At 41.2% G+C, this 72,089-nt stretch overlaps 1 long non-coding RNA gene across 1 annotated transcript; it reads left to right on the forward strand.

The window, feature by feature from the left end:
- The first annotated feature begins 29,598 nt into the window (after positions 1-29,598).
- On the forward strand, positions 29,599-30,653 carry LOC119771449. Its single transcript, XR_005279147.1, has 3 exons — positions 29,599-29,708; positions 29,876-29,984; positions 30,091-30,653. It is a non-coding gene; the product is annotated as an uncharacterized LOC119771449 (long non-coding RNA).
- Positions 30,654-72,089: the final 41,436 nt, after the last annotated feature.

Here is a 72,089-nt window from a genome sequence, read left to right on the forward strand (position 1 = left end):
TATTGGCAAATCATCTTATTTATCTGCTCAAATTAAGGGTAAATACACTTAATTTAAGACAGTTTTTACTTATTTCTAGATGTTTTTGCAGAGTTATATTAAATATAAATTGTCTCGTTCCATTGGCAAAGTTTCACACTTACCTCCTCAATTCAAGAAAAAATGCAATTATTTTAAGAATAAATTACTTGATGAGATTTCAATTTTTTCCAGTGTCTGAACCACATATGCTCTGCAAAAAAAGGCATTTTTTTCTTAAAATAAGTGCATTTTTCTTGAATTGAGGAGGTAAGTGGGAAACTTTGCCAATGGAACAAGGAAAGTTACATTTAAAATAAGAAAAAGTAATTGCATTGTCTTATTTCAAGTGAATAATATCTAATTTTCTTATTGAAAGAGTAAAAATACTGATTCCATTGGAAAATAATCTGATTTATCTACTAAAATGAGGCTTAATACACTTATTTTAAGGATTTCTCACTTCTTTCTAGATCGTTTTTTTCCAGTGTGGAGGATGAGAATAACATGTGAAAACATGCACTGCAAAAAATTTAACTCTCATTGAGTCATTTTTTTCTTAAAATAAGTGCATTTTTTCTTGAATTAATGACGTAAATGTAACACTTTGCCAATGGAACGGGACAATTTACATTAAAAAATAAGAAAAAACTATTATATTGTCTTATTTCAAGTGCCTATTATCTAATTATCTTCATTTAGGAGTAAAAATAGAAATTCCATTGGCAACTCATCTTATTTTCCTGCTCAAATTAAGGGTTAATGTACTTCATTTAAGACTATTTTACTCATTTTTAGATCGCTTTTGCAGTGTGTGTATCACATGTAATTCACTTTCTTGTAGAAGCTGGAAATCATACATAAACATGTGAGATTTAATGGTTTGTTTTTCTATTAACATTTTTTAGATGATCATAAATATTCTAAAAGGCCAAAAAATAAGAAGTATGTTGGGGTGTGAAAACTTTTCACCACTGGTTGAGACGCAATCATCGGTGGTCAGCTGGAAACCCTGTAGGTCTGGATCTGGTCAGTGGTCGGGGATTTCCTCTGCAGTCTGGGACGATGACTGGAGCAGCAGCTGATTGAACCAGAGGTCCAGTTCATTCCCAGTCTGGCTCTGCATGCCTGTTCTTCCCGCTCCATTGGAGTCCCACTCACATCCAGCTGTTAGTGGAAAAATCTAAATGAATCAGAGCACGAGGAGGCGGGTTGTGCTGCCGCCGTGCCTCTGAGCCAGGCGTCCTTCCCGCTGTCTTGTGGGGGGGAGGGGGTCAGCCTGTTGGAAACCAGCAGCCTGGTTCCAATTATCCAGCAGATAAAGTCAGTCTGTCATCAGAACGTAACGGCTTCAGGAGAAGATGTTGCGAGGGCGTGTGTGTCGGAGTGCGTCACAGCTTGCATGTTTACTACCGGTGCAGTTCCTGGCAGAGCAAACTGTGACTGAGCATTTTCCAGGGAAACAAACCTGTAGGTCCTCATTCTTCTGTAGATGTGAGGGAAGATGAGGAGCCTGGTCCACATCCACTCATAACGGTTGTGTGTGCGTTGGGGTGGGTGAAGATTGTTTAGGAATTGAGTCGTTATCTAAAATGAAAATTTGCATTTGGATTCATATCAACATCACATCCAGGAAGGATGTTTAAACCTTGGCTGACTCCTCTGGATGTACAGGAGGCTCTACTCCTGCCTCTCACCCTTTCTCTAAAGGCAGGTTTATGCTCAGAAACCAGGTCGTCTGCTATGTGTTGCAGTGAACGCAGATATGCCCCGCCCCCTTCCGCAGACACTCTGCTGCTCCTCTCAAAAATTGTAGGTGACTGCAGACAGGAGGCCTCTGATTGGTCAATCTACATCCGCTCTACTCTATGCATATTTCCTGTTTGTCACCTTAGCGGCTTGTTTTGTTTGTCTGACCACCATTGTGGAAAACAACAAGGAGCGAGGTGCGTGAGAACGCTTCGACTCTTTTTGGCCCTCATGTCCCTCCGTTGTCTCATAAACTTGCCCCCACTTCCTCGCCGCCTCGGCCGTATCTAGACCCACAGCTAGTTCCTGATTGGCCCTCTGGCGTTGTGGCGTGGAATAACATAGCACAGACCACGCTTCAATATTGGGTATAAATCAAAAATATCTGCTGGGGGAGGATAACCAAGCCTTAAGGGAGCGCCCAGTGGCCCTGCAGAGACTTTGACTTACTTTGACTTACCCATCCATTTTCTATCATGCTTATCCCAAGTGGGGTTGCGAGGGGTGGTGGTGTCTTTCTCCAGCTGTCTACAGTTGAAAGGCGGGGTCCACCCTGGACAGGTCTCCAGTCCATCACAGGGACAACACAGAGACAAACAGGACAAACAACCATTCACACACACACTAACAGTCATGTTTTTGGACTGCCGGAGTTCCCGGAGAGAACCCACGCATGCACAGGGAGAACATGCAAACTCCACACTTGAAAAAGTAAAAATGTTTTAAATTAAGTGTATCTAACCTTAATTTGAGGAAGTAAATGATATATATTGCCATTTGAATGAGTATTTTTACTTTTAAAATAAGATAATTAGATTATATGTCCTTGAAAGAAGACATTTCAATTGTCTTTTCCTATTTTAAGTGTAAATTGTCTTGTTCCATTGGCAAAATGGCTTCTTTGCCTCCTAAATCCAAGAGCAAATGCACTTATTTTAAGAAAAAAATACTTATCTAGATTTTTTCCTGGGCATGCAGAAAGACCCTAACCTGACAACAGCCAGATGCATGTCTCGCTCCGCCTAGCTCCACTCACATACATCTGGGAACCCGCCATAGGAATTGCCTTTACTGAAGGCTGGGCCTTATCAAAACTCCTTGCATATGATTGGATAAGCCAGTTGTCTGTCATCTTTATTGACGTGCTATTTCAGCCACTCACACCGAAGCTAACCCGTGACGCTGTGAGAGGAGGAGCCATTTGGTAGATCAAGCTCTTGCCAAATCCGGTCAGGAGAAGGGCGAAAACATCGTTTCCTCCAACAAAAGCCTTCAAAGCCGTTCTCTGATGTTCTTTTAATGAAACAATATCAGATAGATTGGACAACACAGAAGAAATAGCAGCATCAATGCTAACGCTTGCTTCCTCGATGCGAGCCGCCATTGTTGTTGGAATCTCACGGTCGCTTCTCCACTCCAGGACACACCCGCCCTGCGTTCTGATTGGACAGACCATAAATTCGGTTGGGGAAATCACTTTCAATGAGCGGGTTCCCAGATGTATGTGAGTGGAGCTGGGCGGAGAGAGACACGCATCTGGCTGTTGTCAGGTTAGGTCCACCATGGACAGGTCTCCAGTCCATCACAGGGACAACACAGAGACAAACAGGACAAACAACCATTCACGCGCACACCTAAGGAGAATTTAGAGAAGCCAATGAACCTAACAGTCATGTTTTTGGACTGTGGGAGGAAGCCGGAGTACCCGGAGAGAACCCATGCATGCTCAGGGAGAACATGCAAACTCCACACTTGAAAAATGATGTAGAAATAAGTAAAAATGTCTTAAATTAAGTGTATTTAACCTTAATTTGAGGAGGTAAATTATATATTTTGCCAATTGAATGAGTATTTTTACTTTTAAAATAAGATAATTAGATTATATGTCCTTGAAATAAGACATTTCAATTGTCTTTTCCTATTTTAAGTGTAAATTGTCTTGTTCCATTGGCAAAATGGCTTCTTTGCCTCCTAAATCCAAGAGCAAATGCACTTATTTTAAGAAAAAAATACTTATCTAGATTTTTTCCTGGGCATGCAGAAAGACCCCAGGCCGGGAATTGAACCCAGAACCTTCTTGCTGTAAATCAGCAGTGCTACCCACTGCTCCACTGAGCAGTTTGTCTACCTAGACTTAGACAAACTTTTTGTGGTTTTGTAAACACAGTGCATACATAACGACATTTCAATTTGCACAGCTCTAATGACATTTCCATTTCCAGCAGTGATCAAATGTAAACACAGAGATAGAAAAACAACAACAACACATGGACATGGTCAGTTTGACGCAGAGACTGCAACATTTTTTTTCTTCAGTTTTTCAATGTTTTTTAATATTCAGCAGTCTAATGGCGGTGGAGAAAAACCTGTTCTAGATTCTGCAGGACCGGCATCAAATGCCGTGAAGCCTCTTCCCAGAGGGCAGCAGGGAGAACAGTCCATGGTGGGGGGGGGGTGAGGGGTCATTGATGATGTCACAGGCTCGGGACACACGGCGGTGTGATGAAATGTCTTTTATGTATCCAGGGTGTCTTTCTTACGGTCATGATTCAGATTTCATAACTTTATTTGATGGCAGGAAGGTAAACCAGCTTCCACAGCATAGTGGTCCGTCTGTCGATCTCCTGCTCCATTCTCTGCTCACTTGTAAACAGTACTCCAAAGGGGGGGGGGGGGGGGGGGGGGGGGGGGGGGTTACCTTTTACCAAATGAGATCCATACTGTATATGGTCTGGAAAAAATTTGAAATGTAGAATAATAATTTTACAAGTGAGGTAAAATAAACAATTTGCCAATATAATAAGACAGTTTACACACTGGAAAAAATAGAAATCTAGATAAGTCATTTTTTTCTTTAAATAAGTGCATTTGTTCCTGAATTGAGGAGGTTAAAGAGACACTTTGCCAACGGAACAGGACGATTTACATTTAAAATAAGAAAACACAATTGCATTGTCTAATTTCAAGTGAATATTATCGAATTATTTTATTTCAAGAGTAAAAATACTTATTCCATTGGCAAACTGTCTCATTTACCTACTTAAAATAAGGATAAATACACTTAATTTAAGACATTTTTACTTATTTCAAGATCGTTTTTGCAGTGCATTTAAAATATTAAAATACAATTGTCTTATTTCAAGTGAATATTATCAATTTATCTTATTTTAAGAGTAAAAATACTCATTCCATTGGCAAACAATCTCATTTAGCTACTTAAATTAAGGGTAAATAAACTTAATTTAAGAAATGTTTTACTTATTTCTAGATCGTTTTTACAGTGTGCTGCTTTCCAAAGTGCCTGCTGCACTGCAAAAACGATTCAGAAATAAGTAATAATGTCTTAAATTTTGTCTATTTACCCTTAATTTGAGTAGGTTAATAAGATTATTTACCAATGGAATGAGTATTTTTACTCTATTACTATTACTATGTTTTTCTTATTTTAATTGTAAATTGTCTCGTTCCATTGGCAAAGTGTCTCAATTACCACCTCAGTTCAAGAAAAAATGCACTTATTTTAGGAAAAAATTACCTTTTTTAGATTTACCTTTTTTGCAGTGTGTAGGTTAGAATGGTCAAAGTCCAGAACTAAATTTAACTCAGAATTTGTTGCAAGGTTTAAACTGATTTCCTCAGATGTTGTCCGTCAGTCTGACTGATCTTTTTACAGAGAAGAAACCTTCAGAGTTTTAGACTTTCTAAGCTGGTGGAGACAAAGCAGAAGATCTGCAGCTGCAGGTGGTTCAACAGACTTCTGTCTATAAATGCATGCCACACTTTGCAGATTCATAGCTGTCCTCCTGCAGTGGACCCATTAACCAGAACTCTCCTACTGCTGTGGACCATGTTTTCTCCTACGTTTTCAGTGATGGAAGCTTCCAGGTGTTTCCAGAATGGATGAGCTGCTCAGAGGTCCTGTTCTGCTGGGACCTTCACCCATTCTTCCACACAAACTGTCTTTGAACCATGAAGGTTTTGATGGGATCCTAGTCTTAGGAGATCCAAGCTTGTATGTTCTGATCCAGAAGGTTCTGGTCCATTTCTCCTTTCACCTTTCCTTTGATTGTGTGAAGAACCACAACTGTTCTGTCAGAAAAACCAAGATGCTCCTACAGGTTGGCATCAAGTCATGGAGTTCTTAACATCAGAAGAGTTATTTCCCTTAAACATGTTCTAAGATCCAAGCAGCCCAGCTGTGACCTCATCTGACCCCATCAACGTTCTACCAGGATTTCACTCTTTTTCCCCCAAATCTTCTTCATCAATCTTTAAACAAACTTCCTTTCATCTATAAAGATGTTTTTGAACTTTTGAAGAGTGAAAACTGACAGATGGTTCCCTGTGGAGCTCTTTCTTATGAGTCAGAATGTTGAAGAACATCTTGTTGGACCTGCACTGGCTTCATCAGAACAGTGCAGCTGATGTTTTATGGAGCATCAATCCTGTCTAGGAAACGCAGAAATCTGACATTTTTTGGACTCAAGTTTGCAGTAAAACTTTCCACCATCACAACTTCTCTTTGAAAAGATCGAAACTGAGCTTCGGTGATGAGGGAGATTTTCTTCCACCCAGAGTTGTTCTGATCAACATCTGAGGTCTTCATCCTCTAATGTCGCTGGTGGCCCAAAGAGACCTTAGATACTTTTAATCAGCAGAGATCCTTTGAAATCATGAGATTCCTGCTGAGCAAAGCTCCAGTGTTGTGGTCAAGACCACCTAACCCGAGACCAAGACCACAGTGTATCGAGACCGGGACAAGACCAAGACTTTTAGGGTCCGAGACCAAGTCAAGACCAAGACCGAGGGAAGTCGAGACCGAGTCAAGACCAAGACTTTTAGGGTCCGAGACCAAGTCAAGATCAAGACCGAGGGAAGTCGAGACCGAGTCAAGACCAAGACTTTTAGGGTCCGAGACCAAGTCAAGATCAAGACCGAGGGAAGTCGAGATCGAGTCAAGACCAAGACTTTTAGGGTCCCAGACCAAGTCAAGATCAAGACCGAGGGAAGTCGAGACAGAGTCAAGACCAAGACTTTTAGGGTCCGAGACCAAGTCAAGATCAAGACTGAGGGAAGTCGAGACCGAGTCAAGACCAAGACTTTTAGGGTCCGAGACCAAGTCAAGACCAAGACCGAGGGAAGTCGAGACCGAGTCAAGACCAAGACCAGCGCCAGTATGTGACAATAAAATGGGAAACATGATCAAAATCACAAAAATTGATCTAAAAGACCCACATTCACATAAAAACACCTAGATATTTAACACACAGAACTGGAATAAACATTAACATCTTTATTTAGTACTTCTGTGTAGTAATCACAGAATTTCAAACAATTAATCAAAGTCGATCAAAATTGTATTTTCTCTGATTCTCGATGATTAGCGTTATTTGACCGGTCTTGAAATAAAATGCCGAATCCTCAGCGTCTGAGACCGAGACACAATGCGGTCAAGTCCGAGACGAGACCGAGACCATCAAAAAATGGTCTCGAGACCAAGACCGATCTCCAGTACTCCAACACTGCAAAGCCCCCCTTAACGGCAATCCCCCCCCTTTAACGACCGACCCCTAGAATCATACACAGGTTTCAGATATTACAGGCTAACGATGGAACCAAACGACCCATTCATCGGTTACCATTTGCATGTTTCCAAGCCTTGTCCATATAAGACTCAAACTCACTGCGGATCCAGACATTTGAATTGAGAAAGCTTCCTGGAGAGGTGGAGAAACGTCTTCAAATCTTGAAAACCAAGTCCAGTGGATATTTTTTGAATTTTTACGGAAAGTTAATTAAAGGTATTGTGGAGGATTTTCTGGATTTGCTTAAAATATCCTTTTTTCGCTCTGCTTTAAATTGCTGTTCTCATAGCTCATACAAGCTTACTGTGTTGGAAGATCCGTCCTAACCCCAAAACCCCTTAATCAATATATAGAGCAGGGACTATATAGTGGACTTGATTAAAAAAAACTCAGTTCGGACAGATGATATCCACTTATGGTCATGTAACTCGTCCTCCACTGCACGGTGCCTGCGCCATCTTTGTTATTAGTCGGCGCTGTCAGGTAGGGGCAAAGAATTTATTCAATTTTGAAAGAAATCAGTGGTGTTAAAAGGAATATTACAGGCTAACAATGGAACCAAACGACCCACTCATCCGTTTCTATTTGCATGTTTCCAAGCGATACAAGGCCTTGTCTATATAAAGACTCAAACTCACTGCGGATCCAGACTTTTGAATTGAGAAAGCTTCCTGGAGAGGTGGAGAAACGTCTTCTTTTTTACTGTTACTGTGTAAAAGGAACTTGTATTATTGTATTTTAATATTTTAATCCTCCACTCAGAGGAAGCAGCATATCCTTCTCCAGTTTAGAAACTACGAACAAAGGAGCTGAATGTTCTTGTTTAAAGATAGCAGCAAAACTGCATGATGGAGAGCATTAATTGAGCCAATGCAATGTGAAGATGACCTACAGGACAGAGCATCCAATGGGGAGGATCAGGAGGATAGTTTGGAGGCAGATAGAGATAAGATGGAGGTTTGTCTGCTCCTTGGGTCGTTGTGGCTGAGTCTTCCTGTCATGTTTCTTATGTAACCCTCACACCGGCAGGAGGTAGGCATGTTTAATGATGATTATCAGGAAGCGTGGCTTGTGCCAGGAAGGGGTGAGACTCTGTGGGACAGCGTGGGCTGTGAATAAACACAAATATTAGACTGTACAAAACACAATATGCCCCGCCCCCCTCTGCTGAACACCTGTACATATCATTATAACAGGAAGTGGGCTGAGCCCTCAGGGTGAGGCAACCATCCAGTCAGCCTCTAAAGCTGACTCACTGCTTCTTTCTTTTAACGGCTCCTTATTACGCCGAACAGAAGATTGTGAAGAGTCATTTTATGGGAGAAAAATGCTAATTAATTAAAGCTCACAGCAATGGTATTGTTTTTTCCACTTTTATTGCTCTTATTTTCCTTCTAATGCTCACCCAGGGCCATTGCTTTCTCAACTGCGTATTCACCCATCTTTATGAGATTCTTTGGAAATGTGAATGATTCTGTTAAAAATAAGATAATTGGCACATTTATAATGTGATCAATTCATCCTAAAAAAGAGAAGCAGCATTAAAAGTAACTATAGAAACAGAACTATGTTTGTACTGTTTAGATCCAGTTGAATTTTCTGAGCTATCAGATCATTATCTTCATCTAAGCCTTAACTTGAGGCTGTCAAGTTCGGGTTGGTGTTTGAGGACCCAAATGCAGAGGCAGGGAGGCAGATGTGAGTTCTCGTAGTTTTAATGAGAGGAGACAGTTTAACAAAGGCAGGAGTCCAAAATTCAACTTAATATTTAACACAAACCAGAACCATGGAGACGTCAGGGGAAAATAATCACGAGGAGCCAGGGAGAGACGAGGTAGGAAGAAAGCAGCAACGACAAAGAACCAACCAGGAGTGACAGCAGAGGGAGAGTATAAATAGGTGACTGAGACAAAGGCGGAGCTAACGAGCTGACAAGGAGCAGGTGTGAAGGGGAAAGGAACACACACACACACATGTTGTGTCACAATATCCTTATGGGGACCTTCTATTCACTTCCATTCATTTCCCACTAATTTATATGGCCTAACCATGACCCTTGCCCTAACCCTAACCATTACCGACACACACCTATCCCTAAACCTAACCTAAACTCAATTCACACCTATCCCTAAACCTAACTAGCCTGACGTAGTCCTACTCAATTCTAGTCAGAATGAGTCTGATGCTGCTCTATAGAGCTGTGATTATGGGGCGTGTTTCCAACGAACCAGGAAAAAAATGCCTCTGCACTCAATTGGATAGACCTACAACCAATAAGAGCAACGGAGTGCGTGACGTATGTTAAGCGACGCATAGTTGTTGTCAACAAAAATCAAAGCGTGCAGTTGCACGCCTAGAATAAGAAGATGAGGCTTGATCGCGTTTCTCTGTTTCTCTTTTAAAATTAATTTGCTGTCGATATCTTCTAGAACAGACCTAATAGCAGAATCTACTCACCTCACCTCTCCAGCGGCAGCCATTGTTGTTGTCACCCTAGCGCGCTTTGGTCACGTGGTTGATTACGTTACTGTTGATCATCTGTCCATCATCGTATAAAGCCCGCCCTGACAATTTGATTGGATCGCCAGAGGGTGGGCGTTCATACTCGCGCTACTATGGAGCAATTCCAGACCGAACTTCCCGACCTCAAACCTTGTGGGCGGGACTAAGTTCGAAATGGCACCCAGGCTAAAACCTAACCCCCACCCCAAGAAAAGAAACTTTCCTTGTGGGGACCAGTTGTTGGTCCCCACAAGTACCTATGAGTCCCCAAAATGTAGCATATTCCTAGGAAATTGTCCCCACCAGGTATTAAAGACATGGCCACACATTACACACACACACACACACACACACACAAGAGGGCAACAGAGGACAACAACAGAAAAACATGAGAATTAACATAAATGTAGAAATTACAAAAAAACTGGAATTAAACCAATAAAACTAGAAAACAAGGAGCAAAGTAAAGTGCAACAGAACAAAGACCATGACAGAGGTATTAAGGAGTTCTGACATGATACTGTCATATACTGTCAAATATAATGCTTCGCACTAACCCCTAAATCCCTCAGTTACTATATAAAGTACGGACTATATAGTGGACTTTATAATGAACTCTGTTAACTGACCGTTCAGACAGATGATCACTACTTTTCGCTTCCCATTGGTCACGTAACTCCGCCTCCCCACATGGTACCCTCCTTGTATTATTCCCTGCTGACACCACACGACAGAGGGCCACTGGGACAACAAATCCCATAATGCTTTGCAAGAAGATATTCTGGGATATATCTCAGGGGTTGACGTTAAGGATTTCTACCACTTTGGGCAAGTGGCTTTCACATTTCATTTGCCCAGAAATAATTTTTACTTTCCCAGTATAATGTTTGATAAATATAGTTCCTAATATTCATTTTTGTAAATATATATTGTTTTTTAAATGTTTTTTTGTAATTCAGTAAGTTTCCAGGTTCCTGGTGTGTATCTGCATGCGTCAGATAATGAACTCAAGCCTACATTACCATGTTAACATGCTTTTCAATCCTTCCTGAACATTCTTTTCAAACTAAACTTTGCTTTAAACTGTTGTGTGCTTGGAAAAATATAATTATAATGTTAAAAATAAAAAAACTTACACTACTACTACTCACCAATTTAACATGTTTAGCTCTATATCATTTAAATGCACCTCTGCAATGTCTAAGAGAAAAAAATTTGATGAACATTTTTTAATGTATGACCGCTGTACATATGATAGAAATATTTACACTGTGCGCATACAATTATTATTATTTTCCTAATCCCTGACTGATCATTTTTAATCTAGCGTGTATTATAGTATAGATTAAATTCATCATCCAGCTGCTGCTCTGCAGAATTCTTAGCCTCGTGAGACCATCCTGATCTCGCGAGCTTTCAAGGTTTCACTCGATAATCAGTCTGGAGACTCTCCGTTAAAGAAAATTTGGAGCCGTTCACCAAACGAACGTCCAATCAGCGTTGGCTTTGAGGCGGGTTGAGGTGTGACGCAACGAGAAGCGCGACAGTTCAGTCTAAAGAACATGGCGGCTTCAGCCGATGAAACTAGCGTTAGCGTGGCTATCGAGCAAGTTTTATGGGAATTACAGAGTATTTCTTCACTGAAAGAAGAGCAAAACACTGCTCTGGAGGCTTTTCTCAGAGGAAAAGATGTTTTTGCTCTCCTCCCCACTGGTTTCGACAAGAGTAGCCTAGCTGTTAGTACGTCATATGCTTCGTTGATCTGACTGGTTTATTTGGCCCGTCTATCACCAACATAGGCCAATCAGCTAACCAGTATTTTCGCCCCTTCACAAAATTACTTCAACGGAAGGTTTCCAGATGGATATGCGGAGCAAATCCATCTGGCGGAGTCAGGTTACAACCATGCAGCTTTTTCAAATCACGCAAGAATGTGTACAAAACAACAAAAATGGCGCCGGCAATGCTTGTGGGTCGTTTTCTGCAAATGTTGGTGCTTTTAAAGTACCGTAACTTTGAGTGTTAAACAAAATTTTTTGCGATCATTGCTCTTGCCTGGTGGGCAAATGCAATGAAATTTGTTCTCTCCCGACAATAAAAGCTACTTGCCCCGGGGGGATCGGGCGATGGTTAACGTCGAGCCCTCTATCTTCTCGTCCACCGACCATGGATGTTCACTACTTTTCAAGGTTCATTGTGGGAAATTTAGCTTCTTTTTTTTCCACTAGACGTTCGGACACTCATTTAAACTGGCGTAATCACTACATAGTGCCCTATGCAGGGATTAGGGCGGACATTCGGACACAGCCTTCGATTGTTTGCCAGGTTGGACACATTTAATTTGGACAAGCTTTAAGTCACATCAAGTAACTTCCTGAAAAATGACTACAGGTTTATACTATAGATACATCAGCGCTGATCTACTGAGGTGACATTCAGCTCATTACACAATGTTTTACTCATGTAGGGTCAATAAAAAGCCTATTTCAATTATATCTTTCATTAAAAACTTACATATTGATTCTTTAATAATAAAAATAATGAAACATTTTATTTAAAGGGCTTTTCAGGACATCCAAGGACACTGTATAAAATACTCAAAAATACACAATATACACAGTATAGACTATATTAAAAACAGTTGGGGCAGTCAGTGAAGGTTTGTAATATTTAACAGTTTTTTAGCCTTGATTTAAAAAGAGGTGAAGTGTCAATATTAAAATATTAGGTGTGAGTGAATTGCAGAGTCTTGGAAGCAGAGCAGGAGAAAGCTCAACTCCTCATGGTGAGGAGGCGCACACTAGAATTTCCTTCTTTCATCTGAGGAATATTGCAAAAATGAGCAATCTCCTGTCCAGGGGTGATGCTGAGAAACTAGTCCATGCATTTGTTACTTCAAGGCTGGACTATTGTAATTCTTTACTATCAGGAAGTCCACAAACTGTAGTTAAAAGCCTTCAGCTGATCCAAAATGCTGCAGCCAGAGTTCTGATGAAAATGAGAAAGAGAGATCATAACTACCAGTTTTAGTCCGTGAGGCAGACATCCTGCCTACTTTGATAAAGCTTAAAGTTAGGCTCAGGTTATCCTGTCTGTCTTTAAAAGCAGTTTAGATATCCAGGTTCTGATTCTGAGTGGTTCCAGTCCAGATCAATACATCAGTTCACAGCTTCTGGTCTGCAGCAGAAAAGGTTCAATCATTCCTGCTTTTTTGATCGGACCTCATGCCTTAAAACCCAGCAGCAACCGTTAACAATCACATTTAAATGTCTCATTTCCAAATTTAAAGTGATTTCATATGAACTGTTTCTGGAAGAGTTCTGAAGGTTGGATTAACAGCTGCAAGTTCAGCTGAATCCTGTAAAACTGTAACAGCTTCATTATCGATCGTTTAATTCAATTTAATGACAATTGACTAAATCAAATTCCAACACCTGAGGAGTAGATGTGAAACAAAACGTGGCCCCGCCTCCCTGCTGTGCACCTGTACTGTCAGATTTGACAGGAGGTGGGCGGAGCTTTCTGAGAAACGCTACAATCGGATGAATGAGTCATGAGTGGAAGAGTGAATGGCCTCTTTATTCCTCCAGGTTCCTGATGGTGATGCAACCTGAGAATCTTCCAGGCCGGCTTCAGTTCAGAGCTCTGACTGTTTCCCTGCTTCTCTATCATCTTTAGTTTTCCCTTTTTATGACTTTTGCTGGTGGGAAAGTTTTTTTATTTTTTTCTTTCATAGTTTGGTTTGCAAATAACCTTTTTTTCTAAAGAAACTGCTCACAATTAAAAAGCCCAAAGTTCTTCACGGTGAAATACACCCAATGGCTTCCAGAGTGAGTGACATCTGGACCGGCGCCATAGAGTCCTGCTGCTGGTTCCAGTCAGGAGATTCATTGCAGAGTTCCTTCTATTTAGAGCAGAGCTAAGATCACTAAGAATCATCTGACAGGTTTTAACGTCTTTCACAATATTTCTGGAGCGAACAGAACTTTGGATCGTGTTATTTCATTTCTTAGAGACAAGTTCTGATCCAACCGGACATCTGCGTCTTTCTGAATACACTGGAAGACTAAATGAAACTGGTCAGAATGCCCAGAAGAAAAACTGAAGTTCATAAAGTTCTGACAGATTCATCAAGTAATAAATGTGGTTTTGCTTCCATTAATGAAGCATGAAGCTGATATCAAAGGCAGAGATGTTCAGGATGTTCTTTCTGTTGTGACCCAGAGGAGGTAATGAATCAGAAACAGGACCTGCACCACAACAGAACCCTGAGAAACTCTAAATGATTGTGATGATGATGAGGGTGAGAAGAAGAGGGAACTAGAAGGAGGATGTGATCACGGACTAAAGGAGTAAAGATAAGGCCAGATTTAAAATGTGCTACACTCAGCATGGTTCTGGAGTCAAACAAGCGGATCTTTGTGCAAACAGAACCAGGATTTCCAATGGGAACAAAATCTGGCCGCTCTGCCAGCAGCTGTAAATCAATTTCTGATCCAATAGTTTGAGGATATGTGAGCCGGTGCCATAATTCAACCATCCAGCATGAAGAATGTAATAAAGTGTGAGCGTGTGGCGGCAGACCTGGGCTGATCCTGCTGCTCCTGTGTTGTTGTTGGCTGAAGCAGCACTTAAAAAGATGAGTTCAGGTGTCTCAGTGTTCGTTCCGCTCTCTGCCTCCTCTGAGCCTCTATCCTGTCAGACTCTTCTCTGGGTTTATTAACCCTGAACCGGCTGGATTCTGTTTGCACCTTCACATCCTTACTGGTCCTCAGTGAACGCAATTAGAAGCTCGATTTGGAAGAATCGATCAGGGAAAACTTCCCTTTGACTGAATGTAGAGAAATCTGGCTTTATCTTATGGCCACAGGATGCTTAAAAAAGTCTCCCATCACTTCCTTTGGCCAATCAAAAAACAACAACACCAAACCTTCATGAGAGTGCATTAGATGAGAACAAGGAGGACTTTAGGTCTCCTAGTTCAGGAACGTTGACAGAACTCAGAACTCCTGATGTTCTTTAGACACATCAGACTGGAACTGAGTCACCTGGAAACCAGAACAGAGGAAATGTTTCTTGGATGAACATCTGAGAGAGGCTGAAGTAGAGCTGGACTCTGAGACTAAATAGGGACATAGAACATGTCTGTAAATCCATGAAGAACTGGAATGGAATCAGCTCCTTGCGGCAGCTTAAATAGGAGCTGGAACAGGTGGATCAGATGAAATCTGGGCGGAACTAAGCAGGTGGAAGAAAAAAACTAACGATGCAGTCATCAGGGTCAAGATCATGACATCTCGGCCTAGTCAAAGTCTGGATCCAGATCTGCTGATTCTGTGCGATGACTGGAGGCGAAGGAGATGAGAAGCTGATCTCCACACAGAGTCAGAATGATTATTGGGTTGGAAAAAAACATTTTCTCTTGCAGAGATTAATAAAACCCTCCGTGCCCATCAGAGGGACGCCCTGATTATTTCCCATGAATTTAGATCCATTCCAGTCTGGAACCATCTTCGAGGCAAACAGCATAAAACACATCAACACCTTTGTTTCTAGATGTTGGAGCTTGGCCTGTTTTCCAGTGTGGTCCTGTTTCTCTGACTGTGACTAACTGGATGTGCTCTCTTCATCCTCTGACATGGGAGCTGGCTCGGAGCTCGTCTGCCTGGCTGTGTGTTTCCTGGACGGGGCCGCCTGTGGAGCTGGTTGACAGTTGCCTTTTGTATCTATGCTTCTTTTTCTATTCTGTCTCCTTGAACCCCAGTGGGCCTCAGCAGATGGCCGCTCACACTGAGCCTGGTTCTGCTGGAGGTTTCTTCCTGTTCAAAGGGAGTTTTTCCTCTCCACTGTCGCTACAAGCATGCTTAGTGTGAGGGATTGCTGAAGAGTCAATGAGTCGATGCAACACTGCAAAAAAACATCTAGAAATAAGTAAAAAATGTCCTAAATGAAGTGTATTTACCCTTAATTTGAGCAGACAAATAAGATGATCTGCCAATGGAATGAATATTTTTACTCTTAAAATAAGATAATTAGATAATATGCACTTGAAATAAGACAAAGCAATTGTTTTTTCTTATTTTAAGTGTAAATTGTCTTGTTCCATTGCCAAAGTGTCTCGCTTACCTCCTGAATTTAAGAAAAAATACACTTAATTTGAGCAAAAATGACTTATTTAGATTTCCATTTTTTGCAGTGAAAACTTTGAATCAAACTGGATGATCTGGTGAACTGGAAAGTGACCTGAGATGACATGATGTGAATTGGAGCTATAGAAATAAACTGAATAGAATTGAAAACCTCAACATGCCGACCTTCATTGGATTTTTATCTGTGGGCGATCATGTTTAGTAGTTCCTGATCTTAAAAAAGGATGTTTTCAGGTTTAACTTCTGCCTGATGGGAAGAAAATATTGCTGTTTAGTATCTTTTCCGTGCTGCAGCCTGGTTCGCTCTGCAGAGATGAGTTTGTTGATTTCAGGAGAAGCCTGCGGGGTTCTGGAATTCTAGCGAAGCACCGGGAGGAGCTGCTGGAGATGACTCAAGCCCTGAGAAGTGATGAGTAAGTGGGCCACGGCCCCGATCACTGGAAGGATCACTGAGAGGTATGAATGCTCAGCAGATTGAGTTTCCAGAGAGAGAATCCAAGCGTGGACGCTCAATAACAAACAATTCTCGCTTGCAGCTCTAGAAACAGGACGCGTCATGTCCTCAGGTTGGGACCTCTCTGTAACCTCTCAGGTTGTAGGAGTTCATGTTGGCGTCACTTTCTGCAGTTCTGTGACAGACTGCATCGCTGCAGAGCTGCAGCTTCAGGATGTTCTGATTAGCACCTGCTGAAACCGATAACAGACAGAAAACGGTGAGCCTGTTGTTCTGAGGTGAGGAAGTTTAGTGGAGAACATTAAGGCTGAGTGCATCGGGTCGGGATCTAAGGCTTTTACTTCCTCTCATGCAAAATAAGCTGAGTGTATCAAAGTGGAAACTTTTCTTGAAGAACAGTAATTATCAATCCTGCAGCTGGAGAACCACAGCCCTGAATGTTTCACACTTTGCAGGACACCTGATTGCAATGATTGCACGACCTCCTCAGAACCACTGAGGGATGCAGAAGCCTGTGAATCATTGTTTTATAAGGTTTGGAAATATTAAAGAGTTTCTCTAGAGCTCGTCCGAAAAGAAGCGATGCTGCGCTTAAAGGAATAGTACACCCAAAACATGATTAGCCTTCATTTTCTACTCACCCCCATGCTGAACAACACTCTGGAGTACTTTTTTGATATCTCTGAATGCGCACTTTCATCTGGTTTGGTCTGCCGCGGTTTCCGTAGACTCGTGAACGCGCTTTTAGGAAATCCTATTAACTACTGTTTATGCTCTAAAAACATTCTAAATGACTTCGTTTGGAGTAAATTCTGGATGCTACCCACTCAGGACACTTGGAATACATTGGATGAGCAGTATGGAGGAATATTGACACGTTTTTTGTGGACTTTTATGGACCTTTCTGCCTCGGGCGCCATAGACCTCCATTATTTGAATGTCAGCAGACAGCAAGAAGCCTCCCAGATCTCCAGATGCATTTGAGATATCAAAAAAGTACTCCAGAGTGTTGTTCAGCATGGGGGTGAGTAGAAAATGAAGGCTAATCATGTTTTGGGTGTACTATTCCTTTAAGGACCAGGGTTGAGAACCAAGCTTAGTATCTAAATTAAACATAGTATTTGTTCCTTTTTGCTCTGCTTTTTGTTCAAAGGTAGACGGTCGGTTACTGAAGGTTAAAGGAGGAGGATGCTGGGAACTTTGGTATCAATCTGATATCAAGTAAATTCAGGATCAGTATCGCCATATTTATACTGATATATTTAAGCTTTAAGTATCTTTAAACTCTTGACCTTTTGGTGTTCTTTGTGTCTGTGGATTTTTTTGTGCTTGTGTGGATCTTGTCTTGAGACCGATCTAACTCCATGGTCATGGCTCTTGTGTGACAATTTATTTGAAGGTGCTGAGAAGAATTAGCCTGACGTAGTCCGACTCAATTCTAGTCAGAATGAGTCTGATGCTGCTCCATAGAGCTGTGATTATGGGGCGTGTTTCCAACGAACCAGGAAAAAAAATGCCTCTGCACTCAATTGGATAGACCTACAACCAATAAGAGCAACGGAGTGCGTGACGTATGTTAAGTTGTTGTCAACAAAAATCAAAGCGTGCAGTTGCACGCCTAGAATAAGAAGATGAGCCTTGATCGCGTTTCTCTGTTCCTCTTTTAAAATTAATTTGCTGTCGATATCTTCTAGAACAGACCTAATAGCAGAATCTACTCACCTCAACTCTCTGGCGGCAGCCATTGTTGTTGTCACCCAAGCGCGCTTTGGTCACGTGGTTGATTACGTTACTGTTGATCATCTGTCCATCATCGTATAAAGCCCGCCCTGACAATTTGATTGGATAGCCTGACAGTGGGCGATAATACTAGCGCTACTATTGAGCAATGCCAAACCGAACTTCCCGACCTCAAACGTTGCACTGCAAAAACGATCTAGAAATAAGTAAAAATGTCTTAAATTAAGTGTATTTACCCTTAATTTGAGGGGGTAAATGAGATAGTTTGCCAATGGAATGAGTATTTTTCCCCTTAAAATAAGATAAGTAGATAATATGCACTAGAAATAAGACAATGCAATTGTGTTTTTTTATTTTAAGTGTAAATTGTCTTGTTCCATTGGCAAGAAGTCTCTTTTACCTCCTCAATACAAGAAAAATTCACTTATTTTAAGAAAAAATTACTTATCTAGATTTCGGTTTTTTGCAGTGTGTGGGCGGGACTAAGTTTGGAATGGCACCCAGGCTAGAGAAGAATAGACCACCGGTAGCCTCTCATGACCAAGGCAGGCCTAGTTGTGGGACCAGAAACAGGACAATGGAGCCCAGGCCTGGCAAAGCAACCCGGAATGAGATTACACCCAACTATGGTCTGTATGAAGGTGAAGACAAACATACTAAATTTCTGCGCCTGCCATTTTGCTCTATTAACAGATACAGCACTCAGTGCAACCAGTCAGTAGATCAGCTTCTAGTAGATCATGTTTGCTAATGTCTTTTACAAATCTTTTGTAACGTACAGGAAATTGGACCCAGGAAACAACTCAGACAGGTCAGTGGAATGCAACGGATTTTATTTTTGAGTGTGTGGGACAGGGAGCGGGCAGGCTGCTCTTAGTCAGGGAATCCCCTGTGGCGGAGACAACAGGTTAGTGATCAGCAACAGGAAAACTAGAGAGGGAGTGAGGCTGGATCACTAACCTGTTACTGGGTCTCAGAGATGGCAAATGGCTCCTTGTTGGGTCAGAGGCAGGAGTTCTTAAGACGAAGGGGCTTGTGGAAGCAGTGGCCGTTGAGCGGCGGATGGTTTGCTGAGGACTGAGGCCGATGAGGTATATAGAGAGGTGTAACCAATTAGTGATAATAGCAGGCAGGGTGGAGTGAGCAGGTGGGTTGAGTTGGGTATTAAAGGAATAGTACACCCAAAACATGATTAGCCTTCATTTTCTACTCACCCCCATGCTGAACAACACTCTGGAGTACTTTTTTGATATCTCAAATGCATCTGGAGATCTGGGAGGCTTCTTGCTGTCTGCTGACATTCAAATAATGGAGGTCTATGGCGCCCGAGGCAGAAAGGTCAATAAAAGTCCACAAAAAACGTGTCAATATTCCTCCATACTGCTCGTCCAATGTATTCCAAGTGTCCTGAGTGGGTAGCATCCAGAATTTACTCGAAACGAAGTCATTTAGAATGTTTTTAGAGCATAAACAGTAGTGTATAGGATTTCCTGAAAGCGCGTTCACGAGTCTACGGAAACCGCGGCAGACCAAACCAGATGAAAGTGCGCATTCACCGTCTGCTCTGCCGATAATGCAAGCGTAGAAGAAGAAATGTGCTGTTTACCTGTGCAAAGAAAGAAACAACGAAAGAAAAATGTCTGAGGACTTCAGTGTTGAGGAAGAGCATGAGTTCTTTGCCGAGCTGAATGCGCACTTTCATCTGGTTTGGTCTGCCGCGGTTTCCGTAGCGTCGTGAACTCGCTTTCAGGAAATCCTATACACTGCTGTTTATGCTCTAAAAACATTCTAAATGACTTCGTTTCGAGTAAATTCTGGACGCTACCCACTCAGGACACTTGGAATACATTGGACGAGCAGTATGGAGGAATATTGACACGTTTTTGTGGACTTTTATGGACCTTTCTGCCTCGGGCGCCATAGACCTCCATTATTTGAATGTCAGCAGACAGCAAGAAGCCTCCCAGATCTCCAGATGCATTTGAGATATCAAAAAAGTACTCCAGAGTGTTGTTCAGCATGGGGGGGGAGTAGAAAATGAAGGCTAATCATGTTTTGGGTGTACTATTCCTTTAAGCCAGTGTCGAGATCGTAACACCTTTAGCAGATCAGGGCTTTAGTATGAACGGTTCCTGCATGCAGATAAAGGCTGCAGCCACCAAGCTCTTGTCTACAGTTTAGAAACAAAGTTCTAAAGACGGTATCTATAAGACTCCACCAACCTTTAGGCTCGAGTCCGACCCAATGAGAGGCCCTGAATTTTATCACAGTCAAAGATAACTAATGGGAAAACGTTCTTGGAGCAGGAAGGGGGGGGGGAACGCTTGGTTACTGAAGTCTAATGGTGTCAACAGTGAGTCAAAGCCAGTGACAGACTGTCTGACCTTTACAATGCAGTGATATCAATAGAAACAGCCTCCCACATTTAAAACCTCATGACTCTGCAGCGCTGTCAGTGTGACAGGAAGTGACAGAGGAACTGACCTCAGGTCTGTCTTTGATCTGCAGTGTAGCACTTTCTTGTTAATTAGGACCCAAAATCTGCAACATAGATCCAGCTAATAGACTCGTTTCCAGACAGAGGTTCAGGGATTTGGACATCGATTGAAACGGTTTAGGTTTGAAAATCAGTGCAGAGTTCGCCTGGTTAGCTTCACAGAGAAACGGCGTTTGGTTGTTCTGAGATGAAAGACGGATGGAAATGAAAAACATGAACCGTCTTGTAAAACGTTGAAGTCTCTGTATTCATATGTGAGTAATGTGCTTCATGAGCTCAGAGGCGACATGTTTTTATGTGTTTTTGATGAACGTTTCTCATTGAAGCCTTCTGTGTATAAATCTAATCTCTGTGGCTTTTATTATTTGTGGCTTTTATTTATGGTTTCATAATGTGTGGCTGTGGATTCCTGGGAGACAAATAAATGCTCTTATTGAGGATGGAAGTTGCGGTGAGAGGAAAATGAAACAAGCTGAGAACAAAGTGGACAAACACAATGACAAGCAGCTTGCTTTATTAATTCTCATCATTGTTCTTCATTTGATTCTCCTCCACAAACCACAAATATGGACGCTACCACCAACGCCTCTCAAACCTCCGTCATCTCTCTCTCAGCCAATCGGATCGGACCTGCCTGCTTCAGAAAGCTTCAGCTACATCAGGAGGAATGCTGGAGTTTCCTTGATCATAATGAAAGTGAGATATGTTGTGATTAATTCCACGAGGCTTTCATTCACTGTTTGAGTGAAGTGTGTAATAAAGACCAGAGGATCTAGACTTAAAGAGTTCAGGCAACATCTCTATGAGAGCAACCAATGGCGGCAGAAAACCTGTCTCACTGGAAAAACGACCTAGAAATAAGTAAAAAGTTCTTAAATTAAGTGTATTTACCCTTAATTTGAGTAGGTAAAGGAGATGATTTGCCAATGGAATTATTATTTTTACTCTTGAAATTAGATATTTACATAAAATGCACTTGAAATAAGACGATGCAATTGTGTTTTCTTATTTTAAGTGTAAATTGTCTTGTTCCATTGGCAAAATGTATATTTTATCTCCTCAATTCAAGAACAAATTCACTTATTTTAAGAAAAAATTACTTATCTAGATTTCGATTTTTTCCAGTGCTGCATCCTAAACGCTATTGGTAACTCCTCATCCTAAAGTAGGGTGACCATATTTTCATTTTGAAAAACCAGGACACCTTGGAGCGGGGGGGCGGCGGCGGGGGATCTCTGTTCCCATGCATAGGCCTACGTAATCCTACAATAACATGATATTAACAGTTGATTTATTAAAAATGCTTTTCAGTAAAAGTCAACAGCAATAACTCCAATAACAAATGATAATTTGATTCAAAATGTATTTATTAAAAATGCTTAACGATTCCTGTAATGAATGAAAAGCACAATGAAAGAAATAATGTCTCATCTAAACATCCCTCACTTAACAATAAAAGTTAACAATAACTATCAACTCCCAATAACAGATGATTCTCAGCCTCAGCAATGAACGAAATAATGTCTGTTCTGTAGGTTATTGGAAAAAATAAACAAATGCGCTAATTGACAAAAAATACCTCTTTTGTAGCAAAAATAACTCAAAATGTACCAAAAACGAACAAACATATCAATAGACTATTTTTACTTTCGGTGTCCAGGTGGCTTTTCAGATCCCTTGCACCTCCATTGGACACCAAGACATATGTGCCTGCTTTGTACGCTGTGCACAAGGCCTCCCGTTTGTCTCGACCCGCTCTGAAAGCGGGGAAACTCTTTTGTAAATCGTCGGTAAACATACATTTACGCTTTTGCATGTTGTTGGCGTACTGACAGCCAAGCTATCTATATTCTGATTAAGAACAGGGCTGCCCACACTGACGCGGCTCAGGGGTGATGTCACACGCAGCGTCGTGCGCAGGGCCCTAGTGCCTGTAAATTTAATGGTCCAATGAAGGTAATTTAAAAAAAACAGGACATTTCCTCACTTTCTAAAAAAAACCCGGGACGCCCAGGACAGGACGTGAAATACAAACATGTCCTGGGAAATACGGACGTTTGGTCACCCTATCCTAATGTATGTTTGTATAAACAGAGTGTATACAAAGCAAAATTTTGTTTAGCACAGCTTTTCCGACAGCAAATGAACATTTCCATTCCAAAAAATGCAGCAGTGCTCAAATGTAAACAGAATGAGATAAAAAAAATATGGTGCAAAAAAAAAGCGTTGATATGCAGAATTGTTGGTTTGGTGTTTTCAGTTTGATGCACAGTCTGAGATTTAGAGTTTTCTCAACAGTTCATCAGTGTGATGGCGGTGGGGAAGAAGCTGCACTGGAAAAAAACAAAATCTAGACGAGTCATTTTTTTTTCTTAAAATAAGTCCATTTGCTCTTGGATTAAGGTAGTAAAAGAGACATCTGGCCAATGGAACAAGGCAATTTACACTTAGAATAAGAAAACAGAATAGCATCGTTTAATTTCAAGTGCATATTATCTAATTATCTTATTTATCAGAGTAAAAATACTCATTCCGTTGGCAAACTATCTCATTTACCTGCTCAAGTTAAGGGGAAATACACTTAATTTAAGAAATTTTTCTAGTGTTCTGCAGAACCTGCTGGTCCTGCATTGAATGCTGTGAAGCCTCTTCCCAGAGGGCAGCAGGGAGAACAGTCCATGGTGGGTGGGTGAGGGGTCATTGATGATGTCACACTGCAAAAAATGTAAATCTAAATAAGTCATTTGTTCTTAAAATAAGTGCATTTTTTCTTGAATTGAGGAGGTAAGTGAGACACTTTGCCAATGGAACAAGACAATTTACATTTGAAATAAGAAAAAACTATTGCATTATCTTATTTCAAGTGCATTTTATCTAATCATCTTATTTTAAATGTAAAAATACTCATTCCATTGGCAAACTATCTTATTTACCTGCTCAAATTAAGGGTAAATACACTTGATTTAAGAAATTTTTACTTAATTTCAGATCGTTTTTGCAGTGCACAGGCTCGGGACACGCAGCGCTGGGATGAAATGTCTACTGATTCTCTAAATAAAAACAAAATATGCAGAATATGTTGGCGCAGTTAATAGCATGCCTTACACACTGCAAAATATCAAAATCTTGATAAGTCATTTTTTCTTAAAATAAGTGCATTTGTTCTTGAATTGAGGAGGTAAAAGAGACATCTTTCCAATGGAACAAGACAATTTACATTTAAAATAAGAAAACACAGTTGCATTGTCTTATTTCAAGTGAATATCATCTAATTATTTTATTTTTAGAGAAAAAATACTGATTCCATTGGCAAACTTTCTCATTTAGCTACTCAAATAAAGGGTAAATACACTTAATTTAAGAAATTTCTACTTATTTCTAGATCGTTTTTCCAGTGCAGCAAGAAGGTTGTCGGTTCGATTCCTGATCCTGGGGCTTGCATGGAGGTGGATGCCCTCCCTGTGCATGCAAGGGTTCTCTCCGGGTACTCCAGTTTCCTCCCACTTCCTCCAAAAACATGACTGTTAGGTTAATTAGCATCTCTTAATCGTCTTTAGGTGTGTGTGAGGATAGTTGTATGCTTCTGTGTTGCCCTGTGGCAGACTGACGACCTGTTCAATGTTTACGCCACGCATACACTGCTTTAGGCACAGCGACCATGATGGGATAAGTGGAAGAAGACAGATGTTGAAAACCTGCATTCTAGCAATATTTATTATCCTGCGTTATTTTTTACCAGTTATGATTTAGTCTTTTAATAGCAATCTTTATGGGCTAATACTCCAAAATATTAAATAAATGATCATTAATTTCTAATAAACAACAAACAAAACCACAGTAAATGTAATATTCCATAGCAGGGGCGTTTCCTGGACCTTGGAACATTAGGGTTGAACCCGCACCCTACACTGGAAAAACAATATAGAAATAAGTACAACATTCTTAAATTAAGTGTATTTACCCTTGATTTGAATAAGTAAATTAATATTTTTACTCATTCTATAATTATCTTATTACTAAATAAGATAATTAGATAATATGCAATTGAAATAAGGCAATGCAATTGTGTTTTCTTTTGTTAAATGTAAATTGTCTTGTTCCATTGGCAAAATCTCTCTTCAATTCAAGAACAAATGCATTTATTTTAAGAAAAAATGACTTATCTAGATTTAGATTTTTTTTCCAGTGTAGTAAGGGAATCTAACACTTTTATCTAAATAAGTAATATAGTCTTAAAAATAAGTGCATTTGTTCTAGAATTGAGGAGAAAAGTGAGACAATATCTTATTTTGAGAGTAAAAATACTAATTTCATTGGAAAGTCGTCTTATTTAGCTACTCTAAGTAAGGGTAAATACATTTAATTCAAGAAATGTTTATTTCTAGATCGTTTTTGCAGCGCAGCGAATTCAGCTGGAAGAAAAGGCTTTTACTGAAGACTTCTTGAAAATCTGGAACCTGGTTTGAACCTGGTTTATTGGTCAATAATTGGATGAAACAAAGAGCAGGGTGAAAGCCATTTTGAAATCTTGCTGGTTCCATATAAAAAAAGTTACAGGCTCATATTGTTCTCTTACACCCTGCATGCATCTTTAAAACTGACCAATATAAGCTCCATATAAAAACTAAATTACTCTTTTATATTTTGAGACTGATACACCTACAGAGGTGTTTCTTTAAAAGTGATTTAGAAAACATTAGTTATGGTTTATGAGTTTTTAGTCATTTTGAAAACTGTCTCATAAATGCCAAGACAATCCTGAACTTAATCTAAAAAATTAATAAGACAGAAATATTCTGAGAAAGTCTCTGTTGTAGTGATTTTATCAAGAGCTCAGACCCACATGCAGAGAAACCAATACAGAGAGACCAGGGAAAAGGTTTAACATGTTTATTGAGAAGCTTGTGGAGGTTCCAGTCCACTCAGCCGGAACTGAAAGGTGAGGGGAAGACACTGCGGTTAGTTCAGGCTCAGTGGGAAAATTGATTCTCAAACGTGAAGAGGAGAAATGATTTGCAGACTCCCGTTTCCAGAAAAGTGGTTGACTCTTAGACTACAGCCTGTGTCGGGTGTTCCAGTGTTTGTCTGATTCAGTGGAGGGCGGACAGGGTTTACCCAGAATTGTTGTTTGTAGGAGAACGGAGAAACTGACTGCCACTCAGATTTCTTGCGGTACTTGAACGGACTTTGGTGCAGATGATTCCCTTGCTCAGTGTGAAACTCAAACGATTCCTTGGAGGAAAGTGGATCCAAATCCAACTATTTGACTTAAATCTGCATTGAATTAGATGCATAAGTAAGTAGAGCGCTCCATTGGAAGCTGCTGCCGCAGTGCATGCTACTGTTTCTCTAACGTCGCGCAGCTTTATCGTCACGCCCTCAAAACCCAGCCCACTTTGCATCCAGACATTCAAAACACATCTCTGCATTGTGATTGGCCCGCCAGTTCTAGGGCCTGGGGCATTGATGGAGGCTACACCACTGCAGGCGGGTGGGGCTAATTTACTAGGCTAAGTGTTTTTGCTTGTTTAATAAGAAACTGATTTACATTTCTATCTTTCTACAACATATAGATGTACATACACAAACATACATATATAGTGTGTGTTTTGAACTGCAGATAAAGTTATTTTGGAACTTTGATTCCACTTAAGACCGTTTTTGGATCAGATCAGGCTGAATTTATCCCCACCTCCATCTTTAACCATCAGTCAGGGGAACACTTGATGCATGGATCAGCATGTGATCACAGGGGCGGTATGACAGTATGGGTGTGTGTGTTGGTGAACAAATATGTTACTATTTTAAAAGTAATCCGAGGATTTTTCACTTGTCCTTAGTTATTTGTAGGTTTTTTTTTTAAATGTAAGCCCATAGAGAGTGTGAAAATGAATGGAAGGTCCTCTGTAAGAATTAAAAACAAGCATGTGTGTGTGTGTGTGTGTGTGGCCTCGTGTTTGCAGAAATGTAAACAAACAAAAGCAGAAACGGGAAGTGAAAATCCTAGCAATCCTAAAATGATCTGAGTCATTTTAAGGCTTGACTGAAGCTCCTCCCTCCTGCGGCGCTGACATGGTCGGCGACCCTGATCCGTGTTTTTCCCAGACGCCTCCTTTAGATGAAGGTTTGGAAACCATGAGGGGTTTCTGCTGCAGAAAGAGTCGAATCAGCAGCAGGACATCTGCAGCTGTCAGCACAATCGTGCTGAGCTCCGACACCCGTTTATCTTCCAGCTGATACGCTGACCTGCAGCTCCACTGGGTCCTCACATGAACACCTGCTGCTGATCTAACCTGCAGCAGGACCCCCCCTTACCCTCCTGCTGTGGTGGACTCCAGCCATAGGGACATGCTCTGGTTGCTGGGCTGGTAGAGAACAGAAGAACAATCTAAGTCTGATTAGATATTGAAAAGTTTTCTGGTTTCTGATATTCCAAAACAGATGCAAACGTGACTCCTAACATCATGCATGAAGTCTTCTGACCAAACAGGTCTGATCTACTGCAGGAGGTCTTAGGGAATGGAGACGTCTGATTGGTGCGGTGCGGTGCTCACCATTACTGAGATAAAATCAGTTGCGAGACCTGTGAGGTGTTTAAAGTCGTAGGGAAACGGGAAAGAGAATGTGATTGGTCGATTATCAAGGGGGCGGGACTGTTGTGACGGAAGTTTGAAAGCATGTTTGGTTGCAGCCGGTTTGTCGGAAGCATCATGCTAACCAGTTAGCATCTTAGTGCTAGCAGGTTCCCAATGGGAAATTCCATTGGGACCAAGTAGCACTAAATTGCTAACCAGTTAGCATCTTAGTGCTAGCAGGTTCCCAATGGGAAATTCCATTGGGACCAAGTAGCACTAAGTTGCTAACCAGTTAGCATCTTAGTGCTAGCAGGTTCCCAATGGGAAATTCCATTGGGACCAAGTAGCACTAAATTGCTAACCAGTTAGCATCTTAGTGCTAGCAGGTTCCCAATGGGAAATTCCATTGGGACCAAGTAGCACTAAATTGGTGACCAGTTAGCATCTTAGTGCTAGCAGGTTCCCAATGGGAAATTCCATTGGGACCAAGTAGCACTAAATTGCTAACCAGTTAGCAACTTAGTGCTAGCAGGTTCCCAATGGGAAATTCAATTGGGACCAAGTAGCACTAAATTGCTAACCAGTTAGCAACTTAGTGCTAGCAGGTTCCCAATGGGAAATTCCTTTGGGACCAAGTAGCACTAAATTGCTAACCAGTTAGCATCTTAGTGCTAGCAGGTTCCCAATGGGAAATTCCATTGGGACCAAGTAGCACTAAATTGCTAACCAGTTAGCATCTTAGTGCTAGCAGGTTCCCAATGGGAAATTCCATTGGGACCAAGTAGCACTAAATTGGTGACCAGTTAGCATCTTAGTGCTAGCAGGTTCCCAATGGGAAATTCCATTGGGACCAAGTAGCACTAAATTGCTAACCAGTTAGCAACTTAGTGCTAGCAGGTTCCCAATGGGAAATTCAATTGGGACCAAGTAGCACTAAATTGCTAACCAGTTAGCAACTTAGTGCTAGCAGGTTCCCAATGGGAATTTCCATTGGGACCAAGTAGCACTAAATTGCTAACCAGTTAGCATCTTAGTGCTAGCAGGTTCCCAATGGGAAATTCAATTGGGACCAAGTAGCACTAAATTGCTAACCAGTTAGCACCTTAGAGCTAGCAGGTTCCCAATGGGAAATTCAATTGGGACCAAGTAGCACTAAATTGCTAACCAGTTAGCATCTTAGTGCTAGCAGGTTCCCAATGGGAAATTCCATTGGGACCAAGTAGCACTAAATTGCTAACCAGTTAGCAACTTAGTGCTAGCAGGTTCCCAATGGGAAATTCCATTGGGACCAAGTAGCACTAAATTGGTGACCAGTTAGCATCTTAGTGCTAGCAGGTTCCCAATGGGAAATTCCATTGGGACCAAGTAGCACTAAATTGCTAACCAGTTAGCAACTTAGTGCTAGCAGGTTCCCAATGGGAAATTCAATTGGGACCAAGTAGCACTAAATTGCTAACCAGTTAGCAACTTAGTGCTAGCAGGTTCCCAATGGGAAATTCCATTGGGACCAAGTAGCACTAAATTGGTGACTTAGAAACGACGCTGTCAAGGAACGCTATGGACAGCGGAAACATGCAAGAGGAGGAGAGTTTAGTGTCGGAGGTCGTGGATGAGTCTCCTCCGTCATCCATTTTTTATTTAGAGGAGGAAAGCGGGGACGAAGATGTTGTGGAAGAGGACGCCAGGGCGGCAGAAGCTTGGTTTGGTGTAGAAGGCTTCCAGCCGTACATGTTTGAGCCCTTGCCTCGCAACGCTGCCAGTTCTGTTAGCTCTACGCCTGCCGAAGACACAGACGTCCATCCCCGTGAACACTGGGACGCAACTCAATGGGAAAGGAAAGGATTCTGGTTTCAACCGTTGCGTATATTAGCTGCGACATAAGAATCAAGATGCTATGACCGAAAACATTTGATTGACAGATGACCGTTGATATATGATTGGCCGAATTTAGGTGTTCAGGCTGACGTAGAACTAATGGAAATGGAAAAAAAACACAGATTTTAAGACAGGATTTATTTAAAAATAGAAATTTTCTAAATTTTGGGACAATATTGTTTGATAAAGAGAACATTTATATACATGTTTAAGCCAGAATGATTTGACATTTAAATATGATTTCCTTCTGACTTTAAGGTAAAATTTCGCCCATCTGTCACATGTTGAGGACACATCTTTGTCCTCTGTCTCTTTTCCCTGAGGGACATTCTGGCCTGGGAGAACCCTAGGGGGCACCACAGTTTTTTCGCTTTTGGTTCATCATCACTGTGGCAATGAACTGCTGAGTGGGCGTGGCTTACTGTGTCCTAGTAAGGTCAAACAAAGCCACGACCTTCTGTCTTAAAGTCATCAACACGGAGCATCAAACTCCTCTACATCTTCCCTGCCGGTTTACAAGCATGAGGACGAACTTTCTGAAGTGGACCTGCAGATCTAGTTTAGGTTTCTGTTTCTTTGTGTTTATTTGAATAAATAAATCTTTGCTTATTTTCTTTCCATTAAAAACAAAAAAGCAGAACTTAGTAATAATTAAACTCTGAAGAGTTTGGTGTTTTTCTTTGTTCTCTCAGTGCTCTCATGTTCTGCAGCTTTATTCTAACGTTCTCCAGGTGTCGGTCGGCTGTTTCTGAGGCGTAAATCTGTAGAACGGCCCGGTAATCACACCTCCAGCCGTCGCTAATGTTTGTCAGTCAGATGAGACCTCGCTGTGACCTGCAGGTATCTGTGTCAGCTGAGCAAAGTGCAGCAGCTGTTATCAGACTGGATAACCGGACTGAGCTGGTTTCTGATAGTCCTGACACTGTTTGTCATGTGTGACCTGCAGCATGCTGAGGATCTGCATCATTACTCCTGTTGCTCTGCTGCTAGGCTGCATGAATCCGGGCCTTTCTGTCACTCAGAGGAATGTCCTCCCCTGAATGCTGCAGAGTCGGCCTGATAACTCAGGAACCTCTGCTGCTGTTGGTCAGAGACGGTTGAACACATGATGCGGCGTGCGAGCCGTTTCTTGGAGTTTGTCCCAAATAGACACAAACAGGAAAACGAGGAGCAGCCGGCTTTTCTCCGTCAGCCCTTTTCGCTTCCCCTTTTTCTCCAGGAGGCCTCCTCAGAAGGGAGAGGAGCATTTTCACCATGACTCACTCCTCCTCCTCCTCCTCAGTGTGAAGTTCAGATCCTGGACAGGCGCTGATCCACCAGTGAAACATGTTCAAATCAACCCTGATAATTCCAGCTGTTCCTCCTGAAAGTGCTGAAGGTCCGATGGACTGTTGGAGCGATACAGGAAGTTCAGCTCCATGATCCTCTGAACCTCCCTCTGCATCTACATTCAGTTCAGTTATCATGTTATTGATTTTTATCTAATAACGGAATAAAGAAACATTTAATTAGCTCAAAGTTTTATTCTTTAATTATTACAACTTTAATGTCATTGAAAGTGGATTTCACATTTTACAAAAAATGGAAATCTAAATGAGTCATTTCTGCTTAAATTAAGTGCATTTTTTCTTGAATTGAGGAGCTAATTGAGATAATTTGCATATTTACATTTAAAATAAGAAAAAAACAATTGCTTTGTCTTGTTTCGAGTGCATTTTATCTAGTTATCTTGTTTTAGGAGTAAAAATACTAGTTCCATTGGCAAATCATCTTATTTATCTGCTAAAATTAAAGGTAAATACACTCAATTTAAGAATTTTTTTACTTAATTCTAGATGGTTTTTGCAGTGCATTGAAAGTGGAACTGACAGCTTGGAGCACTGCAAAATATATCTAAGTAAGACTTTTTTTTCTTAAAATAAGTGCATTTTTCTTGAATTGAGCAGGTATGTGAGTCACTTTGCCAATAGGAGAAGACAATTTACATTTAAAATAAGACAAAACAACTGCAGTCTCTTATCTCAAGTGCCTAATATCTAATTTTCTTATTTTAAGGGTAAAAACGCTAATTCCATTGGCAGATCGTTGTATTTTCCTACTCAACTTAAGGGTAAATTCACTTATTTTAAGAAATATTTACTAATTTTTTAAATGTTTTTGCAGTGAGAGAACCAGCTTTCAGACAGACCCTGGTTCTGGAGGGTTAGACCCGGACCCCCACAGGTCCAACCCCCCAGGAACTCCATCCTGCGTGATATTTCTGTGCTTTCAAAGTTTTTTTTGGGTCTGAATGCGTTTGGTTGTTTAGAAACAGGAAGTGAGCTTCGTCATCTAAGAACCTGAGCGGAAGAATATTGACACATAGGAGAAAGTCTCCAGTCTGACATCAGAGCATTCTGATCAGGACACACCCGGAGCTAAAGTATTTACACACTGGAAAAAATCTAAATCTAGATAAGTCATTATTCAATAAAATAAGTGCATTTGTTCTTTAATTTAGAAGGTAAAAGACTTATTTTGCCAAAGAAACAAGATAATTTACATTTAAAATAAGAAAATACAATTTTATTGTCTTATTTTACCTTATTTTAAGAGTAAATATACTCATTCAATTGGCAAATCATCTCATTTACCTACTCAAATTAAGGGTAAATTCACTTAATTTGAGAAATTTTTACTTATTTCTAGATCTTTTTTCCAGTGCGCCCCAGTGAGGAGGAAGAAGGAGGGTTTATTGTAGCAGATTCAGGGCTTATTGTGGCCTAGTCAAAGTCTGGGCGCTAAACATCCAATTTCTTTCCATTATTGCTGCATCAAAAAAGATGTAATGTAAAGACATAATGAAACACAAAAAATAAAAAATAAAAAAATGAACTTTTACATTTTTTGACTATCTTCTCAGATTACATTTTTTTTTCAAATGTATTTAAAATTTACTGTTTCTATTTGATCCAATGTAATTTCTTTACAAATGTCTCTTTTTTTTGCATTTATGTTTATAATTTTTGTTTATTGTTCTTTACAGATCACATTTAGGACGCTTTCTATGGGCCTCTGGATGACAGCTACAACTTTTTAATTGCTCATGAAGGAAATATGAAAGAAAATTGAAAAAAACAGCAATTTAAAATCAAAGCTGAGAAAACAATAAAGTTACCCGCAAATTTTTTTGTTTCTTAACCTCTTACACCCTAAGGGGGTATAAATAAATTTCTGCCTGACAAAAACACACAAAAGTAAATCACTTATAGCCTCAAAGCTATTAGATTTAAGAAGAAACCTTTGGTACGTCTGTAAAGGTAAGATGTCATAGAATGGTTTTCTGGTGTCAGCACCATTGTAGCTTTGACCCTGCCTGAAATATTAGGGACAAAATACAAAATATTTTGCATTTTTTGAACCTCGCCAAAATTTTCTTTGAAATAAACATTGCAAAACACTACCAAAATATTATTTATAGCACAAAAAAGTAGTACAGACTTTTAAATCTAAATGTTGTGTAAAAATATACCAAATTTGGACTCAATCAGATGAATCATATTTATTTTAGAATGGTATTAGTGAGAAATTTCTTAGGCGGAGAGGCCATTTTGGCACATTTATCCAGAAATGTCACCAAACTGTGCCAAATGTGTTTTTTACATCAATACTGGGGGTTTGGTAAAATTACGAGGTCACGTAGCAGCTGGACCCACCGGTGGGTCCGTCGGGTTCTAGGGGTTAAGAGGCTTTTTTTGTGTTTTTTTTTTTATTTTCATTTAAAAAACTATCCAGCCCCCTTTTTAAATCTCATGTCAAAAATCTCAGGGTAACATTTGATAACGGGCTCAAATTTGACAAACAGATCAGCTCTGTTGTCATCTCGAGCTTTTTCAGCTCCGTCTTTTGGCCAAAGTCGCGTCTTTTCTCAGTCGGCAGGATCCTTCTTTTTGGCCAAAGTCGCGTCTTTTCTCAGTCGGCAGGATCTTGAGAAGGCAATCCATGCTTTCATTAGTTCAAGACTGGACTACTGCAATGGCCTTTACGTTGGCCTCAATCAGTCATTAATTTCTCGTCTCCAACTTGTGCAGAACGCTGCTGCCCGATTTTTTAACAAACACTTCCAGACGTGAACACATTACTCCTGTGCTGTCGTTGCTCCACTGGCTTCCAGTCCGTTTTAGAATCGATTTTAAACTTCTGCTGTTTGTTTTTAACGCCATCCATGGCGTGGCGCCCTCTTACTTGTCTGAGATTTTAACTTTCCGCAATTGTAGCAGAGCTTTACGCTCCTCGGGTCAGCTTCTATTAGAGGTCAATAGGTCAAGGCGATGGTTCTTTTGCCGTCGCTGCTCCCAGACTGTGGAACAAACCACCCCCTGACATCCGCACCACTACTGACCTCAGCCTTTTTAAAAAAAAGCTTAAAACCCACTTTTTAATTTAGCTTTTAATTCTGACTATAATACTGGTTCTTAGATGTCATCTTTCTGTCTGCTCCTTTTTATGCACCTCTGGAAGGCTTTTAATGTCCTGCAGCGCTGCACCAATACAGCACTTTTAATTGTATCTTGTATGTTTTTATATGTGTTATGTATTGTTTTTATGGCTTTGTTGTAAAGCACATTGGGTACCATTTGGCTATTTTAAAGGGCTACAAATAAATTTGATTTGATTTAAAAACTCACCCTTACTTGCACCCAATGTTCATATTTAAAAAGAAGAAGTTCATTTGGTAAATCATCCCTGCTACCAAGCAAACATGAATGATGCTCGCTGCTGCTTACCTTATGAAGGCTGCACTTTAAAACATGAAATCGTCCAGATAGCTGTTCTGAAACTACATTTCTTTTTGTTTACACTTGTTTATACAAAATGACAAAATAAATCTGAGTCTAAATGAAGCCACAATCCTCCACAAAAGAAGCTCATATTTCCCCCTTTAAATGTGCGATCATAATATGTAGAAAGAAATGGAAAATACTTGATGCAGTCAAGGTTTACAGTGAAGCCTTTATTTAGCCGAATAACCAGAACTTTAGAAATATACAGGAACATTCAGGTTCTGCTGAGAAGATCTGGATCCAAAAGGATTTCTTACGTTTCTCGTTCAGTAGCAGATATTTCCAAAGCTAGCTTGGATGCTTTAGCTTGATGTGTCGCTTTAAATTTGGGCGTGGCTGATGTACGGACTTGTTTGTTAAGTCCCGGTGCAGAGGGCAGAATCTGCACAAAACGTCCGTTTTTTTCTGTCCCAGTCTTCCTTTGTTAGTTCATCAAACTCTGCCAAGCGCTCTGCTAAACCAAGAAATACCAGATGAGTCTGAACTGCGCAGGATAGAACTAGCAGCAAACATGCTGTTTGTCATAATAAGTCCTGTAAAACATGACGTTGCAATGAAAAGCAGTATCATTAATTGAACAGGCGTCGCTCATCAGCTCAGCGTGAACCTCGCTCTCGTTCATTACTTTAAAACTGATCCATTCAGTTCACCGTTCACTAAAAATATGGACGTATCCAGTGAACGTTTTCATGCACAACAGTATTTGCAACAATAATGGAAAAAAATTCACTCCATACATCAAACCCTCTGGTTTAAACTGCAGGAGTTGAGGGGTGTGAATACTTTATCCAAGCTTGAACAAAGCCAAAGCTTAATATAAGCCTAGAATCACCGTCTTCCTTTCACTTTAAATCCATGAATACACTGCAAAAAATAGAAATCTCAATAAGTTATTTTTTCTTAAAATAAGTGTGTTTTTCCTTGATTTGAGGAGGTAAGTAAGACACTTTGCCAATGGAACAAGACAATTTCCTTTTAAAATAAGAAAAAACTATTTTATCGTCTTATTTCAAGTAAATATTATCTAACTATCTTATTTTAAGAGTAAAAATACTCATTCCATTGGCAAATCATCTTATTTACCTGCTCAAATTAAGGCTAAATATACTTAATTTAAGCCATTTTTTACTTATTTCTGGATTGTTTTTGCAGTGTACGCACTGGAAAAAAAATCGAAATCTAGATAAGTCATTTTCTCTTAAAATAAGTGAATTTGTTCTTGCATTGAGGAGATAAAAGAGACATTTTGCCAATGGAACAAAGCAATTTACATTTAAAAAAGTATTATTTCTAGTGCACGCTATCTAATTATCTTATTTTAAGATTATAAATAGAAATTTTTACTTATGTGTAGATAATTTTTCCAGTGCACTGCAATAAATTTAAATCCAAATTATTCATTTCTTCTTAAAATAAGTTGATTTTTGCTTGAATTGAGGAGGTAAGTGATTCACTTTACCAATGGAACAAGACGATTTACATTTAAATAAAAAAAAAGCATTGTCTTTTTTCAAGTGCATATTATCTAATTATCTTATTTTAAGAGTAAAAATACTCATTCCATTGGTAAACTATCTAATTTACCTACTTAAAGTAAGGATAGATGCACTTAATTTAAGACATTCTTACTTATTTCTAGATCGTTTTTGCAGTGTGGAAAAAAATTGAAATCTAGATAAGTCATTTTCTCTTAAAACAAATGCATTTGTTCTTGGATTGAGGAGATAAAATACAAATTTTGCTAATGGAATAAGACAATTTACATTTAAATAATACAAAAAAAACCATTTGCATTGTATTTTTTCAAGTGCATATTATTTAATTATCTTATCTTAATTTGCAGATCATCTTATCTACCTGCTTAGATTAAGGGGAAATACACTTGATTTAGGAAATGTTGACTTATATTTAGATCATTTTTGCAGTGCACCACAATACGGGTCAGAGAACAGAACCAGCTTTAGGCAACGGGCTCAATGTGGAGGAGGGGGCGGTTAGCTTAGCTTGTAAACGTTCCTGCAGGAACCATACAGAGCTCCTGTAGGAGGAACTAATCTTCTGGACCATCAGGCGGACCATCTGGTCCAGCTTCTTCTCTTATGGTCCACGCTTCCTGTTCTAGTTTGCTGAGGTTTGAGGGAAATATCAAGAAACCCAAACTGTGGTTCCATGGAGTGATTCATGGAGTTCTTGTTCCCACCTGCCACTCCCTGCAGTCAGCGAGTGAAGCTGATCCCATCCTGGGATAAGAGCAGAAGGCTGAAGCTGTGGGAGCTGCGAAGGTTCTGCTTTGATCAGGTCCTCCTGCCGTCTGACAGCCGCTGCTGGGAGCCAGAAGAAGCAGAAAGTCGGAGCCCGTTCCAGATCCTGGGGGAAACTTTGTGGGCTCCATGAGTCTTTAATTAAAATCTGACATGTCAGGAATGCTGATGTGTTTGCGGTGGTGAGGGAAGAGGCTGCTGATGTTCCAGATTTCTGTGCTGGTCCTCAAAGTGATGAACTGATGAGTTATGATCCTCACTGACGTTGCTGCTTGCAGCAGCCAGAAGGTAACAGGGAGAACCATGAGGCGCTTAAACAAGGGAAACCTGACTTTAAACAGGGATTAATGGCGTTCTCAGGGGAGGTAAAAGTTTGGTGGAGGGATGACCTCAGATCTGCTGCATGGATGGAGACACAAAGCAGCTTCCTGATACGGTTTAACTCCTGGAACATCATCTCCATCTTTGTCCCGATCGTCCTCACAACCTCCTGAGTTTGTTTCTTTACCAGCGTGATTTTAATTTCTGATAGTTTCTGATCCAAAAAACCTAAATTAAGTATCAGGGAACCTTCACTGGAAAAGATCTAAATCTAGATCAGTCATTTTTTCTTAAAAAAGGTGCATTTGTTCTTGGATTGAGGAGGTAAAAGACACATTTTGCCAATGGAACAAGATAATTTACATTTAAAATAAGAAAACACAATTGCATTGTCTTATTTCAAGTGCATTTTATCTAAAGTTCTTATTTTAAGAGTAAAAATACTAATTCCATTGGTAAACTATCTCAAATTAAGGATAAATACACTTAATTTAAGACATTTTTGCTTATTTCTAGATTGTTTTTCCAGTGTTCCACAGCTTCTGTCCATCATAAGTTCAGCTCGCCTTGATATGCCTGCTCTATACACTGCAAAAACAATCTGGAAATAAGTAGAAAAAAGAGCGAAAAAGTCTGAAGGATCTAACAGAGAGTTAATGAGCAGAAACCCGACATGAAACGACTGAAGGTTCTTCTGAACCAACCGGCTGTTTCCATCAGGTTCAGATACGTAGAGATGAAGCGAATCATCAGGCTGTGATCAGAACCGGCTCATTTTTCCTTCGCAGGTTCGGATCAGCGGGTCGAACGTGTTTTTTTTCATTTTCAGTTTGATTGGGCTTGATGCTGAAATGTTTGCTCTATTGCACATCGCTCCTATCTTTAGATAGAGAAAGGAGAACTGTGAATAGGTTCCACACGGCATTTTAAGTAAAAGAGTTTTCCGTGGAACCAACAACAAACTTCCCTTCAGCCCTAAAGACAGAAAGCAGATGATCTGCGGCTTTGCTTTGGCCTCCCAGCTGAGGAGCTTCTCTGATCAGCAGGAGGAGCTCAGATGGAGCCTCCAGAGGCTTTCTGCAGCCAGCTTCAAATCTGTGGTCTGTTTCTTCCCCCAAATCAATGCTGGCTTCCCCCAAATGGAGCCGAGGCGGAAGTTCAACTAAAGAAACTGATTAGTCGCCTTCGTCCTTCAGCCAATCAGCTTTGAAGCCGTGTTCTTTACTCCTGTTCATGCATATCTATCAAAATTCAGCGCCTGGCTGGGACTCGGAACGGTTTTTGGTATTTTCCATCTACACCTGCCTACTTATTTTTTATTCTCGAATAGGATAGGTCTTTTTTGAACAGCAGTAATATACATGCTTGAGAAAAGGCAGGTCTCATTGCATTACATTTGTTCTATATCATGTCAACCACAAATGCAGAAAATCAGACCTCTAGCTACAACAGTTCCAGAGCTGTTGGGTTTTGAACTTTTGGTGTCATCAGCGTCTCCAAATCTCTCCAAATTGTGCCAAATGTCTTTACTGTGCTTTGCTTGACTATTTGACATGTGCTGATGAAGATTCTCAGTCATCCAGGTCTTAGTCATTCCGTAAAAGTTTAAAAACAATCAACTGGACTCTGTTTCCAATGTTTGAAGACGTTTCTCCACCTCTCCAGGAAGCTTTCTCAATTCAAATGTCTGGATCCGCAATGAATTTGAGTCTTTATAAAGACAAGGCCTTGTATTGCTTGGAAACATGCAAATGGAAACCAATGAGGGGGTCGTTTGGTTCCATTGTTAGCCTGTATTACCTGAAACCTGTCTATAATTCTGAAGGTCGATTGTTAAAGGAGAGATTGTTTAGAGGAACAAAGTACCTCCTCTCTTCAGCCAGGTGAACAATCCCTCCTTTAACGTCCGACCCTTCACGATCATAGACAGGTTTCCGATATTACAGGCTAACAATGGAACCAAACGACCCACTCGTCGGTTTACATTTATTTATTTTAGACCACAGGGACGATTGATCACGACATGGAGCCTCTTTGCTGAAATGAGAAAACTTGGAGTTTCAGAAAAGGTAGAGCAACTATGAATTGGAAAAAAGGCATGTCGCTTGCTGTAAACGTTCCTCGTTCACTTGCTCAGACACAACATCCAACAGACATAGGACTGTTACAATCACCAGACATGACACCTAGGAGCCATCTCTGATCCATAAGGGCCTCATGACCCATTCGCCATGGGTCATGAGGCCCTTATGGATCAATAGAGTATAAACAATTGAAGGCTGCATTTATAAAACGGCTTCTGGACGCCTTCAAAGGTATGTTGTTGTGGCTGCTTTGTCATGTTTATGTCAGGAATCCTGTTGGTGTGGTCTGTTGTTTGTGTTTGTCTCTCCCTCCACCACCAGGTGGCGCCCTGTCCTCGTTGGTCCCCCCTGCACACCTGCGTCTCGTTGGATACTACTTAAGCAGTGGGCTGTCACTACCTCGAGGCCAGAGTGTTTGCCAGTTTTGGGAACTCTAGCCAAGCTGAGATTAGCTGAGTCTAACCCGAGTCTTTGTTTCACTGAGCCTAACTTTGTCTTTGCCTTTCGGCAGGAAGCCATCCTGCAAGCTGGATGTTTGGCCTTCTTCCCCTGGAAGGATTGTTTTGTGTTTCACACTGAGCAGGGGATTAACCTCCACACGTCTCGTTCAAGTTCTCCAGGAAATCTAAGAGGCAGTCCGCTCTATTGCTCCTCCAGGTCCAACGAATGTCTACCTGTCCACTCTCCAACGAGTCCTCTCTTCTCTGGATTCACCAACACTGGTTGGATTTTCAAAGCGAGAGAGGACCCCCCCCCCCCCAGACGGGAGTCCCTCATTAGCATTAACCTTGCGGCATCCAAGATTCCCACGGGCCCTGAAGTAATCTTTGTGATATCCTCTCCAGACTTTCTAGTATTTGTTCACCAGCCCTCAGAGTTCCAAATTCAACCCCCTCTACCCTTACCTCAATAAACCTGCTTAACGTTTTGCCTTGCTCTCTGAGTGGTTCTCTGCATTTTGGGTCAGACCTCTAAACACATCATGCCACTTTACATTTGACATGCTGCTATATCTGTGTTAGTTGTGCTTTGGTGCTCGCTGTGTCCATAAAATGAACTTGGTGGTTGAATTCTGGAGAATCTAAGCTTTCCAACTATGTCTAACATGTCTATATTGGTGAAAATGTTACCGTTCTATTTTTCATTCATCCTGAGTTATTAGTTGTAAACGCTTTAAAAACAGTCGCCGGCGATCGGGTGGGTTTGGAGAGGCTAAAGAAAGCATTTTAGTTTATCATAATTTAGTTTGTTGCAACGATTTTACAGTTTGAAGAAATAGAAAAATACACAATATGCCAACCGTCACAAGGATGTGCATGACAAGGAAGGGCTATATATGCTTCATGCATCATTTAGGGAGTTAACATTGGATTACTGCTTCAGCTCCTTCAGTTATTTACTGTCACAGGTAGGAGCTTCGGACGCTATGATTGAAGGAGAGCCGGCCCACCGGGGAAATGCCCGCTATCACAGATCACCAGTCCAAGCCTGATCAGCGCTATTTTTCGGCCTAGGTCTGAGCGCCAAAGACTAAAATAATTGTATCAATAAATTTCTTCTATTTGTCTTTTGTCTCTGTGTTAGTTTTTCAGATTGAACTGAGGAAAGGATGTGGAACCTTTCCTCCAAAGGTCCAACAGCGAGGAGCATGCAGCTCTGACGGCTCCTCACAGAGGGTCCAAACATCTCCTGAGACGTCCTGCAGCTGCAGCTCAGCTACTTCTTCTGAAATGTTTTTCATTCAACGGTAAAAAAAATATATATATATATGTGAATGCAGAGCAGAACGAGGTCTGTGCTGGTTTCAGAGAGCTGGATGAGCAGCTGGAGGTGAGAGGAAGAGGAAGAGGAGGGTGGATGTGGCAGGACGTGGAGGTGTGTGTAACTGTCCTGCGGTGGTTCGTCCTGTTCCTTCGTTCCTCGTCATGTTTCGGTACCGCTGCCTACTCTTCCCGTCACTCACACTTCCTCCTGTCTTCCTCCTTCCTTCCCGTAAGTTTCCTCTTTTCGTTACCCCCCCCCCCCCCCCCCACCACCACCACCACCACACACACACACACACACACACAGACCGAACACACTGTCCATGAGTCAGTGAAGATGTCCTCTCGAGGAACATGCCGTTCCTGGAAAGAGCGTGCTCCTCTTGGGGACATTTTCTCTTTCTCTCCATTTTTTTCAGTCCATATTTCGGCACCATGGGTCGGGGGTCAACACAGCTGTAGCAGAACATTTCAGAACATCACCTCCGGGATCATCAATACACATTAATACACACGATTTAAACTGTTAAAGAACCAAACGTTGCTCTGACTTCAAACTTTTTTCGGTTTGCAACACCTCCAGGACCAGAGGAGGCCAGACCTCAGCGAGCAGCAATGATTTTATAGGGAACAAATCTCTCCTAACCAACTTGGCTCTGTGTGGAAAAAGGATTCACCCCCTAAACCTCAGACCAGGTTGTTCCATCTTGGCAGCAGCAGCGGATACGTTCTTCTAGAAACCGATGGAAGAAGCTTGTCCTTCGCCTCAGATATTTGCTTCCAGCTGTTTTAACTCACAGTTCTGCGGTGGAGCTTAACCCTACAGGTGAATGTCTGCAGTTGTGTAATTACCTAAAGATGGCCGTCCGGAAGGGTGTTATTTATGATGCAAACCGCTGTGTTCCAGCAGCCTGTTGGGTCACAGCCAACACAGTCACAGTGTCATTTCTAATATAGCTACAAATATCCAACAAGTTGGGTAACATCAGACTGATGCAAGACGTCGTCCGTGGGAAAATAACGAGCAATCCACTGAGAAATACTCTGAATCTGATCCCACCCTGCAGCGAGGACGCCCTGAGCCATCTCTGATGCTGCAGGTGAGTCCATCATCTGCAGCATCATCAGTACTGTTGGAGCAAGGAGAGACAATCTCTTTTTTTCATGTGGCACAAAATCATAGAACGCCATCTAAAGAAAACAAAACATTTTTATTCAACACTTTCCTTGCTGATGAAGGTTCTCAGTCATCCAGGTCAAGTCACTGCGGACATTTGAATTGAGAAAGCTTCCTGGAGAGGTGGAGAAACGTCTTCAAATCTTGGAAACTAAGTCCAGTAGATATTTTTTACATTTTTACGGAACACTTTCCTTAAGTTTTCTTTCCTACAAGTAACTAATATGGGAACCAGTGTTCCTCATGTCCCTCTAAAACTAAAGTTGGATTAAAAGAACACGTCGTGGTCAAACAGACCACACTAAGGGCCGGATCTATCAAAGGTTTGCGTGTATAAAAACGTGAGCTATTTCACTGCGCACGCTAAAAAATGTATAAACTGATCTATCAACAGCGTGCTAAAAGGATTTGGTCTTTAAAACGTGCTAAATAGCGCCTCTTATCCATTTAGTACTTTTTCAGCAATGAATATGCAATATGGGGCGTTTACACGCAAAAGTGCGTCTTGTGGGAGGAGAACATGTAAATATATTAATTTATCAAACCTGAAAGCAATTTTGCTAACGGTATCTGACTCTATATTTAACGTGTTTCAAAAGAAGGTGCAAATGGTCTGTATGCGTAATTGCGCACACATGGCAGCGGTTATTGTCGCATCGAAATGAAGCAAGGAGACGCAGAGAACGCATTTTTACACTCCGTGTGAATATTTTTGGAATGAACGAGGAAACGATCATCAAAACATATCGTTTATCCAGCATTGCCATTTTGGAGCTGTTGGGGGAACTCCGAATGGATTTGGAGGCAGCCACAAGGAGGACCCACGCAATACCAGATACCACAAAACTCCTTGCAACATTGCACTTTTTTGGATCCCAATCTTGTTTTTCAGAAGTGCTGTCCGACGTTCTGAATGCCATGTCGCCCTGACGCCCTACCGGAGAACCCCGACCTCCCCCCCTGCGCCTGTGGAGCATCATGCCAATGCTGCGGGGATGCGTACGCGCAGTAATCTCATCCACAGTCACTTCCTGTGAGCCATTTGGTATGTGCATTTTTCTACAGGCCAATACAAAACACCTGTTTTTTTTTTTTTTTACTGCAGCGAAGTAGAAATTCAGCCACATACCACCTTAGGGAATAAAGGTTGCCAAAGTTTTTTATATATATATATATATATATATATATATATAAATATATATATATATTTTTTTTTTTTTTTTGGAGGGGGTGGGGGTGTCACTGTAAGATTTAAATTTCTTAATGCACTAGTTTGTACAAACTACAAACTACTTTGCCGCAAACCACAAAACTCGCAAAACCATCATTTAAATAGGGCGTCTCCAACAGTTTTGCACCTGCCACCAGTTACGCAACCACTCTTGTTAAATCACCCGCAAACCATGGTTCAGCCCCTCGAGCAAAATTCCAGTTTGCGAGCGCAAATTACTGCACGCAAAATTGGATCTTGATAAATCCGGCCTTCAGAGTGAGGAGCTGATGAGGCTGCAGGAGGACAGGATGCACAGCAAAAAAAAAAAAAAAAACAGGAAATTAATGAAAATGCAAGAAAAAAAACCAAACACTCCCATACCTGATGTTGACTGTTTTATTGTTGTTCTGACACGATCCGAACCATCCAGTTTTATTTATTTGGGGAAAATAAAATTTATATGTAATTTAAAATAAACACATGAAAGTTGTATAACAAACATAGAGAAGCAGCATTCAGTTCCTGTTCTCCTCTGATCTGGAACGAACTCCCAGAAGACTTTGAAGTCAAAGTTAAAAACCTGTTTGTTTAAAGCTCAGTTAAACTGTTAACTGAGGTTTTATTCATTTAAGGTGGTGGTCCAACTGTTTGTTCATTTCACAAATATTTTTCTTTATTTGTTTTTAATTTGCTTTTATTTTTCTTCTATTTTACTATTGTCACAATGGGGTGGAAGTTTGACAGGAACCAAATGCAGACACTGAAGCTCAAGTGGTTTCTTAAAGATTTAGTAACAAGAAAAGGTAACAGAAGCAAAAATCTCAAAACATAAAATCCACAAAATCCACATAAACTGAGAACCAGGAATATTTACAGCAAGGAGGCAAAGAAATGACGAGAAACCAGCAACACGGAGTGAGCAGGAGGTGCATATATGGGAGCGAGAAGCAAAGAGCAGGCTAATCAGCAGATTGGGAGCAGGTGTGAACTGAGGAGTCTAGAAGGGAGCGAGGCGAAGGAGACTGACACAAAAAGGCAAACAAGAAATACCTAAGAACTCAAATACAATTGATTTAACTAGAATTACCCAAAATGGAAACAAAACCAATGAAAACTCAAAGGTAAAATTTAAACACAACCAATTAATTTGTGTGAAGCACTTGGATTTGTCCATGTAATGAATTGTGCTATATAAATAAACTTGGGGAGGGGTCAGTTGCAATCTTACCTGGAGGCGTAGGGTATGCAGCCAATCAGACTCTTTGTAGACCAAATGATACCCTGCATCCAGTCCTGGTTCCTGGTGGTGGCAGCAACGTACCGGATGGTGATGGAGAAGGAGAAGATGGCCTCAGTGATGGCGGAGTAGAACTTCTTCATCCTCTTCTGGGCTTTATTGGTTTATTTAGTCCATCTCAAAAGGTCTAAATAAATCAAAAATAAACCAAACATTGCAGATTCTTGATGAGTCCCTCTTAAGACAAAAAAAACTGTCAATCAAAACCCAGGCAAGTCCAGGACAGCAAAGCATGAAAAATCACTAGTATGGAATGAGACAAAGTCTGGCACTAAGGCTACGTTCACACCGCAGCCTGAAGTCACCCAAATCCGACTTTTTTGCGACCTGGATCTGATCTATTCATGTCAATCTGAACGACACAGATCCGATTTTTTCCAATGCGACCCAGGCCGCTTGGCTCTGTGGTCCTGAATCTGATACGAATCTGATCTTTTCAAATGCGACCTGTGTGTGAACGGCCAGGTCGCATTCATCCGACCTGAACGTCATTAATACCCGACAAAGGTCACTATTCTGGGTCTTGCTACGCAGAAGCGGCAAGAAAAACAACAACCATAGCAGATGATGATGCGGAGAGCAGTATTTATGTTTAACCATATTGAAAAGATTGAGTTTTTATGGTTGGAAAAGATCGCTAGATGCGCGCCGGCGCTAACATCCATGTTTACTTTCGTAAACAGAGAGCACGCTGGCCTGTGACGTCATCGCGTCCTCTACTGCGCATGCGGGACACTTGCGTTGTATGGCTGCAGTTCACACAGGAAATCAAATAGAAGTCGCATATATTTAGAAATATGATCGCAACGTAAAAAAAATCGGATTTCACAAAAAAATCAGATTTCTCTAAAAAAATCGGAATTGAGCATCAAGGCCTGCAGTGGAACGTAGCGTAAATGTCCAATAATAATATTTAAGGATGTTTCCTGCCAGTCACCTTTTCACCAAAAAATTCACCAGAAAACACATAAGTAAGAAAAATAAATAATGATTAATTAATTAATTAATAAAAAAAATAAATAAATTAAAATAAAATAAAAAATATATATATAAAATAAAAAATAAAAAAATAAAAATATATATATAATGAAAAAAAAATAAAAATAAAAAATATAAATATATATATAAAATAATAAATAAATAAATAAAAATAATAAAAAAATAAATAAAAAAATAAATAAAAATATATATATATAATAAAAAAATTTAAAAGTAAAAGTAAATAAATACAAAATAACTAAAAATATATATATATAAAATAAAAAATAAAAAAATTAAAAAAAAAAAACAACAAAAAAAAAAAACATGTTTTTGAACAAATAGAAACCATTCAGCTATTTTCAAAGGTCCATAAACCCAACATCCTCCACAGTCAGCAGCTTTTCCTTTTCTCTGTGGGCTCCAGCTTTAAACATGGCGTGTGGGATAGCTTTGGGGTTAATCGTGGATTCCCAGTGACCACGCCCCCATCTCTATGCAGAGGTCCACCGCTCAGAGAAGCTACTGAATACGTAAAATTAGGATCATAATCCTGATAAATAACTTCAAAGATGACTTTATGAATTGTACTTTCTCATTTAAAAAGCATCATAAACATTTTTTCCTTCTCAAAACAGCAAATTAAGGAAATAAACTCTCTTCATTGCTTCTGCTATTCTACAAAATGTCCAGCAATGTGCAGAAGCATCCAAGATGAGATGTTGGACACTTTTTGGAAGTTTTTTTGGAAGTTAAAAATGTGTTTTAAAATGAACTTCTGCAGAGATGGAAGTTCTAGATGAACTGAACATCAGGCCTGCAGATGCAAGCTAGCGAGTAGCTAATTATGGCTTGTTACAGATGCACTGTTCTGGTAGATTAATGAATAAATTAGCTGATAACCGGTTCTACAGATACACTCTTTGTGAGCTAAAGGCTCTCATGCTGATAGTAAAGTCTGAATGAGCTTCAGCCTGAAAGTACGGCGTCTGTTTCCTCCAGTTTGAGGAGCTCCATTCCTTCGGCGTGAGGCTGTCCTCAGTCAAACCCTCCAAAGCAGACAGATTCCTGCTGCAGGAACGTCAGCGGCCAGGAAGGAGACCCTCGAGATGATGAGGCAGGAATCTGAAGAGCTTCCTGAGAGAGAAGGAGACAAGGACAAGCTGCCACAGCTCTTCATCCAATGTTCCACCTTCACCTCTGACCTCTAGTACCTCCGTTAAACCTGAGCTAAGACCTGCCGAGAAAAAAGAGAAGAGAAGTGAAGGCTGGGGGACCTGCGGCCCGGCGCCGGTCGGTTTCTGGAGGTGGATAAGGAGGAAAGTGATGGAGGAGGAGGGACGGGGAGGTGACGGCTCGACTCGCCACAAATCACCAACTATTTACACTCGCTCCAAAACAAGCTAGAAAACAACTTCCCTGAGGTCCGAGAGAGGACGGGCCTCCTCCTCCTCACCAGGAAAACAAAGGCCCGTGTTTACTGGACGGACAAACACAGACGGACGCGGTCTGCTCGTCAAACAAAGACACGAACACAGAGACGGAGCAGCTCTCATCACCGTCTGCAGAGGTTCTGCTCCAAGCACAGACAAATGTTTCCACCCTCACTACAGATCACTCGCTTCTGCAGGACCCAAAGCAGCCAGCGGCTGAAATTCAGACGTTCAAGCAGCGTTTCTGCAGCAGACATGAAGATAGCAGGAACTGAAGGGTAAAAGCAAGGAAGGCAGAACTACAATCAATGAAAGGGAGATTATTTCCATTATTGCTGGAAAACATCACATAATCCTGGAGGACAACCTGAGTTATTCTGAAATCAGAGATAAGACCGAGCATGATGGACGAAACCACGGAGAAATGGTTTCAACCCAACAGAGACGAGGTTTTTATCTCTGAGCAACTAAACAGAGCAGGAGATTTAGCCTTAAGGGCCTGAACCACAGACATTAGAACATTACTTAAAGGTACACTATGCAACCGGTGCTGATTTTCCATTGAGGCTCCCCCCAGAGGGCGAAAGTAAAAGTGCACTTTCGTAAATACGCTCAGCTTTTCTCCTGGTTTCTCCGTCAAGCCAGGCGCGGTTGTTTTGAGCTTAGCGGACAGGCGAACGCAACGAATCACCATGTCTACTGCGGTAGAAAGCCCTTTTCCTCTTTCTTGCCTGCTCCGACACGGGCTTTCGCTGTTTTCTTGCTGGTTCCGCCATGATAACTGCACAAATATCGCCACTGCGCTAGCAACGAGCATGCCTTTCACTGGGGGCGTGTAGCAGTTCTCACCGTAAGGCAAGACCGACTCTATCGACTCTCGCGATGCACGAGACTTCTGAGCCTGTGGGTGCGGGCCGAGGGCTCCTGCAGTTGCAAGTGCGGTATTTCCCCTACAGACCATAATTTTCTCTGGTCCCCTCCCTGATCTGACCAGTGATGACATGTTTAGCCGCATGTCGTCATTCAACCGCTGGTTGTCTAGGTGGTGTCCTGAAAAAAACGTGAGCTACATTAATAATTGGCAATCCTTTTGGGGAAAGCCTGGTCTGATTCGGAGAGACGGCATCCATCCCACTTTGGATGGTGCAGCTCTTCTTTCTAGGAATCTGGCCACATTTATTAGTCCTCCAAAACCCTGACCACCCAGGGTGCAGACCAGGAAGCAGAGTTGTAGTTTAACACACATCTCTGCAGCTTCTCTACTGTTACCCACTCTTTACTCCATCCAGACAGTGTCTTGCCCACGACCAAAATCTAATAAATTAGCAAAGATTCCCAAAGGAGTAAATCATGATAATCTAATTAAAATCAAAATAACTCCAATTGGGGAAAAAGTTAAAACAATTAAATGCGGTCTGTTTAACATAAGATCGCTTTCCTCTAAAAGTCTACTAGTTAATGACTTGATTTGTGATAATCACATTGACTTGTTTTGCCTTACAGAAACCTGGCTGCAGCAAGAGGATTATGAGGCAACTCCTTCAAGCTATTTAAATTTTCACATCCCCAGAAGTTCTGGGCGAGGAGGAGGAGTAGCAACAATCTTCCAGTCTGACTTACTGATTACTCCCAAAACAATTAATACCTACAACTCTTTTGAACATTTAACCCTTAATTTCCCTGATCCAAATTTCAAGGCAAGAAAACCTCTTCTTTTTGTAACTTTGTATCGTCCACCAGGTCCTTACTCTGAATTTTTAGATGAGTTTTCAGAGTTCCTTTCTGATTTGGTATTAAATACTGACAGGGTCATCATAGTGGGAGATTTTAACATCCATGCTGACATTGAAGGCGATAGCTTAAGAGCAGCCTTTAATGCTATCTTAGACACTATTGGCTTTGTTCAAAATATGAATAGTCCCACACATTCTCATCTTCATACTTTGGATCTTGTGCTGATATACGGCATAGAATGTGAAGAAATAACAGTATTTCCTCACAACCCTGTCCTCTCTGACCACTTACTAATAACCTTCAGGATTACTTTAACAGAGTTCTCCTCCCCCAAAAGAAGGTTCAATTTTAGTAGATCTTTATCAGATAGTGCAGTTATAAATTTTAAAGAATCTGCTTCACTTTCTCTCTCCTCTGTGTCACTGAGCAGTGCTGCAGAGTGCAAAAGCTTAGTTTATTCCCCTTCACAGGTTGATGATTTTGTTGATGGGGTTGCTAGTTCTCTGCGTACTGCCTTAGACAACGCAGCTCCTTTGAAAATGAAAACCGTTAAAAATAGAAAGCTTGCTCCTTGGTTTAATGCAGAGCTGCGTACTTTGAAGCAAAATGCTAGGAAACTGGAGAGAAAATATCGCTCCACAGGCCTGCGAGAGTCCTTCCTAGTCTGGAAAAATGGTTTACTGCTGTATAAGAGGACCCTTTGTAAAGCAAGAGCAGCATACTTCTCTTCATTAATAGAGGAGAATAAGAATAATCCTAGATTTCTTTTTAATACAGTTGCCAAACTCACCCAGAGCCATAGCTCTGTTGAACCGTCCATTCCACCTGCTCTTAGCAGCAATGATTTTATGGGATTCTTTATAAATAAGATTGATCTTATTAAAAATAAGATCATAAGCACTCCTCTATCCGTGATTGTACCTGAGGTAGTCATGGAATCTGAACCGGGTTTAGACTGCTTTGATCCAGTTGAACTTTCTGAATTAGCAAAATTATTGTCTTCATCTAAGCCTTCAACTTGTATGTTAGATCCAGTTCCAACCAGGTCATTTAAGGAGGTATTCCCTTTGATCTCCTCCTCCATTTTAGATGTGATTAATCTATCTCTGTTACAGGGATATGTACCTAAAGCTTTTAAGGTTGCTGTAATTAAACCTCTGCTTAAGAAACCGTCTCTTGACCCAGATGACTTGGTCAATTATAGACCTATATCCAATCTTCCTTTCTTATCCAAAATTCTTGAGAAAGTAGTTGCCAAACAAGTTTGCGATCACTTCCACCATAATGAACTTTTTGAAGAGTTTCAGTCTGGCTTTAGAGCTCATCATAGCACTGAAACAGCTCTGGTGAAAGTCACTAATGATATTCTCATGGCCTCAGATAATGGACTTGTATCTGTGCTCGTCCTGTTGGATCTTAGTGCTGCATTTGATACAGTTGACCATAATATTCTCTTAGAAAGACTTGAATATTTTGTTGGAATTAAAGGAACAGCACTAGACTGGTTTAAATCTTATCTATCTGATCGAATTCAGTTTGTTCATGTTAATGATAGATCTTCAACACGCTCAAAGGTTACCTGTGGAGTACCACAGGGATCAGTGCTAGGACCAATTCTCTTTACTTTATACATGCTCCCAATTGGTAGAATTATTAGACAGCATGGGATTAATTTCCACTGTTACGCTGATGATACCCAGCTATATCTGTCTATAAATCCAGATGAAGCTAACCCATTACATAGATTACAGGCATGTCTTGAAGACATAAAAACCTGGATGACTCTTAACTTTCTGCTTCTGAATGCAAACAAAACAGAAGTTATAGTCTTTGGACCAGAGTCTCTGAAAAAGAAGCTGATTAGCCAGTCACTTCATTTGGATGGGATTAAACTGATTTCAGATAATAAAGTAAAAAATCTTGGTGTTATTTTTGATCAGGACCTGTCATTTAAATCCCATATCAAAGAGGTTTCTAGAATTTTCTTCTTTCATCTGAGGAACATTGCAAAAATTAGAAATATCCTGTCCAGGGATGATGCTGAGAAACTAGTCCATCCATTTGTTACTTCAAGGCTGGACTATTGTAATTCTTTACTATCAGGAAGTCCACAAACTGTAGTTAAAAGCCTTCAGCTGATCCAAAATGCTGCAGCCAGAGTTCTAATGAAAATGAAAAAGAGAGATCATATCTCTCCTATCCTGGCTTCTCTTCATTGGCTTCCTGTTAAATCCAGAATAGAATTTAAAATCCTCCTTCTCACATATAAAGCCTTAAATGGCCAAGCTCCATCTTATATCAGAGATCTGATTGTTCCTTATGTTCCTAACAGAGCACTTCGCTCTCAATCTGCAGGTTTACTAGTGGTTCCTAGAATTTCTAAAAGTAGAATGGGAGGCAGATCTTTTAGTTATCAGGCTCCTCTCCTGTGGAACCAACTACCAGTTTTAGTCCGTGAGGCAGACACCCTGTCTACTTTTAAGGCTAGGCTTAAAACTTTCCTTTTTGATAAAGCTTATAGTTAGAGTGGCTCAGGTTATCCTGAGCTATCTCTATAGTTATGCTGCTATAGGCTTAGACTTTTGGAGGACATAGGGACCCCCATTTCATCATTCTGCTTCATTCTCTCTCTGTTCTCCTATTCTGCAGAATCTGTTAGTTCAATCTCTAACCTTCTGCTCTCTCTGCTTTTCCTCAGAGTAGCTTTGCCTCGTCTGTTCCTGTTTGGCTGTGACGTCATCCTGGAAAGAAACATCAGCTGTGCTGCTTCTATCAACACCCTTGTTTATAGATGTTGGAGATCGGCCTGTTTTCCAGTGTGGTCCTGTTTCTCTGACCGTGACTGAGTGGATGTGCTCTCTTCGTCCTCTGGCATGGGAGCTGCCTTGGAGCTCGTCTGCCTGGCTGTGTGTTTCCTGGACGGGGCCGCCTTTTACAGCTGCTTTTTGTATCTCTGCTTCTGTCTCCTTGAACCCCAGTGGGCCTCGGCAGATGGCCGCTCACACTGAGCCTGGTTCTGCTGGAGGTTTCTTCATGTTAAAAGGGAGTTTTTCCTCTCCACTGTCGCTACAAGCATGCTTAGTGTGAGGGATTGTATTTGAGTCAATGAGTCAATGCAATCAACTGGTTTTCCTTAGATAGAAAACTTTGTATCAATTTGACTGTATGATCTGGTTGAACTGTAAAGTGCCTTGAGATGACATGTGTTGTGAATTTGGCGCTATAGAAATAAACTGAATTGAATTGAATTGAAATGACGTTAATGAATTTAATCATCCAAAACATTATGGAACACATTAATTAACTGAAAAATGTTGCATAGTATGCCTTTAAGATATGAACATGGTGCCCACCCAGAGGACATTTAGCTTTTTGCTTTAATGAGCAAACTGCAGGTTAGGTTTTTGACTGAATGAACGAATGAGTCTTGTCTGGCGTATCCTATTTGAAAGATTTGTTTAGCATTTAACCCTTTGTAGGGCACACTTTGAAATACTTTAAAAAATCAAGTCAATTTCAAGCCAACAGTGTTATTGGAGTCCAGGACAAGACCTTATTACCTTTGTAACATTCAAAAAATGTGGATATTTTGATGGCAGAAATTAATATAATAACAAGAAACACAAACTTCCCCAAATATATTAAGAAAAATAACAAAAGTGCTTCTATAAGAAATTCATAAAAAACACTGAGAGAAAAAGAAACAAATTTTTTTGATCCAAAATAACCTTAGAGGCATTAATGCTGATACTGGCACTGACATTTTTCAGTTTATAAACCTTAATATAATTGTTAACGAGGATTATTAACTTTTTAACTTTTTTTCTTGACTTGTTAACTTTATTTTTCCAACTTAATTTCCAGTAGGTAATCTATCATTCAAGCGTTCATCTAATTGGTCAAATGCCAAAATAAGATGTACAGCCCTGTAGCAGGATCTACTGTATGCTGAATGGCTGGATATAGATCTTGTGCTTCTAGATCTCACTGAGGGACGAGGGAATCCATTTGTAAGGGGTAGGCAAGTGTTAAAAAACGCTAACTTGCCCTATAAATGGTTAAAGTGTTTCGGCTGCCATACTGAAGTCAATTTAGCAATAAAAGTAACATTTGTTGAAAACTGTTTTCTATTATTTGGTGTGACGTGGTTGAACATTAACAGGGTAAATCGGACGTAATGCAACTGGATACTGAGATCCTTCACCAACAGGCTGCTGCTGAAGTGGATGAAACTCACCAACGGTGTTAAAATTTTGCGTGCATTGCTAGTGGATGGCTAACTGGGAACTGAGATCAATGGGAATGCTGGAGGAACTTTTAATAACTTTAAATGAGGGAGAGAAAATGAGAAAATCAGATCTGGGATCAGATTTTAGGTCTGACTGATAGGCAGGAGTTCATAGTATGTCCTAATTCGTCAGAGTGATCTTTAGCCCCACCCCTTGAGAAGGGGTGTGGCCTAATGACATCAACACCCTATATAAGGTGTGCTCAATTATTAGGCAACTTCCTTTTCTTTAGCAAAATGGGTCAGAAAGGATATTTAAAAGACTCTGAAAAGTTAAAAAATGTCAGATGTCTTTCAGAGGGGATCAGCAGTTTGGAAATGTCCAATCTGTTGAAGCGGGATCATCGCACAATCGAGCGGTTCATGGCAAATAGCCAACAGGGGCGCAAGAAGCGTGTTGAAAAAAGGGACATAAAATAATTCGCCATGAATTGAGAAGGCTGAAGCGTGAAGCTGCCAGGAAGCCATTAGCCACCAGTTTGGCCATATTTCAGAGCTGCAACATGTGTCGACCCCAACGTGACAAATACAACAACAACAAAATAAATACAATCATGCCTTCCCACTCTAGTGCCCCCATTGCAACACAAAGTCTCCATGAAGATGAGATCACACTGAGCCTGGTTCTGCTGGAGGTTTCTTCCTGTTCAAAGGGAGTTTTTCCTCTCCACTGTCGCTACAAGCATGCTTAGTGTGAGGGATTGCTGAAGAGTCAATGAGTCGATGCAATCAGCTGGTTTTCCTTAGATAGAAAACTTTGAATCAATCTGACTGGATGATCTGGTGAACTGGAAAGTGACCTGAGGTGACATGATGTGAATTGGAGCTATAGAAATAAACTGAATAGAACTGAACTGAATTATAAAAGAATCAAATTACAAAATTTCAATCTAAAAATCGATTAAATGACTAAAATTTAAAAAATAAAATCAGAGTAAACAGCAAAGTTACTCTCAAAACCCTTTTGGATTAAGAAGTTTTATTTAAAAAAATCCTTTCTGGATTGTCTTATTTTTTTAATTTATTTATTTATTAATAAAACATGTTCCTTGCTTGTTACCATAACAAAAATGGCACAAATTTCCCTCCATGGTTTTCACTATAAGTTGACGTTCAAAACTCCAAAATCACAGCTTTATGTTGAGAACTCAGTTAATTTGCTCCTTTCAATGGGAAAATTCCTACAAATGGAAAGCATTAAAACTGCTTCTATGACAGATTTTTACAATAGTTTTTTTAACCAAAACATTGAAAACAGGAAGTAATTATACGCTGAAGAACCTTTTTGAAATAATGTATATTTTACTTTACAGCACGTGCAAATACAAACCAATTCTTTGTTGCGATGTTACATAAATTATTTACAGCAGATTGTATAAAACAGTGACAGGTTCCAGGATTTATCCAATATACTCAAATACTGATTAACCTGAACTGTTTTAATTCTACATTTTTTCTCACAACCTGCAAAAACAGAAGCTGATCTTCACTTCAACCATTTACAGGGATTATAGAGCTCTCTGACCTTTTTTCAACTTAACTTTATTTATAAAGTCCCTTAAAACAACCACAGCTGCCCCAAAATGCTGTATAAGCTATACAAAGTAAAGTTCAAATTGTATAAAAACAACAGAAGTTTAAAAGGTATGGAATAAATGGAGAAAAATAATAAATTGAATAAATGAAAACTAATAAAACAATATAACAAACGCAAAAACAGAAAGAGTCTACTGCTGTGATGAAAGCCGAAGAATAAAAATAGTTTTTAAGACGAGTTTATAAAAATAGACAGTGAAGAGGATCGTCTAATGAGGAGGCGGAGCTAACTCCATAAACTTGGATCAGCAACTGAAAGGGAGGGGGGGCAAGCCATTCAAAGACTTAAAAACAAATTAAATGATCTTAAAATGAAGTTAAAAATGCATAGAAAGGCAATGGAAGGTGGCCTGGATGGGAGATACGTGCTTCTTCTGACGTCCTCCAGTTAAAAGGCGCTAACTGGAAATGCGAGGGAGGACTGGCTCACCCCGACAGCAGTCCAGCCGAGATGTAACAAACGCATGTTACTGTTCCAAAATGCTGCTGTGCTAATAAAGGTTTGACCTTGGGTTGTGCCTATGATTAAAAACTGGACTTTTATTACGGAGCTGATTCAATTTATTAACAATGTACATCTAAAAACCCAAGTTTGAGACGACAGGCATTAAAAACACAGTGAAAAGGTTCAAGTTAAAGGTTTAGTGAAGGATTTTCTTTTATTTTATGAAACACCCGCCCTCTCCACACAAAACAGATGCACATGCACAACCCTGTACCCGCCCCCGAGAGAACGGCTACTAAACATGTGCGAGAGCGGCCATTTCTCCTCATGCACGCTCTGTTTGAAATTGTCAGACTCACCAGCGGTAAGTGAAAATGGGAAGAAGCACGTAAGATGGCCTTACCTAAACACATCACCAGAATGATTGACAATTAGGAGGACCACTTATTTAGATGATCCACCCGGAAAAAGAACATCCTCCACTAAAGCTTTTACAGGGAGGCCTTCACAAAGGTTACAGGGACCAAATACCATCACTTCAGATTTTTCCTCGTTAGGATCTAAAAAGTTCACAGCCAACCAGGATTTAAGGAATAGTGATAGTGGTGCAAGGGAGAAGGCTTTTTTCTTTTTAATAGGCAAATATATCCGACTATCATCAACATAAAAATTATAAGAACCTTCTTAGGATGGATCCCAGGGTTGGGAAGTTTTTCTTTTTCTGTCATGATTTTCTCTAGAGCTCTGACCCACATCCAGACGACCAAACAGAGAGACCAGGGAAAAGTTTAACAGGTTTTTATTGAGAGTGGAAGAAATGAATCCAGTGCTGCTCTGAACACTGTCGAACCGGAACTGGAAAGTGAAGATACTGCGGTTAGTTCAGGCTCAGTGGGAAATTAGTGTTTTTGACTTGAAGAAATGGATTTAGGTTGCAGACTCACGTTTCCAGAAAAAGGCGTCTCTTATTGACTCCAGTCGGTGTGGGTTGTTCCAGTGAATGTCTTGTTCGTTGGAGGGCGGACAGGGTTTACCCAGATTGCGGTTGTTACTTGGTGAACGGAGAAGCTGACTGCCACTTAGTTTTCTTACGGTACTTCAACGGGTTATAGTGGAGATGAAACCCCTGCTCAGAGAGAAGCCCCAAACAATCCTTGGGGGGGAAAAGTTGATCCAAACCACAAACTTGAATCCTCAGCTCAGTTTGGTGCTCAGAGAATCCTTCCAGGGGGAGAAGGTCCAAAACATCCAGTTTGCAGGATGACTTCCTGCCGAGAGGCAAAGACAAAAACAACAAGATTAAAACTCAGGTTGACAAAAACTCAGTTTAACTAGAGTACCCAAAACTGGAAAACACTCTGGCGTCAAGGTAGTGGCAGTCAGCAGCTTAAGAGTCCTCCGGTAATGAGGTAACCATCCGCAGGTGTGTGAGGAGGCCAACCAGAACCAGGTGCCGCCTGGTGGAGGAGGAAAGACAAACACAAACCACACAACCTGGATTCCTAACATTTTTACTCATAACCTGCTGCTAACATCCTGCAGATAATGGATGCATGTAGCTTTGAGCCTGCAACAAAAAGCCTGTAGCTAACAGCTAACAGCCTGTAGCACTTAGCAGGTAACTAGCACCCTCATGCACGCAGTCTGCAGCTAGCCGCTTGAAACACACAGCCTGCAGCCAGGAACAAATAGCTTGCAGCTAACAGCATGCTGGTCACAGTGTGCAGCCTGCAGCCTATACATTCTCTGAAGTGGAAGTAAAGAGGTTAGAAAAAACAAACTGTTTATTATGAAGTGTAGCTTATGTAACTCGGAGTGTGTGAGTTAAGAAGAGGAAGTGTGTTGTGCTGTTCCTCAGCTCCTGCAGGGCCCACATGCTTCCTGTGACTGTCCACATCACGGGGGAGGAGAGGGGGAAGCTCATGGGGTGTCTCTGCTTCCCAGTGTGTTTGGCTTCTATCAGCTCTCCTTCAGCACCCCCCCACCTCCCCTAGCAACACACTCGGCACACACACACACACACACACACACACTGCAGCAGGTCTGGCTGTTACACCACCGCAGCCCACCACAACTTAAATAACATCGGCGGCTCTGATCTGAGGTCAGATCTAATCTCTGAGCCCATCTGCTCTCAGCCCAGCAGAACTACACACTGCACCCTCTCCTCGTTTCATCTCCTTCTCTGTCCAGCTACAGCTTATAAATAGAGAATGTGTGTGTGCGTGGCGCTTGGCCGTTACCCGTTGGGAAAGTGTTGCAGAGCTTGCAGCATCTTCCTCTGGGTGGAGGAGACGAAAGGAGACAGTGGAGAGAATTGGCCAACGGAAGGACAGCTTCTCCTTTCAGGTTATGTCAGAGGTAGTGATGACCTGCACGGTCCTACCTCGGAGGCTAAGCCTCACCTCCAACCTGAAAGGTTACGCAGGGTCAGGATGAAAGGAGCTGCAAAACTTTTATCAGGGTAAAAATCCTTTATCACTTCCTGATGGAAACTACAGGATTTATGCACATTAACAGTAATCAAGGGGAATGTTATTATGTTTGCAGGCCCAGCTATTTCCCAGCATCCTTTGAAGCCTTAAAAAAAGGTACCAGATAGAAATCTAAGTTCTTTGATGCATCGTCTTCCAGTCGATCATCTGGGATCATCTATAGGCATTTAAAATGGCAGAACTGTGGGTTGGAGCTGAGACTGAGACAGAAATCACACCAGGCTCCTTAAATCATAGCGGCTCCAACACTTCCTGTCCGGCCGAAGCTCCTACCTGTGACAGTAAATACCTGAAGGAGCTGAAGCAGTTAACTCCCTAAATGATGCATGCAGTATATAGAGCCCTTCCTTCATGCTCATCCTGGAGACGGTTGGAATATGGTGCCATTTTCTATTTCTTTTACTGTAAAATCCTTGCAACAAACTAAAATGATTTCTTTAAACTAAACTACGATGTTCCTCTTTGCTCAAATATTTTGCTAAATTATGTTGCGCTGCATGATGGGGTTTTGCATCTAAAGCCTAACATTTCCCGTCTTCCATTCATTGTTGCCATGTTGATGTTTCCCAGTCTGGCAGCTTAGGACGGCCGTCTATGGATAAAAAATGTTTTTCTTTAGATTTATGGCCTAAGAGATCAATAGATTTTGGTTCAAATGTCCATATATGGGCTGGTGTAGATGGAAAAACGCCCATTCCCAGTCTGAGCCTGAATAAAGAGTCTGACACAAAGGTCTGCATCAGTACCGCTTCAGTAGATGATAAAAGCTAGAGTCATGGTCCAGGCTGGAGCGATGGAGGTTCCGCTGAAATCAAGTTAACTCTTAGCTCAGATGTAGTTTCTTATCAAACAGCCACAGGGAGATCTACTTCCTGCTGCAGGAGGAAGCCTTGACTCAGCTCATTGCCTCCATTTATCCTAATCAAAAACCCTGATGCACCCCTCCAGTTGCTCCAAATGGGACAAGATCTTCTGCATGTTCCTCATTTTCCTTATCACCATCATGACAACGTTCAGCCTTATCTACTTCTCTTTCTCTGCGGAGGTGCAGACCTGACCTCCTCCTCTGGAGGGATTTGAATTCAATTAAATGTATCATATATCACCAGTTTGTCATTTCATCTCATCTCAAGGCATTTTAAAGAGATCAAATCATTCAGACTGATTGGTCCAAACCTGTCGACCCAAATGATTGCATCCAGTCTTTGCAGGATTCACTCCTCCTGGATGAGCATGGTGCAATAGTAAGTCTGAATGGGTTTTATGGAGACTGAAGCAAACATGCAAGAGGAACATAATAGATGTAGAACAACAAGAAAAAGATTATGTTTATCAATTTGCGGAGTTAAACTGTGGAACAAACTAAATGAGAATCTAAAGCAATGCCCAAACATATTCCTTTTCAAAAAATGTACAAAGAAATTATTTTCAAAAGGTATAGAGAAGCATTGTAGAAAGTTTTGTTTGTGTTTTTTGTTTCGTTTATTTGTTTCGTTTATTTGTATTTATGTATGACGGTATATGTGTATATATATTTATGTATGTATAAGTGTAGGTAGGTATGTATTTATATGGATATATATAGCAACATAATTATAAATACATATAAATTATAAATACAACAATTAAAGGGGTAGGAGCACATAAGTTTTATTTCTTCCTACTCCTTTTTGCACATGTAATAGAGGTAAATTAACTCAGGAAGGAAGGGTACCTTGTTTGTTGTTTTTCTCTCCAGTGTTTTTAAACATTGTTTTTATTGTTTGTTTTTCTCTTGCATGTTTGAAATAAAGAATAAAAAAAAAAAAAAAAAACATAGAAGCACTGATTCAAAAATGCTTTCTATGTTGGCAAAGTTCACGGTAAACTCGTTCCTCAGGCGGTTGCTGTAACAGCTGCACTCGTTCATGGTGAACAGCCAGGTAAAGAAATAAAATAAAACATCAAGAATAAGGCTGTAATGTTTCTGTGGAATAGCTAAATGATCATGCAGAGCAGAGTCTGTATGAGACTAAAACAGAAATGGTTTTTTACGTTTTTAAGCTGCATTTGATTATTTTCACTATTTTAAAAGCGGAGCAGATTTTCACCATTTGTCTCGCCGAGTTCTGACAGCCCAACAATCAGGATAATTTCCCTCAGACTGATCACCTCATATGATGCAATCATGGCATCAGCTTCCAGCTGAACAGAAGATATTATCCTTTTTTTTATTTTTTATTGTTTTCATTAAAACAACAAGAAATCCCCTCAGCCTCTCTGTCTCTGCATTTGGGTCCTCTAAACCACAACGTGACACCGTAAAGAAAAACGCATGACTTTCACATGTGAAAGCGATGTTTCTCATGTTGGCATGCACGTAAAAGCACGCTTGATGGTGGATTTGGAAGTTTTTATGTTAAAGCACATATTATTCCCATGTTTTCATGGGAATAATAAAAAACTCAAAACGATCCAAAAATTATTTAAATTTGCAAAATTGCTTGTATTTCATAAAAAAATCTAAATAAATAAAATTGAATAACTGGTTGAATTTCCCAAATGATGTCAGTGTGTCATTTTTCTAGCTCATTACATTTTTAAAATGTATACTCAAAGTATGTCGTACGATTTTTACATAAAAGCGTACAATTGTAAAACGATACACAATAAAATATTCTCAAATATGCTTTTTGACTTTTGAATGATGCAAAAAGAGATTCAATTCTATTCAGTTTATTTCTATAGCTCCAATTCACATCATGTCATCTCAGGTCACTTTCCAGTTCACCAGATCATCCAGTCAGATTGATCCAAAGTTTTCTATCTAAGGAAAACCAGCTGATTGCATCGACTCATTGACTCTTCAGCAATCCCTCACACTAAGCATGCTTGTAGCGACAGTGGAGAGGAAAAACTCCCTTTGAACAGGAAGAAACCTCCAGCAGAACCAGGCTCAGTGTGAGCGGCCATCTGCTGAGGCCCACTGGGGTTCAAGGAGACAGAAGCAGACATAGAAAAAGAAGCATAGATACAAAAGGCAACTGTCAACCAGCTCCACAGGCGGCCCCGTCCAGGAAACACACAGCCAGGCAGACGAGCTCCGAGCCAGCTCCCATGTCAGAGGATGAAGAGAGCACATCCAGTTAGTCACAGTCAGAGAAACAGGACTACACTGGAAAACAGGCCAAGCTCCAACATCTAGAAACAAAGGTGTTGATGGCAGCAGCACAGCTGATATTTCTCTCCAGGATGGAGTCACAGCCAAACAGGAACAGACCAGATGAAGCTACTATGAGAAAAAGCAGAGAGAGCAGAACGTTAGAGATTGAACTAACAGATTCTGCAGAGTGGGAGAATAGAGATAGAATGAAGCAGAATGATGAAAAAGGGGTCCCTATGTCCTCCAGCAGTCTAAGCCTATAGCAGCAGAACTATAGAGATAGATCAGGATAACCTGAGCCACTCTAACTAGAAGCTTTATCAAAAAGGAAAGTTTTAAGCCTAGCCTTAAAAGTAGACAGGGTGTCTGCCTCACGGACTAAAACTGGTAGTTGGTTCCACAGGAGAGGAGCCTGAGAACTAAAAGATCTGCCTCCCATTCTACTTTTAGAAATTCTAGGAACCACTAGTAAACCTGCAGATTGAGAGCGAAGTGCTCTGTTAGGAACATAAGGAACAATCAGATCTCTGATATCAGATGGAGCTTGGCCATTTAAGGCTTTATATGTGAGAAGGAGGATTTTAAATTCTATTCTGGATTTAACAGGAAGCCAATGAAGAGAAGCCAGGATAGGAGAGATATGATCTCTCTTTTTCATTTTCATCAGAACTCTGGCTGCAGCATTTTGGATCAGCTGAAGGCTTTTAACTACAGTTTGTGGACTTCCTGACATGATGCAAAAAGGGATTACACACAATCAGGTGATAATCACTTGGATAAATAATGTTAACATGTGGAAGATGGGAATAATGTGCTAGGAATGGGATTATCGTGTAGAACATGGGAATCAGATGGGAAATTCAGCTTTGTATGAGGGAAACAGGAAAATATATGAAAAATGGGAATTATGCATGAAATTACTGGGATGTTTCTTTTGGAAAAAGGGATTTAAAGATATTTTCATGTGAAAAATGAGAATCATGTGAAATTCCTGGTAGTTTTATGACAGAAACAGGAACAACAAGTGTGAAATTTTTGGGATTCCCATGTGGAAGATGATTTAAAATCTGGGAATCATGCTTGAAACTCATGATAATTCTGTCTGGGAAACAGGATCACATTTGAACACGTGAATTTTTATAATTTTTTTTTTATATCAGGGAAGCATCAGGATGAGGATACAGTTTTTATCCTTCTGGATAAACCAATGTTTCTGGTTTTATCATCTGTTCCGCCTTTCTGAATGTGGATCAGCCGCCTGATTGAAGGAGTCCAGATGAGTCCAGACACCAGGTGAAACCGGTCCAGTTCTGCTTAATTCTGACTGCTGTGGTCTGTTTACCGTCAGACAATCACTGAAGTTCTGATTAAATGATCTTTCTGGAATCTGGCTGTAAGTCCTGGTTCCTCCATCAGAACAGCTCCAACTTTCTAACAGTTCTGTTATCTTAAAGGAGTCCGTTGGACCTGCTCTGATTGTTTTCACCAATCCCTGCAGAGGTCCAGATGTTTATAAAATGGACCTTTGTGTCCTTTGGTTCTTCTGTGCTCCGTGTTTGAGTCCTGTAGCTTGTCAGTGTTCCTCTCTGCTCAGCATAGCTCTGTTTTCTTCTCCTTTGGCCCAGTTTCAGGTCTCAGATCGTATCGCTGCGATTCAACAAAGCTGTAGAGCTGGACGGTCCAGAACCTCGCAGGGAAGCTGCCAGAATCCAGTTTAGTAGCATTCCAGGGGTCAGAGGTCAAGCAGCCTGTGAATGAACGATTCGTTCATAACCCCGACCCCCCCCCCCACCCCAATGAGCTGCAGAACCAGACAAAACGTACACCTGATTCTGCTCTCCTCTCATCTCCTCTCTTCCAAACCAGATCTGATGATCAGTGAATCCATCTCACCGGGCCGCTCTCTGCTGCTCTGGTTCTGACCCGGGGTCACCCCTGCGTGTCCTCTCATATGTGCCTGTTGTCCTGAGTCATACGGAGACCGCCCGGCCCCCGTCAGCATGATTCATGAGTGACTGTGCTGATCTGAGATCAGCGATATCGCGCTGTGGGGGAGAAGGTCGGTCTGCCGCTCTGAAAACAGGAAAACTTGTCCTGCATTAGGCAGGAATTTCATCAGGAGGAGTTATTGACGGAGCCGGTTATTTTAAGCTCTCTGGACTTTTGCAATCTTGTGATGAATTAGGACGGAGGAGATGGTTCTATGAAGGGATTAGTCTTTAGATTGGCAGAAAAACAGAACATCCTGCATCTCATTTTATCCTCTGTTATGTTTGGATGGAGTAGAAAAGCAAAAAAAAAATGAATAAAATAAAGAATCCGTCGCAACATTTCTGGGAATCTTTTTTCTCACCTGCAGAAGATCCTGCTTCCTCATCCACTTCCTGTTTCCTCCAGTCATCTTCATCACGTCTTTTCTTATTCGATCTGCATCTCTTAAGCCCGGCATAAACTGTTTTTGTCAGTCGTTGCATGCAGCTACTTCTCAACCCTGCGGTCGAGTCGTACAGTGTGAGCTCACAGCTCACGATTTATGTTCGGCCTGACGCTCTCATGCGATCTACCTGCTCACACTGAACGACTAAAAAGCACGTCGGACTCAGCTCCGCAGTGAGATGGCGCTGCTCTGACTCGTCTATCCGGAAGCCAAACAAATAGAAGAGGAATCTGAAGCTCACTTTAGCCTTGGCAATTTTTGCAATTTTGTGCGGAAAGCCCTAAAAAGAAAAGGCGACGACATATTTGGAAAAATGGCTACTACAGTCTGTTAGTTTTACAGAAAGTGCATTACTTTCTGTAAAATTGCATTACATTACATCTCTAAAACTTCATTACTTTCATTGCATCCCTACTGTGCTGCTGTGTTTACAGAACATTCCTTGTTTTCGCATGAGCACTGGGCGATTTGCCCACGACCTCGCGATTCCTGATCGGGAGGTGGTCGTGAGGGGCCGATCGCCCCTCGTTACCCCCCCGTAGAGCTACACGACACACGATCAGGCTGAAAGTCGGCCCGATCGGAAAATTCTTGCACGGCTGTAAAATCGCCCCGAAAATCGCACAGTGCACGCCCGGCTTTAGTGTGTCCCACTCTCCAGGTGTCCAACAGGACATGTTGTCTTTCTTCTTCTGTGGTTCTTAAATTCTCCAAGATTCTCTGTTTGGGAAGAAGAGGACAGCAGGTGGACGTGGATGTCCAGCTGACAACAGAACCTAGACTCTGATCCGGTTTGACGTTCTCTGGATTCTTTGGATCGTCTAAATTTTATTTTTTTGCACGACCTGCTGAATCTTTCTCAGATCAACTTTGTTTTAATCCAGAAGAACCTCTAGCTTTCTTCTCTCCTCACATCTTCAGGAATTTTTCAGGGCCAGAATCAAATAATGACGGCATGTCTCTGAGTAGGGGACACTGTCTCTGAGTAGGGGACGCTGTCTCTGAATAGGGGACGCTGTCTCCTATTGAACGAGCGTAGAGCCTCTTCCTGCTCACGTTTCGACGGAAACCCAAAGTCTGATCCTTCCAGGACTGATTCCAAAGCTGAGTCAAAAATCGCCATCAGAGCCAGCGGTCCTTCACACACGACCATGCTGAGAGACGGCCGCTGCAGACGGGCTAACGTTAGCCCTGGCTGCCGTTAGCCTCAAAGCTCCGCTGGTTGCCACGGTCCTCTCAACTTCTGAACTTGTTTTTTTAATTACACATTAAATGGGTAAATGGACCATATAGTGATGCTTTAAAGTATAATATTCTCCCCTCAAATCATCTTAAAACTTACTTTTATTGAACACCAGCGACAGAAAGAGAACTTTTAACTTCCAATGAAGCGCTCCATTGAAAGCTGCTGCTGCCGCAGTGCATGCTTCTTTGGATCCAGACATTCAAGACACGCCCTCAAAACCCCGCCCACTTTGCATCCAGACGTTCAAGACTCTGCGTTGTGATTGGCCCGCCAGTTCTAGGGCCTGGGGCATTGATCGAGGTTAGACCACTCGCAGGCAAAAATGAATTTGGCCGCTGGAAGGTGGGGCTAGTTTACTTAGCCTGGGTGCCATTCCGAACTTAGTCCCGCCCACAACGTTTGAGGTCGGGAAGTTCGGTCTGGCATTGCTCAACAGTAGCGCGAGTATGCTAGCACAATATCTGGCGGACCAATCAAATTGTCAGGGCGGGCTTTATACGATGATGGACAGATGATCAACAGTAACGTAATCAACCACGTCACCAAAGCGCGCTTGGGTGACAACAACAATGGCTGCCGCTGGAGAGTTGAGGTGTGCAGATTCTGATATTAGGTCTGTTCTAGAAGATATCGACAGCAAATTCATTTTAAAAGAGGAACAGAGAAACGCGATCAAGGCTCATCTTCTTATTCTAGGCGTGGCTTAACATACGTCACGCACTCCGTTGCTCTTATTGGTTGTAGGTCTATCCAATTGAGTGCAGAGGCATTTTTTTTCCTGGTTCGTTCGAAACACGCCCCATAATCACAGCTCTATGGAGCAGCATCAGACTCATTCTGACTAGAATTGAGTCGGACTACGTCAGGCTATAGTTTACTAGGCTAAGTGCTTAGGGCATATAGGTTGAAATCCTGAGCTTCTGAGTTCGAGCCCCACTCCCACAGACTGCCACTCTGGGTCCCTGAGCATGACCCTTAACCCCCACACTGCTCCCCAGATTCCCCACAATGGCCGCCCACTGCTCCCAGAGGGGATGGGTTAAATGCAGAGGTAAATTTCTCCAATGTGTGATCAATAAGGTTCAGTTATTATTATGCTTATCTCCTCCTTGGTCTCCATCATTCCTTTCAGAGGCCGACATGGAGGAACTTCATATTTCTGTTTGCAGCGTGCTGAAGGATGACCTGAGGAACGTGCTCATGTTCTGTGGAGGAGGATTTCAGAGTTCTGAGAAAGTCTGAGCAGACCTCTAAGATAAGGAGACAAACTGCTGCAGCTCTGACACAGAGCAGAGTTCTGATCCGAACCTTGGGTTCATAACTCACACATATCTGAGCGCTGATGGCGCATTAATACTGCTGTCAGAGCGCAGGAGGAGGAAGAGGAGGACAGTAGAGGGGAGTGTGGGAAACTGTTCCTGAAATCCAGGAGATCCAGACGTGATCTGTAACCTGGATGCGACCCAGCTCTGCTGTCAGCTCGTTAACCGTAACGAGGTGTTCGCAGTTGGAGCTACTGGTCCACAGGCAGAAGGAAGTGGGAGGTCAGTGAGAGACGAGCTCCTCACTGGTTAGACTGAGCAGATCTTCCAATGTTCTTTTAAACCGTTCCGATCCGTCTGGACTCAGATGGAGTCAAGCAGGGATGACTTACAATCAAGCATAGTGGTGGGGGTGTCATGGTTTGGGACTGTGTTTTTGCCGCTGGCTGTGGGTAGCTCCAGTTCGTTGAGAGAACCAACATCCTGAAGCAGATCTCTGCAGAAACGTCACCATAGGGCAGATATGATAACAGCCCCAAACACGCCTCCAAGACTAACGAGACCCTGGGCAGCATTGGGCACGGACCTTCTGGTCACATCAGATCTACAGGTCGACCCAACATTTGGTTCTAAAGCAAAGCAGAGTTCAAAGTTATCTCTGGAGTTCTATGGAGTTCTATTATATCCTCCTTCTCCTGCTGACAGAACAAAGCTTCAGGTTCTTTTCTTCAGATCACGGCTCTGCCATCCTGCTGGGAAAGCGTCACTGTGGGTGAAACTGGCAGTGTTGGGAAAGTTCTCTTTCTACGTGAACTAGTTCAAAGTTCAGTTCACACATTTTAAAATGAACTAGTTCAGTTCATAATTCAAAAATTTGAACTAAGTTCACAGTTGCAAAAAATGAACTAGTTCATAGTTCTTTTTTTTTTTCATATATTGCTCAATTACACCATAGCCTACTGTAGAACCACAGACAGCAATTATTTTATCAGTTGTAACTCTGAAACTGTGCGTCAGATTTCATCTTCATATCCAGTTTTGAATCCTTATCCAACCAGGGTTTACATTAGCATTGAGGGGACAGCATTTCCCCATTGTTGCTTTAACGCTTTGTTGCTGCCACTTCACTTCACACTAGTAGCAGCTGCAGCTTTCACCCCTACAGTATATTCTCAAAAACATCAGGAAAAATGTGCTGCTTGAATGGTCTTTTTTGTGAGGAATTATTAAAAGAAAAACAGGAAAGTAGTCTTTAAGGAGCAAATGTTTTTTTAATTTTAATAATTTTTTCAATTTGAAATTCCATTTCAGTACATACTAAAAAGGAATCCTGGAATCCTGGAAAATTATACCAGGCAGGTTTAAGTGCGGATTTTTTTACTGAAATGTAAAAATACTTATTCCATTGGCAAACTATCCTATTTACCTGCTCAAATTAAGGGTAAATACACTTGATTTAAGAAATTTTTACTTAATTTCAGATCGTTTTTGCAGTGTGTGGCTTCCACGCTGCATTTTGTTTTGATGACGCACGCGGCTGTAGGCTACGACGCTGGTAGCTGGTATTGCCAGGTTGGGTGTTTTTCCCGCTACATATTAAGGCCTGTTTACGGTGTGATTTAGCCGGGGTTTCGCCTGGAGGACTCTATAGAAATCTGGCAACCGATTGAACGGAGTTGAACTGAGAGAGCGTGCCGTTCACAGACACCAGAATGAACGAGTTCACAATAACGTTCATCAGGCAGTAATGCAGTACGTTCAGTTCACGTTCGCCCAAAATATGAACGAGTTCATGAACTTTCGTTCAATGAACGCGTTCAGGCACAACACTGGAAACTGATCATTTTTATCTAAAGAATTGTGAGGGATGGGAGTTTTCACCCTCTCATCTAATTGCTCATCTGTCTAAGTTTAGGATTGTCCAACTGGAGCAAAGAGAGTCGCTGCAGCAGGTGGACTTCCAGAGAGCTCAGCTCCAGCCGTCAGTCCTGCAGCTGTGTGTCTGTTTCTGAAGGTAGATGCAGCTGAGCGCAGCTTAAGGAGAAGAAAAGCAAGTCGATGGGCAGGATAAGGTGCTTCTAACCCAGGATAAGATTAGAGAGACAAGTCTAAACATTGCACCTTGGATCCTGAAAGACAGAGAAGAAATCAATATAAGGCGCTTTGTTCAGGTTTTCTGCATTCAGTTAATAACAGTCCCTACCGCCACACCCTGATGGCGGTGAGCTATATCATAGCCTCGTCTGGCCTAGGGTACATTGGCAGAATCACTAATGGTTCCTCTGAGCACCACCAGTAGACAATGTCTCAAACAAGAACACAATGACTAAGACTGAGTTTGGGTTTGAACGGCCAGGATGATCCCTCACCTCTTCAGCCGTCCCATCATTAGGAGTTCTGTTGGGCTTTTTCAGTGGCGGTCCAGCCCGGTTTGCTCTGTGGCATCCTGGTGGCTCCACACGCTGACAGTGAAGGATGTGTGTGCACACTTCCTGAAGGAGTTTTCTTCATTTTCTTCCATAAAAACCAAAATGAAGGAGTCAGAGGAGCCAGAGCGGGCCATGAGTGATTCCTGGGAGAGTTTCTGCTATGCTGAGACTGAAATGGTGTGTGACGGCCAAACTAGGCAGCACTTTCATTGTTCTGCTTTTTCTTTTTTTTCAGAGCTCCAAAATGCTGGGCTGATAAAGCAATGTTTGCTGCTACAGTGGAAAATGACAAGAGAGGTCCAACAAACCCACAGTTGCTTCACATGCCACAGGAGCCTGGTCTGGCCCTCAGAGAGAGCCTGGGATTCAGATTGACAAAGCCGCAGCTCTTAGGAGGTTAGCTCCCGTAGCGGCCTGATGGCTGGGCGCCGTGGCCACAGAAGACCCGGATTGTTCCTGAGGCTTTAGGAAACACCACAGAGAGTTATCCGCGTCTGGAAGGTGTGTTGATGCGTGGGCGGGTCCGTTTGGGCGGATTAGTGGTGAGTCTGGTCTCAGTGACTGGGATCGTGTCACAGGGATCCGTGAGGTGATGGAGGGATGAGTGTGTGTTGGAAACACACGCCTCCTGCATGGAGCCTCGGCTGAACAAATTACGCTTCATCAGAAAGGAAACCTGGAAAGTCATGAACAAACTCCTCGGTTCTCTCTGAAGGTCATTTGTACATTTGAATAAAGGTTTCATTAACATCCACAAACAGAACAGGATCCAAGACTGAAACCTTCTCCAGGTCTGAGGAGGCATTACATGAAATCCCTTTCCAGGTCCTTCAACCAGAAATCCCTCTGTATACTAGACGAAGGAAATACGTCTGTCTAGGTAGGTTCCTTTCAGATGTTTAAAGGAATAGTACTCTGATAGTACTCTACCTCTGATGTTCCTGAGCTGCTATAGAGATCATATCCACAATAAGCCATACATGAACTGATTTAACAGTCGAAGTTAGTAAACGCTGCGGCCAGTGACGCCCCCTCATCGGTCAGAGTCCAATCAGGGGCATAGATCCCTCAGACAGCCTCGTTCTGCTGTTTTCTGTTGTTCTGGAGGTCCTTCACAGCCAACATGAAAGCTGAGTGGATCTGAACCTGGAGCTCAGCGGGTCTCTGGCACCCTCAGCATGAAGTTTATCACACCGTAACATCAGATCATGAAACGTTCTGCCTTATTTTGGGTCCGTGTGTTGAACTTGGCCCGTACCCGCAGGTCCCTGATTGTTAAATGTTTGCTGGGAAAAGAAGCTGGAGCGCAGCCACAGGAGGGGGGGGGGCGTAGGGTGATGGGAGGCCTCCATCCACCCACTCAGTCACAGCGAGCTCCACTCACACAGCACACATCTGCTGCTACATGGACATGCCCCGCTCACAGAGACTTTCTGTTGTGGATTAAACCAAAGCGTAAAGAAGCAGAACTGAGACTGAATCTCTAACATTTCAGAGCAGGAGCTGCAAAAATGAGGCTTTATTCTCTGCTTTAATCAGCAGGACATAATCCCTCATCCTGATAATAACCTGGTTCAACAATCTTTCAACACATCAGATGGAAATATTTCTCCACATTGGGATTCTAGATTTTATTGATTTTTCAGGATTTGTGGTGGTTTCTCCCAGTAAAACAAGGTTCCTGGAATCCATGGAGGACAAGTGAGCCAACAGTACCATAGGCCCTCTGCCATGCTTCACCCTGGGCACAAGATGACCATAGAAGGTGATCTTTTAACTCTCTGTCCTGTTTTGGTGCAGGATAATTAAACCATCTATTTTTCATCACATCCTCCTGTTTGCATTCAAACGCAGATAAAGATCTTCACTTTAAAAATATAATCTACAATAAAAAGGGTGGAAAGAAGCTAGCGAGAGTTTAGTGTCAGGTCTAAGCACCTAAAACATCATCAAACATACAGGGAAGGCAAAAGAAACAGAGACAATCAGTTTAGTTTTACTCGTGAGGAGAGCAGGAAGAGACGGCCGAGTTTACAAATCTCCAACCAACTCTGCTTGGTCTCAGCATCCTTTGCGCAATTTATTGAAATCAGGGATCCCTGCTGCTCGTAAATAAACCACAACCTCCCCAAAAGCAAGTCCACTAATCACAGTTTACTTTAGAAAAGGTGGCTTTGATCACATGCATATAGCACACAGCTTTATGCATTATAACACAGATACATTTATAAACAATTATTCTAACAGTTTGGTTCAGCAGTGTTAGGATTTTCCTGTAGCTGCCATCTTAGTTAACTCATTTAATTGTTTTAATATGAAGGTAAAAACAAGTTTGTGCATACTGATATTAAAATGAAACATTCAATCATAAAGAAATTAATAACTTTTAGTAAAATTTATGTTGCTTATGTACTTTGGTGAAAAAGCACATTAAAATGTAAGGAGGGAGTTTTTTTGCTATGTTTTTGTTCATCTGGTCACGTTGCTCCCCGTGGGAAAGATTGATTGACACAATTATTTGCATCATAGGGATTTTTTTTCCCCAAGAAGTCTCACCAGAAAACGTTTTTTTTTTTTTTTTTGGTGAGAAAAGCTGTATAAATAATCTTCATTCCTCTGGAGTTTATGCGGCCAATGAGGAACAACTATATTGTTTTACTTTTCTTTATTTGTGTAAACCTTTATATCTGTTTTGAGCTAATTTGGGTTTCTGTTTCTCTTAGTTCTGGCGGCATATTTAGGGGCTTTGGAAGACGTGTCCACAATAAATGGCTGTTAAAACCAAAAGAACGACGAACCTTGATTATCTTGAGAGGAGTAATAATTCCTATTGATGATGTGTGAGTCCGTTAAAACCTAATATTACCTGCCTGTTGGGTGTCGGAGCAAATGCATTTCAAAGCCGTTTATCTAATTAGGACAGTTCATAAAAGATACTGGAGCCATGGATTAACCTGAGCCGGATTGATTTGTGTAGAACTGAGTTTATTTCTACGCTTTTAATCTGGGACGGCTGCTGAAAAGGAGGGACGTTTAGTAGCATACATCGAGCTGATTGGGTGTCGTGCCGGCTAGTACCCGCCTTCCAGAATATGCTTTCAGCCAATCGTAGCAGCGAATTGTGATGTTTCGCAAGCTGATATGTCAAACTTTTTTCCAAATCCTGTCTGAAGAAAAGCACAGACATCTTTCCCATCAAATGCACAAAGTGCTTCTCTTTGCTCCTTTTTTAAAAGAGCGATTTTTGCTATTCTAGCTCAAACCGAGTCGATTGTATCGACAGGTCATCCAGCGTAGCCATGCTTTCTGGCAAAAATTGGTGACCCCTTGGTTTAATGTTTCTAAATCTTTATTTCCCGTCATGTGCTCCATCCAATGCAGATCATTGGCTCCGCCCACATCTAGTGAAAACTAGAGAGATTGGATGAGTCATAGAACGCAAACACTCATTGGTTAGCTAAAGGAAATCATCAGAAGCAAGCAGGTGTTCTTCAAACTGCTAACGTGAATTGTCTATGCCATGCTACAATGTGGGATTCAGAAAAAGATGCTGAAATGTCTGAAAGGTCGGACACAGGCGAGAGCGTATCGGGAGACGGAGACCAACAAGACCTCCCTCATCCTTGGCCCTATCTCAGAGGATTTTAGAAATATTAGAAAAATTGAGCTTTCTGTTCATATAGTGGCATCTGGCTGTTTTTATTAAAGGTTACTTTATACTTTAAGTAGTTTTTGGAGCACATACTTTTTTACTTTTACTTGAGTAAAGAGGTCAAGTTGATACTTCAACTTTTACCAGAGTGTTTTTAAACTGCAGGATCTATACTTCTACTGTGTACTTTTGAAAACCTCTGGTTTCAGCTCAGGATGAACGACATCTGATAGCTTTGATGGTGTCTCTTCTCCATGAGACAGAAAAAGGTTCTACTGGAGAGCATCTTGGGAAGAACAGTGCAGAGCAGGCTTTTCTAAATGGTTAAAGCTGGTTTTAAAGGTGGAAGCTACAGTTACTGTTTGCTCCTGCACCCGATGTTCTAAAAAGAAGCTTATTACACCACTTTGGATGCAAGTTAGTAAATTCAAACAAACTAGAACAAAACAGCCTCCGAAAAGAAGTTTGACGCCTGGTTAGAGTGTGTCCTGCTACTTAGAGTCGTTCCAAAATAAAAGCCCCTGATGCTGCATTGTGTTTTTTCATTGGTTCAAATATTGGCTCAATGAGTGTGTAAAGAAGTTCACCATCGCACCGAGGACCATTTATACCAAAGTGAGGACGTTTTGTTGGTCCTCGCCTCTTTTTCCTCACAGGAAGGGGTTGAATCTCTTGCCTCCAAGAGGGGGAGGAGTAAATGCAGAATCTGTACTATTTTCTTTGTAGGATCTCCCTCTGCTTTTTGCTTATTTATTTATTCATTTATAACTTGATTATTATTTACTTTAGTCACCCCCTTGTGTTATTTTTCCTTACTTTCCTTCAAAAAGTATTAGTTACTCCTTTGTTTTAAGTTCCTTGTCGCTTCA

This window comes from Cyprinodon tularosa, unplaced genomic scaffold (genome assembly GCF_016077235.1).
Source record: "Cyprinodon tularosa strain WSP-4 unplaced genomic scaffold, ASM1607723v1 ctg672, whole genome shotgun sequence".
Lineage (NCBI taxonomy): Eukaryota > Metazoa > Chordata > Actinopteri > Cyprinodontiformes > Cyprinodontidae > Cyprinodon > Cyprinodon tularosa.